Below are 72,089 nucleotides of genomic sequence, written 5' to 3' on the forward strand. Positions count from 1 at the left end.
CTATTCATCGATCTTGAGTCAACCCAGTTTGCAGGGCCCCAGCCGGAGAACCTCAGCGGGTAGAGGAAAAAAGTTAAGTTGTTCCCCCCTTACAACAGCAGCATTAGCCACAACAGCCAAGCATGAAAGCAACACAAATGGGACACCGACAGGATGGATAAACAAAACGTGCCTTGTACACGCAGTGGAATATTATTTGACCTTAAAAAAGGGCAGTCTGACACAGGCTACAGCGTGGATGAACCTTAGAGATACTGTGCCAAGTGAAAGAAGCCAGTCACAAAAAGACAAATACCGTATGATTGCACAGACCTGAGTTATCTAGAGGAGTCACAATCAGAGACAGAAAGTACAACGGTGGTTGCCAGGGGCTGGGGGTGGGGGCGAGGAAGGGAAGTTGTTTAGCGGGTAGTTTCAGTTTTGCAAGATGAAAAAGCTCTGGAGGTGGGTTGCACAACAATGTGAATATACTTAACATTACTGAACTGCACACTTAACAATGGTTAAGATGGTCAGTTTCATGGTATATGTATATTACCACAACTTTTAAAAAAAAGCAGGACTTTTGGGGCGCCTGGCTGGCTCAGTCAGTAGAGCATGTGACTCTTGATCTCCAGGTTGTGAGTTTGAGCCCCAGGTTGAGTATACAGATTACTTAAAAATAAAAAAGAAAGCAACGCTTTCACCTATCACAAGGTAAAGGGGTTTAGAAACCACTAACTTAAAAATTATTTACTTGCAATGGAAGTGGGTAGTAAAAAATTCCAAAGACACAAAAGGGTATAAATTGTAAAAAGTAAGCAGCACTCTCAACTTGGGTCTCCTCCCCAGAGGCAATCACTGTTTCTAATTTCTTGTGTATTCTTCTATGAATATTCTAAGTGTAAACATATCCCTGTTATTTATACTAATCATAGCAGACCCATTGCTTTTTATTTTCATCTCTTAAATTCTGGGGATGGTTCCTTATCGATACATGCTCACCTGCTCCTTTTTAAATGCCACTATATCAAACCATTGCACAAACGTACCATATTTATTTATTTGGCCAATATTCTCTTGCACATGTGAGTTATTTCCAAATGTTTCCTACTGCAAAAAGGGTGGAAATAAATATTCTTGTACATGCTTCTATGGGCACATGTACTATCTGTAGGATAAATTCCTAGTAATAGAGGAGTCAAAGGCTATCTGATTTTCAATTTCAGTCAATATTGCCAAATTGCCTTCTGATGAGGCTATGCCAAATTTATTTATTTATTTAATTTTATTTTTTTAGATTTTATTTATTTATTTGACAGACAGAGCCAGAGAGCACAAGTCGGGGGGGGGGGGTTGGCAGAGGGAAAAGGAGAAGCAGGCTCCCCACTAAGCATGGAGCCCAATGTGGGGCTCGATCCCAGAACTCTGGGATCATGACCTGAGACGAAGGCAGACGCTTAACCAACTGAGCCACCCAGGCGCCAGAAGCTATACATATTTATATTTACACCTAAAATGTAATACGTGCCCCACTGCCCACCCCTCCACATTTGTTCATAAAAAGCCCAAATCAGCACAAACATTTCTTCGGCCGACCTTATCCGGTCTACCGTCCCTCTTCCCTGCACGCCAACTGTAGGTGGCTCTTGAACCCTCTTAGTCCAGGCCTGATGGATTTACTTTCCTTGTTTTGTATCCAGAACACAACTTCTGATTTTTATCCTTGAATCTCAAGACTTGTGAGAAGCATTCCATCCTAGAAGGCTAGTAAAGAACCCTCAATACCCACCCCTCTCCACCCCCTGTGGGGGGCAGTGGTCTGAAGATGGAGGATTCTCCATGAAGACTCTCCCTTCACAACAGATCGTTCTACATGAACTGGATTATGCTTGCCATCTTACATTACTCATTGTGCAGTTCAAACGAACACATCACAGCCCTCATGGCACTTAGTCACTTGAGAGCCTTGCTACAAACTCTGCAGATCCTTTCAACTGGGAATAAATACGGCTCCCTGATGTTAGGTGATAAAGAAGTATTCTAACTTCTATTTCAACCTAATGATTTGACGGGCAATGCCTCAAAGTGTCCTTCCAATCTGTTGGCCCTTCATGATCCTAAAAGCTGTAAGTAGGAATTTATCAGTAGTCTGAGCTGATTTCTAGGTCTTGCCATATTTGCTGCCCTGGGAGACATCGTGATCTTAGGTTTTTTTTGTTTTGTTTTTTAAAGATTTTATTTTTAAGTAATCTCTACACCAAACATTGGGATCGAACTCACAACCCCAAGACCAAGAGTCTCGTGCTCTACCAACTGAGCCAGCTAGGCACCCATTTGTTTTTAAAGTAAGCTGTGCACCCAACATGGGGCTTGAACTCAGGCCCCTGGATCAAGAGTCACATGCTCCACGGACTGAGCCAACCAGGCACCCAGTGATCTTGGTTTTGACTCTTCTTTTGGAAGTGTCTTTCCTTCTCATTTCCGTATTTCCGGTCTTTACCCATCTTATAAGATGGACTTCAAATGCCACCTCCTCCACAAAGCCTCCCATGATTCCCTAACTAGGAGCAAACTTCAACCTCCTCAAAACTCCCCCAGCATTTAGGACATTTAATGTTTTGCTTACAGTGTATCTTGGCTTCCCCATAGGACTGGGAGACAATTGAAGATGGGTTACCATTTTATTCATCTTCGTACTCTGCACCACCACACGTGGGTTACTTAAGTCACAGGCTCCTGCATAACCCAGCATAAGTTACTAGGCACGTCCTATTTCATGCTGACCCCATAGAAAACTACCTGCACCCGGCGTCACAATGCCCTCGTCAAGCTGTGGATTCTGCTGGTCAAACTGAAACCTCTGAACAGAATCCTGGCACTTCCTGTACTGCCCGCCTCTGGGTGTGAGTCTCTGTAGCCTTCCTGGGCCTCGCTCTTCTCAGCCTTGATCTCCTGACCCATCTCACCCTTCCCTACACACCAGCACAGTCACCGTACTAGAAATCACACGTAAACTCTCAAGTGCTGTACGAATCCCAGTCTAGGCAGAGTGTGTTCTTTCATCTTAAGTTATTTCATTTCCACAGCTGTCTCAGAAGGCATGTATTACTGTCCTCACTCTGAGTAAGGAAAGTACAGGCAGGGCCAGTTATATAATTTTCAAAGTCTAGGATAAACTGAAAATGTTGGGCTCCTCGCTTCAAAAGCAGGTGAAAAGCGTCATTATAGGTAATACAAACAAACCACTTTCCTTTCTTCTGCGGTCTCTCTCTCAACTTGTCATGGTGCCTTTCATTTGCTATTTAATGCTGTGGTCCCGTGGGCATGGGTGGTCCCTGCAGGGCCTCACCCTACAACGGGACACATGCACAACCCACTGGCTGCCAGGTAGTGTTACAGACACTAAAATTTGAATTGCATGTAATTTTCATGTGTCAAGAATTATTATCGCTCTATTGATTTTCTTTCCTAACCATTAAAAAATATAAAAACCATCCTTAGCTTGTGAGCCATACAAAAACCGCAGTCAGCTATGTCCCATAGCTTAGAGTTTACCAACCTCCGAACTAGATGATTGTTTTAGTAACTGAACATTTAAAACTTGCATACGCTGACAGAAAAACTTTTGTGCAAAATAAAGGGAAAATGTTGTCATGGCCGCCTATAGAAATGAAAAGTTCGTGACAGTTCAAAGAGAAAAATGGTGGGAGACGTGAATCATCACATGATTTTCAGTAGATTACGTTAAACTCAAAGCAGTATCGTATTCATCTTGTAAGCAGCAAATTAATTACAGAAAAAGATAATTCATCACAGCAAATTAAAGATGCTAATTTCAGTTTTACTGACTGTAGTTCTGAATTATTTTTAGTACTTACTTCTGCCTGTACAGATCTTATCCATTGAAAGCCTAGGTCTAACCTTCTTTCTCTGACAATACTCTAGACCTGTGGCTCCAAATAGAAGTCCAAGGGTTGATGCCCTGTGGCTGTTAGCACACGTAGGAGGTGAATTGAGAAAAATTAGGGCAAAATAGAGCTCTTTTTAAAGGTTAATTAGCAAAACAAAGCCTTGGTAACATTATGTCAGATCCCAGAATCTTTTGGAAATTGTACTGATCCATGATACCGAAAGTTCGGGAAACATGGCTGTAGATTCTTCTTTACGTAGCACTCCAGCACATAGCCTTAACCGTCAGACTCGTTTGGCATACAAAGATGAACTTGTATCGCCATTATTTTGCTTTGTCATCTCCTCTTCGAGACAGGAATAAGCACATAAAAGACAGGAATTCTGCTTTTGGGTTTAACCAATCCCTAGCTTCGTGTTTGTAGGAACTTTCCTCCATCCTGTAGTTATTTCCCATCCAGGCTGTCTTACCAATCATTATCATTCAGTAATTATTTAATCGTATTTAATCTTCATATTTCATCTGCTAACAGCTCCTAAACAGAGGTTGAGCCCTTGCCTCTTCCTGAACCACAGGAAGTCCAATTTGCCCTGGCACAGGGGTTCAGCAAAAAAGGCTTAAGCACGTTAGCTAAATACCTATGGTCGTAAGTGATGCTCTCCTGGTTTTAGTGTATTTGCACACAATTTAAAATACTAATATATACTTTTATTTTTTAAAAAGAAATTTTAAGTCTTTTTTCTTTTTTTTTTAAAGTAGGCTCTATGCCCAACCTGGGGCTTGAACTCATGCCCCAATACTTATTTTTAAAAAGAACTTGAGTTTGAGCCCAAACACTGCCACTGAGTAACAAGCTATCTTGAGCAAATCTCTCAGCTTCTTGGGGTGCCTGGCTGGCTCAGTTGGTAGAGCATGCGACTCTTGATCTCGGGGTCACGAGTTCTGGCCCCACATTAGGCATAGAGCTTACTTAAAAAAAAAAATCGTATCAAAAAAATAAATTGGGCACCTGAGTGGCTCAGTCGGTTCAGCATCTGCATTTGGCTCAGGTCATGATCTCAGGGTCCTGGGATCGAGCCCCTTGTTGGGCTCAGCATCTGCATTTGGCTCAGGTCATGATCTCAGGGTCCTGGGATCGAGCCCCTTGTTGGGCTCCCTGCTCAGCAGGGAGTCTGCTTCTTCCTCTCGCTCATGCTCGTTCTCTCTCTCAAATAAATAAATAAAATCTTTTAAAAAAATAAATAGTTTAAAAAAAATTAAGAAAAAATCAGCTTCTCTATCTATAGGTGAGGGGTGAACTCTTTTTTTTTTTAAGAGAGAGAGTGTGGGTGCGAGTGGGAGTTGGGGGAGTAGAGGCAGAGGGAAAGAGAGAATCTTAAGTAGGCTCCACACCCAGGGAAAGCCAGACACAGAGCTCAATTTCACAACCCTGAGATCATGACCTGAGCCGAAATCGAGTCAGATGCTTAACTGACTGAGCCAGCCAGGCGCCTCAGGGATGAACTCTTAATAGCTAAGGCACTTCCGGCATCATATACAATTAGTGCTACACAAACATTTTCAGCCTCTCTATAATGCGATAGACTGCCTTTTTAGTTACACAATCTCGTATTAAAATATCTCTCTGATCAAGGTGAGACAAAGCACTGATGGTTTAAAAAGTTCCCTGTGTCCTTCTCTGTTACACTATAAAGGAAATCACCAGTGTGTAAACTTTACTTGTCCTGATTCAAGTAACTTGTAAAATAAATGAATAAAATATTCAGAGATGAAATTATCTGATGTCTGGGATAGTATAAAAAGTGGAAGTAAGAGGAAGTACAGATAAAACAGGATTGGGAAAGTACGGATAATGGTTGAAGCTGGGGGATACATACATGGGATTCATTATACTCTTCTATTTTTTATGTTTGAAATTCCCCATAATGCAAAGAAATGGAAAAAAAAAAAAAAAGAGAACATATAAAGCTTAAAATACATAACCAGTTAGAGTCTTTCTGAGCCTAAAGGTTTTGTTGACTTTTGCTGTTGCCATATTTGCACGCACCTTTCCTGGGACTGATTACTTATTTCTATTATACTATTTGTCGTATATTTCTTTGTGAAGCAATATACAAATAAACGAAAAGCTTTATAGCAAAGGTTATAGAGCCTTAAGTGTCCTGACTTTCCTAAGGGAATCATGCACCAATCGAACTGCTAAAAATGGCATAAATTTCATTTTGTAGTTTATGCTATTGCATATTACATGCTATGGCCCACCCTAGTAATGAAACAGGGATGGTAAATATGGTCTGGGCAAATCCAAGAGCCTTCCCTTCCAGTATGTACTTTAAGTGCTCCAAGTTCACTTTAAAGTAAAATAAAACAGGGGCGGTGCCTGGGTGGCTCAGTCGGTTAAGCGTCTGCCTTTGGCTCAGGTCATGATCCCAGGGTCCTGGGACAGAGACCCAGGATCCTGGCATCAGGACCCTGCTCAGCGGGAAGCCTTTTTCTCCTCTCCCTCTGCTGCTCCCCCTGCTTGTGCTCTCTCACTCTCGCTCTCAAATAAGTAAATAAAATCTTAAAAAAAAAAAATAGAACATCTATACACTAACTATACCTTACATGACAAACAACTTAAAATAATGACATTTAACCATACAATATCCAAATAAACCAGAAGAAATAGATGTGAACCCTGCGGTCTGAACATACTGTAACAATGCCTAACAAATTTGGCACTGACAACCAAAGCATACAAATTCATCCAGAAATCAAAAGTGGCCAAGGATAATTAGGTTCACATGAAATTTTTATCTATCTCTGTTTTTTTATTTTTTTTAAAGATTTTATTTATCCATTTGTCAGGGAGAGAGAGGGAGAGGGAGAGAACACAAGCAGGGGGAGCGGCAGACAGAGGGAGAAGCAGGCTCCCTGACGAGCAAGGAGCCCGACTTGGGATTTGATCCCGGGACCCCAGGATCATGACCTGAGCCAAAGGCAATATATATGGTTTTGGTTTTTTTTAAGATTTATCTTAGAGCGAGCGGCAGAGCGCAAGCGGGAGGGGTGGAGGGAGAGGGAGAATCTCAAGCAGAATCTATCAGATAATCTTTTGAGGATTATATAGATGGCAACCATTTATTGTCACAAGGTGTCCCTATAAACTACATCCCAAGAAGGACTACAGTCAAGTAGGCCTTACACAAAATTTTTCCTACACAAAATTATACAGTAATTTGGGGTTATATTACTAAGATTAAACACCAAATTACAGTATCCTAAGTCTGAGAATGAGCATAAAATAGTGGAGCAACTGGGATCTGAATTGTATTAGAAATATCTAGTACACAAAAACCACAACTCTATCTGGGGTGCCTGAGTGGCTCAGTCAGTTAAGTGTCTGACCCCCGATTTCTTTTTTTTTAAAGATTTTATTTATTTGACAGAGACACAGTGAAAGAGGGAACACAAGTAGGGGGAGTGGGAGAGGGAGAAGCAGGCTTCCCACCAAACAGGGAGCCCAATGCGGGGCTTGATCCCAGGAGCCTGGGATCATGACCTGAGCCGAAGGCAGATGCTCAATGACTGAGCCACCCAGGCGCCCCGTGACCCTTGATTTCAACTCAGGTCATCATCTCAGGGTCATGAGATTGAGCCCTACATCAGGCTTCACGCTCAGCATGGAGTCTGCTTGGGATTCTCTCCTTTTCCCTCCACCCCTCCGCCTAGTCGTGCTCTCTAAAATAATAAATAAATTAATTAATTAATAAAGTCTTAAAAAAAAAACACTCATAACTCTAATTATTGGCTGTGTTAATCTAGGTAATAGTACTTGACCTAAAAGCAATAGGGTAACCTTATCAGACATTTATTTAAAACCATTTTAGGTGCACCTAGATGGCTCAGTCAATAGAGCATGCAACTCTTCATCTCAGGGTTGTTGAGTTCAAGCCCCATGTTGTGTGTGGAGCCTACTTAAATAAAACCACTTTAATAATAGTACACTGCTTTCTTAAGTGATTAAAAAGGTTCTGGGAGGAGGTAATTTAAAATGACGACTCTTTGAAAAAGTTGTCCAGAATTTTTAATATCTTTTTACTTAAGATATTTGTCTGTAGCAAACAGAAGAATTCCAAATATTCTGCTAATTTGTGTATGCTTCTAAATGTCCCAAAATTATAATGATGATGATTTATAGAAATGGAATGGTATAATCTAAAGTCACGCTTTAGGCTGCTAAGTACAAAGCTGTGGGAACTGCACGAGACACTTAACATTTAGGAATAAATTATCGGTAAGCCTTTTCAGGTCTATAGTTTTCTGAGTCTGAAATTTTTAAGAATTGAAACATATTAACTATGTAAAAATATATTTTTATGAAAATATTAAATGAAAAAAATAGACCACACAGTGTATGCTCAATGTGATAACTATCTAAATCTGTGAAACAACTCCATCCATTTATCTGGCCATCCATATATAGATGAAAGCAGACAGCAGAGATGAGAATGGTCGCTATATAGCACAGTGTTCAGTTTCCAATCACAACCACCACCGTAAAAGCTGATTCAGGCAAAAATTACCAATAGATCTAAAACCACTGTTAGGGAAGAATATTCCAGAATAAGATATTCACACAGTCTCAAAGATATACACAGGATACTTACGGGGTTACAAAGGGAAAAGGTAGAGGCAATCTGGTAAGCTCACCTTAAGTTAGCCAATTTAACATCACCAATGATGGGACAAGTCACATCAGTGCCTTGTGATGCTGTGTCTTCTCTGTGGCATTCCCTGTCAAAAACATTTAATCTGAACCTAATCATGTGAAAATAAGACCAGTCCAAATTGAGGGACATTGAGCAAAATAATTGGCCTAGATTGCTCAAGAATGCTGTATCTAGGGAGGTTAAGGAAACATGAAAACTAAATACAACACAAGATCCTTGAAAGGATTTTAGGAGGAAAAAGTCCAGCTCTGGGAGACATTACTGAGGCAACTGTGGAAATCCGAAGGACTGTAATCATTCCAAATAGTACTGTATTAATATTAATTACCTAAATTTGATAATTACATTGTGGTCATGTAAAATAACGCTCTTGTTTTAGAGGATTAAACTGATGTATTTATGGGATTAAACTGAATTATGGGATTAATCTGGATGTTTGCAACTAACTCTCCAATGATTCATTAAAGAAAGAAAAAATATATGGAGAGTGGTGAAAGGAACATGGTAGAATGTTACCAATAGGTAAATTTAGGTCAAGAATAAATAAGTGTTCATTGTTTTTTCTTAAAACTATTTTGGGAGTAAAAATTTTTAAAAGAGCTGGGGCAAAAAGTCCACCTTTGTTTTAAAGTTCTATACATAAAAAAAAAAAATAAAGTTCTATACATGATCCAGGGGCACCTGGCTGGCTCAGTCAGAAGAGCATGTAACTCTTTTTTCTTTTTAAGATTTTACTTATTTGTCAGAGAGAAAGGGGGAGCGAGCACAAGCAGGGGGAGCGGCAGGCAGAGGGAGAAGCAGGGTCCCCGCTGAGCAAGGAGTCCAATGAGGGACTCAATCCCAGGACCCCAGGACCATGACCTGAGCCAAAGGCAGATGCTCAACCGACTGAGCCACCCAGGCATCCCGAGCATGTAACGCTTGATCTTGGGGTCGTAAGTTCGAGCCCCATTTTGGGTGTAGAGATTCCATAAATAAACAAACAAACATAAAAAAAAAGTTCTATACATGATCCAGAATGGAATCCACTATAGTTACAATCGCCAAATATTTACAAAGGAACCAAAAGAAGCAAAAGGCAAATAAATGTCTAATTTCAAGTATTAATAACTCCTTAGTCCACATTTCCCTCAAAATACATTTTTTTTTCTAAGATTCCATTTATTTATTCAGAGAGAGAGAGAAAGCACAAGCAGAGGGAGGGGCAAAGGGAGAGGGAGAACTTCAAATCAGACTCCACTCTGAGCAGGGAGCCCAACGTGGAACTCAATCCATGACCCCAAGACCATGACCTGAGCAGAAATCAAGCATCGGATGCTCAACCAACTGAGCCACCCAGGTACCCCTCCCTCAAAATACATTAAGTTCACAGCAGGAAATCATCTCCTAGATGGAGAATTTAAGTTTAAAAAAATTTTTAAGATTTTTTACTTATTTATTTTTTTATTAGAGAGAGAGACAGAGAGCATGAGAGGGGGGTAGGTCAGAGGGAGAAGCAGACTCCCCGCCGAGCAGGGAGCCCGATGTGGGACTCGATCCTGGGACTCCAGGATCATGACCTGAGCCAAAGGCAGTCGCTTAACCAACTGAGCCACCCAGGTGCCCCTAAAAAAAGTTTTAATAGATGTAGTATGTAATCAGAAACAAATGTGAGATATAATTTGGTGTTATAAAAAAGAAGTATAGGGGCTCCTGGGTGGCAGAGTTGGTTAAGCGTCTGCCTTCGGCTCAGGTCATGATCCTGGGGTCCTGGGATGGAGCCCCGCATCGGGCTCCCTGCTCAGAAAGGAGTCTGCTTCTCCCTCTGCCCCTTCCCCTCATGCTCACTCTCTCTCAAATAAATAAAATCTTAAAAAAAAAAAAAAAAAGTAGAGAGGAAAAAGGTACACAGTCTATATGTAGTGAACACAGATGGATTTACTTTCCAGAAAGATTACTGCAAACCCTCAGAATTATTACTCTACAGCTGGATAGATAAGATCCATTATTCAGTAACTTGATTCAATAACCATTTACTGAACACAAATTATGTGCCAGCGGTCCTATGTTTAGTGTGCAGAAAGGGTAAGACACAAGCCTTGGCTTGAAGGACTCAGCCTGTAAGAGTCTACTGTCAATTGTACCTCAATTAAAAACGTTTTCTATATGCCCTTATAAAATCCTCATTTCTAAATTTAGTGACTCAGACTGTAGGCAACCTAATTTTGTACTTATATTGGGCATCAGCAATGTTTCCATGATATTTACAACCAAATTATTAAACTTCATAATAAAAACTGTGAAAGAACCAGTATTATTTATTTATAAGGACATATATAGAAACTCTACTATGAAAACCTGCATTTTTTATTTCTGCTGAGAAGTATGCATCACTTTAAATTGAGCAAGAAGTCCTATTATATAAAGTGAGCATGACACTTAATATATGGGGTTACCCTTGTGATTCTTTTCTCTCAGGATTAAAGAGAGATTAAGCAGACCGAGGAAAAGAAGCTGTCTGTTAATTGCCATAGTTGTAACTAAAGTTTACAGAGAGTGCCTGAGCTAAAATGAAGCCTTTCTCTAATGCAAATTACGTTAAGCAATTGGGATTCTATAACTCTGGGCTCTACAATCACATTTGAACTTATATTTCTGCACTAGAATTTACAGGAATTTTTGTCTTTAACATATTTTAACGCTTCAAGTTAAAACAGGTTTTCAAAATTATTTACTCAACAGAGACTTGCACAGCTCAGAAGTGTTTCAGTTATTTATAGGGATCTTAATTCATCACCTGAAAGAATGATTTCATTTTTAACAAAGATGTATTTGAGTTTATTTTCAAGAAACAAAACACCCATTTCATCTACATAAAATCCCTCATTTGTCCTAAATCCAAAGAGTTAAAATGGGAAATTCTATGGTCAATCAACCTATAAAACTATTTTCAGAAGAGACTTTTTTACTATTTAGTAATACAAAAACCTAAGTTACCAACTAATCATGAAGATAGTCTCAGAGATACTAAATAGAAAGAAGTATTGTTCGACTCCTGAGCATGTGAAGAAGGTACGTGGAAGTAGGTAAAGGACAGAAGAAGGTGGCAGAAGAGAAGCAATATGCCTGCACAGAGACCGTCCCCCACCCTGCTTACAGAAGTCACCTCCTTTGTCACTCGGGAGCACAGACATGCTCAGACAGCTTCTGACTCTGATAAAACTACATTCTTCTTAGAATCACTGTTTCAATGGTGATTTTTTTTTTTTAACTAAATGAAGAACTAATCAAAACACACAGTAAGAAATTAGATTTTTATCAATACACAAATATGTTTACTTAAAATCAGCTCAGTTACATATTTAAAAAAAGTTTCAGAACCTCTCCCCACCACTGTCCATAAACTAAAATAGGTTCACGTGAAACCTACAGTCCAACTTCGGCGCATCAGTAAGTGATGGTCCAGGTACTAGCTGACACATTTCTCTTGTCACTGAGAGACAGTCACAAACAAAACACATCTCTTGCCTGGATGAGTAGAAGAATTCACATAAAAGAGCTTCATAAAATGTCTATGAAGGAGAACTGGTAATTATCAGAAGAGTTCCAGCACTTCAATTGAATATAATTCTCTATTGTTCTTTTCTTGACTTAGTTTCTGCAGCTCACGAAAACTTACTTCAATCTTGTTGAGCTCGGAACAAATGCATATCTAAAGAAAAAAGTTTCAGAATAACTTTTACCATAACTTCTACAAGAACAAATCCTCCATGACTACCTATAACTATTCCAAGATAAAAATTTAAGAATAAATCATAATTTAAGTGATACCTGGGTACCAACGAAACTCAGTATATATCAAATAATCACAAACCTGGGATTTCACAAACTTGTAAAGACTCAACAGTAGCCTTTTTGCTTCTGGTATCATTACCACAACAGTAAAGTTCGCATCCAGAAGTAGACATATCCAATCCATAATCTGAAGACAAACAGGAAAAAGAAAGTTAAGATTTTATTTATTTTTTAAAGATTTTATTTATTTATTTGACAGAGAGAGACACAGCGAGAGAGGGAACACAAGCAGGGGGAGGGGGAGAGGGAGAAGCAGGCTTCCCGCTGAGTAGGGAGCCCGATGCGGGGCTCGATCCCAGGACCCTGGGATCACGACCTGAGCCGAAGGCAGACGCATAATGACTGAGCCACCCAGGCGCCCAAGTTAAGATTTTAAATTTAATTTTAGGTTAATTCATTTTACAAAGTCCAGAATTACATCCATTATAAAAATTAGTCTTGTTTAGGGGCGCCTGGGTGGCTCAGTTGGTTGAGCGACTGCCTTCGGCTCAGGTCATGGTCCTGGAGTCCTGGGATCAAGTCCCACATTGGGCTCCCTACTCAGCAGGGAGTCTGCTTCTCCCTCTGACCCTCCCTCCTCTCTCTCATGCTCTCTGTCTCTCATTCTCTCTCTCTCAAATAAATAAAATCTTAAAAAAAAAAAAAAATTAGTCTTGTTTACAAAAATCTAAACATTTTAAGTTTAGAAATGGAGTAATTTCTAACCAATATAAAAAACTTTTTTGATTTACACTTGCTATTTTACAAGCATAACTGAATCTTTTTCATAGCATTAATCAGTAAAAAGAAAGCCAGAGTGATATTTAATCCAAGAAAGAATGAGTACTTTTTATTAAAATTTTTTTTAAAAATTGGGGCTCTTGGCTGACTCAGTTGGTGGAGCATGAGAATCTTGATCTCAGGGTTGTGGGTTCAAGCCCCATATTGGGGGTAGAGATTACTTAAAAATAAATAAATAAATAAATAAAAAATTGGCAGTTAACAAAAAAAACAACCCACTCATCTCCTATTCTGAAATATACACAATGCCCCCAAAATAGGGTGTTGTGTATTAAAAATGAACTACCATGAACTAAAATACATTACTATACATTTATTAAAGTATTCTACACAGTTCTACATCTTCAGATGGTGTAGTTAACATGCAAATTATCACTTCTCATGAAAAAGCATTAAGGAAACTGATTTATCCATCTGGGTGGAGAGGGGAAGCCTGATCCCTATGAAACTCCTTACACCAAAATATAGTTTATATGTATCAAGGAATTAAACACAGAAAAGGACACCATGAATGTACCAGGGAAAGAAAGGGTAGTTATTTTTATTTTTATATTCTCAGAGTAGGAACAGCCTTAAGCATGACATAACCATAATGAAGCCAAAAAGGAAAAGCTTAATAATTTAAAGAATTAAAATTTAAAGGGGCGCCTGGGTGGCTCAGTCAGTTAAGCGTCTGTCTTCAGTTCAGGTCACAATCTCAGAGTCTTCGGATTGAGGCCCATGTCGGGCTCCCTGCTCAGCAGGGAGTCTGTTTCTCCCTGTCCCTCTGTCCTCCCCCACCCCCCATGCTCTCTCTCTAAATAAAAAGATCTTTTAAGGGCACCTGGGTGGCTCAGACGGTTAAGCGTCTGCCTTCAGCTCAGGTCATGATCCCAGGGTCCTGGGATGGAGTCCCGCATCGGGCTCTCTGCTTGGCGGAGTCCCTCTGCCTCTCTCTCTCTCTGTCTCTTATGAATAAATAAATAAAATCTTTAAAAAAAAATTTAAAAAAATATATCTTTTAAAAAAGTAATTAAGGGGCACCTGGGTGGCTCAGTCGTTAAGCGTCTGCCTTTGGCTCAGGTCGTGATCCCAGGGTCCTGGGACTGAACCCCACATCGGGCTCCCTGCTTGGCAGGAAGCCTGCTTCTCCCTCTCCCACTCCCTCTGCTTGTGTTCCTGCTCTCGCTCTCTCTGTCAAATAAATAAATAAAATCTTACAAAAAAAAAAGAATTAAAATTTAAAAATGAAATTAAAAATTAAAAACTTACCTTTGGCAAAAATTACACTGAAAAAAGTAAAAAGTGATAGGAAAAAAGTACTTATAGTACACTCCACAAAAAAGGCTAACTTCTTTGGGGCGCCTGGGTGGCTCAGTCGTTAAGTGTCTGCCTTCGGCTCAGGTCATGATCCCAGGGTCCTGGGATCGAGCCCCGCATCAGCTCCCTGCTCCGCGGGAGGCCTGCTTCTCCCTCTCCCACTCCCCCTGCTTGTGTTCCCTCTTGCACTGTGTCTCTGTCAAATAAATAAAATCTTAAAAAAAAAAAAAAAGGCTAACTTCCTAATACAAAGAGAATTCTTTATTAGCCAAAATTAAAAAGACAGAAAATGCTATTGAAAAATGGACAAAGAACCTAACATGGCAATTCAAGAACGGGGCTATAAATAGGCTAGAAAAGATGGTCACAACCCTTCAGAAAGGTACTGGCATTTTCCAAACTAAAAATGTGGGACACTGGCTGGCTCAGTCAGAAGAGCAGACTCTTGATCTCCGGGTTGTGTGTTCAAAAGCCCCATGTTAGGTGTAGAGATTACTTAGTAAGAAGAAAAAAAAGGGGGGGGGGGAGGTTGATCATTAAAAAAAAAATTTTTTTTTAACTAAAAATGTATGTATTCTTTATCCAGTAATGTCACTTGTGGGAATTTACTCCACAGGTGTTTTCTCATAATTACACAAGAATATCTGTATAAAGATGCTCACTGAAGGTTTGTTTAAAATAGTAAAAAAACTGTAAAAAACTTAAATGCCAATCAACAGGGGACTGATAATTTAAAAACTATCCACAAAATGAAACAGTATGCATGGTTAAAAAGAATAAGGCAGGGGGTGCCTGGCTGCCTCAGCTGGAAGAGTGTGCAAGTCTTGATCTCAGTCATGAGTTCAAGCCCCACACTGGGTGTAAAGATTACTTAAAAAAAGAAAAAAAAAAAAAGAATAATGCAGATGTATGTTAACTGCTCTAGAAAATGTCCAAAACACAGTACAGAATGAAAAAAGTGAGGTTCAAATAGCATGCATACTATGATCTAATTTGTGTTAGAAAGACAACAGGAAGATAAATTAGGGTATAGAAAGAAAATTTCCACAGAGGGGAGGGCGATGGAGGGATGAGGTAACTGGGTGTGTGTTGGGGAGGGTATGTGTTGCAATGAGCACTGGGTATTATATAAGACTGATGAATCACAGACCTGTATCCCTGAAACAAGTAATACATTATATATTAATTGAATTTAAATAAAAAACTAAATTTAATTAAAAAAAAGAAAATATCCAGACAAAAACAAACTTTTTCTTTTTTTTTTTTTTAAGATTTTATTTATGTATTTGACAGAGAAAGACACAGTGAGAGAGGGAACACAGCAGGGGAAGTGGGAGAGGGAGAAGGAGGCCTCCTGCCGAGCAGGGTGCCCGATGCAGGGCTCGATCTCAGGACCCTGGGATCATGACCTGAGCCGAAGGCAGATGCTTAATGACTGAGCCACCGAGGCGCCCCAAGAAACTTTTTCTTTTAAAGGTTTTATTTATAAACAAATAAATAAATAAATAAAGGTTTTATTTTTTTTTTTTAAGATTTTATTTATTTATTCAACAGAGAGAAAGAGACAGCAAGAGAGGGAACACAAGCAGGGGGAGTGGGAGAGGGAGAAGAAGGCTTCCCGCGGAGCAGGGAGCCCGACGCGGGGCTCGATCCCAGGACCCTGGGATCATGACCTGAGCCGAAGGCAGACGTTTAACGACTGAGCCACCCAGGTGCCCCAAGGTTTTATTTTTAAGTAATCCCTGTACCCAACATGGGGCTCGAACTCACAACCCCAAGATTGGACAGTAGTATGTTCCACAGAATAAGCCACCCAGGCGCCCCAAAAGAAACTTTTTTTTTTAAAGATTTTATTTATCTGACGGAAAGAACGAGCTAGAGAGAGATAAAGCGCATGAGTGGGGGGGAAGGCGAGAGGGAGAGGGAGAAGCAGACTCCCCACTGAGCAGGGATCCTGCCATTGGTCTCGATCCCAGGACCCTGTGTTTATGACCTGAGCCAAAGGCAGACACTTATCCAACTAAGCCACTCACGCCCCCTAAAAGAAACTCTAACGTTAGTTATCCCTAAGAGGCACTATAGGAGTGGAGATGCAACCTTTGGTATTGTTGGAATTTTTGACTACGAAAGTTAACTACTTAACAAAATTTTAAGTAGTTAAATTAAGGGTTTCAAACACTTAATTAGGGTAACATATTCTTAGACCACAATAAACTTTTTAAAAAAAATTTTTAAGTAATCTCTACACCCAACGTGGGGCTTGAACTGACAACCCCAAGATCAAAAATCACATGCTCTCCTGACTGAGCCAGCCAGCCAGCCAGGTCCTCCTAACCACAATAAACTTTTTAATGTTTTAAACTGCTTAAATAAACACTGTATTTAAAGAGTACCAAGAGATTCTTTGAAAACATTTTTATTAATCTTTATTCTCTTATTCTTAAGAGATTAGGACACTTATTATCACCCTCTCCCAAAGAAGCTAAGAAAATTCTTGAAAAGGGTCACAATAAAGAAACAAGAATTTTTTTTTAAAGATTTATTTAGAGAGAGAACGTGTGAGACACGCATGCATGAGTTGGGGGAGGAGGCGAGGAAGAGAAAGAGAATCTCAAGCAGACTCTGCGCTGAGTGCAGAGCCTGATGGGGGGGCTTGATCTCACAACCCTGAGATCATGACCTGAGCTGAAATGCTTAACCAACTGAGCCACCCAGGTGCCCCAAAGAATCAGGAATTTAAGATGTATTTAAGTTCTATAGTATAGAATTATGGCTCTAAAAATCTATCTACCAAATTGAGAGATGCTCCCCACCTCTCACTCCAATGGTTTGTATATATGGTGAGGGAGAAGGTTCATATGAACCAGAAGACAAAGGGAAATCAGTAACTGAATTCCAAGTTCTGACATTATATATAACATTTTTTTTTTTTTACAGTTTTCCCAGTACCAGGTCAAATTAAAAAGATTATCTCACACCTATGTTTATTGCAGCATTATTTACAATAGTCAAATTATAAAAGCACCCCAAGTGTCCATCGACAGATAAATGGATAAAGAAGAGGTGGTACATATATACAGAATTACTCAGTCATTAAAAAGAATGAAATCTTACCATTTGCAATAACATGGATGGATCTAGAGGGTATAATGCTAAGCGAAATAAGTCAGAGAAAGACAAATACCGTATGATTGCACTCATATATGGAATTTACAAAACAAATGAACAAAGAAAAAAGAGACAAACCAAAAAAACAGACTCTTAAAGAGAACAAACCATTGATTACCAGAGGACAGGTATGTGGGGGGATGGGGTAAATAGGTGAAGGGGAGTAAGAGTTCACTAATCATGATGAGCACTGGGTGTTGTATGGAAGTGTTGAATCACTATATTGTATACTTGAAACTAATATAATACTGTGTATGTTATCTATACTTGAATTAAAATAAAAAGTAAAAAAATAAGTTAAAAAATTATTACCTTACCTGGTTCAGGGTTGGAGGGTGTAGCCCAGGAAGAGTCATAGTAGCATTTTCACTACACTTCAGATAAAGGAAATACAAATACTGGAGAAATAGCTGGGTAGGAAGAAAAAGGACAATTTATCACCTTGATAGAAAAATGTTCTCTCTATATAAAGCTAACAAAGAGACTGAAGAATTTTAAGAAGCTATTGAATTTAATTATACATCAAACAAATATGCTAGACATCTGGGGACACAAAAATGAATAAAATGCAGGCTTTGCCATCAATGAGGAGTTCATCTGGTTTGGGAGCGGTGGCCGGGGAGCTTATTCTGTTTGTAAATAATAAGTAGAAGAGAAAAAATCCGTCTCTCAGCAATTTTGTTCCTACTTAAAAACAAAAAACACCCAAAACATGTATCTATACATGTATGTATGAATGTATTTTAAAAGTAATCTCTACACCCAACATGGGGATCGAACTCACAACCACGAGATCAAGCATCACATGCTCTACCAACTGAGCCAGCTGGGCACTTGTTTTTAGCTTAGATGGATTACCTGGCCTTTAGCTTAGATGGATTACCTGGCCTTCAGGCTTGGCACTAGGAACATGCTAAGATCTGCCAACCAAAAGTCACTCGTCTCCTAGGCACAATTTTTCAGCGTGGGGGCTGGGAAAACTCTTATTCACATGAAAGAACCTGAGAACCTTTCAAATGCCCTAAAGCTGGTTAGAGTTAAGCAGTAAAATTTAAACCAGAAATAAGGGGCACCTGGGTGGCTCAGTCAGTTAAGTGTCTGCCTTCGGCTCAGGTCATGATCCTGGTGTCAGAGGATCGAGCCCCGCATCAAGCTCCCCGCACAACAGAGAGTCTGCTTCTCCCTTTGATCCTCCCCCATCTGGTGCTCTCTCTCTCAAATAAATAAATAAAATCTTAAAAAAAAAAAAAAAAGAAATAAAATTCTATAGATGTCTAAGAACACTTACAGTGACATGTTGTGCCGGGATGTCTTTCAAGTGAGGCAGAAGAAACATTTCGCTATAAGCTGAATGAAGAATTGCATTTCTACTTAGGACTAAAGGAAAACCTTGTTTCAATAAATAAAGGCTTTTCTACTGAAATTATGAGTAACTCCCTTCCCCAATGATATCTCTTCTAAATTTATAGGAAGTTTTACTTTTCTCAAAGAGCTCTATCACTGACCTTTCTCATAAATACTAGAGGTCACTTGGAATATTTCACCCCTATAACTGGTATTTATCCAGAATACTAATTTTTAGAATCGATAAAGTTTCTGCCTTCACAAAGCTTCTTAAATCAGGCTTAAGTAAGTTGTTTGCATATACTCCATTTTCCAGCAGAAACTGAAAAAGATGGAAAAACAGAAAAGCAAGCATCTGAAATGATCTATTTACTCCCTAGGTACTGCGTGGCACTTGACTGTAGGTAAAGAGACAAGGCCAGGGAAACTATTTCAAAGGATACAGCAGAGCTGCTCTCTTTGGTATCACAGGGCACGAAGTGGTCTCCTCTGCTGCGTCCCGAGGCTTTTCATTTAGCTCCCGGTCACAGTTATCACAGTTTTCCTCTTCAGGATTGAAGCCATTGTGAAGAATTTCCGTTTGCTCTTCCATTTTCTCCTCTTGCACAGAATCACTATAGTCAGAAACTGAATCCATGTTGATTTCTGCTTCTTGAAGACTGTCGTCACTAATGCTACCGTGTTAATTGAAAGTGAGAAATAATCCTTATCACTGCATGATCTCACTGGAAAAATGTTCATTTTGTAAGCAAAGTTTCAGAAATCAAGTAATGTAAAAGATTAAAAATGCAGTCACGAAAAAGGACCATCAACTTCTAACTCACCTCAAGAAGATTTTTAAGCACGCGCAGGTGACCGACTCAGGAACGTCCGGGAACTGCCGCAGACAGAGCTGTAACATCTGCACGTCTGCCTTCTCGAGGGCAGCCTCCAGCAAGCCAGGGCACAAGCTGAGACAAAACACCGGGACTCAGGTTTGTATCTTAAGAAAAATCTCAATCGCAAATAATGTATAAGCTTTTTCAGAGTATGAAAATCAGTAAAAAAAACAAGGTCAAAGAAGTTATGCATATCAAGTTTGGTATACAGAAAACACTTACCTGTAAGAAAGCACATGTGTTTGGATAAGTTGCATCAAAGAGTTCCGGGGATAAAATGATGGTTCTGCTTTATGTCTTCCCAGAAGTTCTAATACTATGTCCCCAATAACAGTATGAAAGTCAGGTGTCTGCTTAATAGCCAAAAATTTACATAGTTCTACTTCAATGTGTTTTTCTGAATCTTTCTGAAAGGGCAGAAGTAACAGAGTTCAGTCTGGTACATTAATGTCACTCTGAACTTAAAAGTTCCTAGCTCAACGTTTTCTTAAATCATTAACAGTATTCATGCACTGCCATGAAATTGGAGTTGATGCTACAATTCACTACACAAAGACAAACTACAAAACACAACACAAAACAAAACACAATGCCAGGGTTTAGAAATCAAATTCTCTAAGAGGCTAAGTTACAAATATATTCATTGCAAAGGGGAAAGAGAGAGTGATGAGGCCACCACCATTACAGTGACCTCACAAAATACTTAGTAAGAGCCAAATAAGCCAAAGTACTGGAGAGCTCTGACAACCTTAATACACTATACAATTGTTAGCTACAGATATAAAAAATAATCATAAAAATTAGAATGAAAAGTAGATGGGATTTCTTTTAACCACCTGAGTTGATTTTTCATATTTCTAATATTGTACTTACCTTTATAGTTGACAAAAGTTGTTTGGATGCTGGAGGCTGTACACTCACTTCAATTTTTCTTCTCCTTAACTGGAATTAAGTAAATTGGTTAGGATCTCAAAGTGTCCTAAAGAACCTTATACTCTAGGGGCGCCTGGGTGGCTCAGTCGTTAAGCGTCTGCCTTCGGCTCAGGTCATGATCCCAGGGTCCTGGGATCGAGCCCCACATCGGGCTCTCTGCTCAGCGGGGAGCCTGCTTCTCCCTCTCCCACTCCCCTTGCTTGTGTTCCCTCTCTTGCTGTGTTTCTCTCTGTCAAATAAATAAATAAAATCTTTAAAAAAAAAAAAAATAAAAAATAAAAAAATAAAGAACCTTATACTCTAATCAAAAACTTCTGAAAATACTTTAATTTTGTTATAGTGAAAAGTGGGTTTATCTCAACTAACTTAAATACCTTTAAGACTTCTAACGTTTTTGTTTCTTAAGCAGAAAATTTCTATACTCAGGAAGGCATCATTACTAATTGCAAACTGTGCATTTTCACGCCTATGTCTTACACAAACACATGCCCATAAAAATTAACTACTAGACAACACATGTCATTTCTGGATAAAAGATGTCAGGTTACTGGGTTCAAGATTCAAATTGCTGTCACTAAGATCAAAACTATAGGGGCGCCTGGGTGGCTCAGTCCGTGGAGCGTCTGCCTTCAGCTCAGGTCATGATCTCAGGGTCCTGGGATTGAGTCCTGCATCAGGCTCCCTGCTCAGCGGGGAGTCTGCTTCTCCCTCTCCCACTACCCCTCCCCCCAGTCGCGTGCATACGTGTGCTCTCTCTCTCTCAAATAAATCTTCTTTTTAAAAAAAAAATCAAAGCTATAAGCGTTGTAGAGATGCAAATCATTAAGATAATTCCACCTTTTTCTTTTCTTTTTTTTTTTTTTTTCATATTTGCATTAACATTTCAATTTCAACTACCAAACTTACAATTCTCTTCGACTGCTCTGAGTTCTGGGATCCAAGTCCATATCCCTGAGATGTTTCCCAGTTTACAAAATGAGGCACAGTCTGAAGGCCTAAGAAAACACAAAGTATACAATTTCTGAAATTTTTTGACCTACTAGATTTAGCCAACCAAAGAACAACAAAAAACAACCACTTGTGCACAATTTAAGAGAGGCTTTAACGATCACTGAATTCCCCTGAGAACCCCAGATCAGTACGTCACAATACAGTCTAAGGCTATGCGCCCAGCAACACTAAGCCAACAGATGAGACCACTGGTAAACCCAGGAGGGTAAAAGTATTCATGATTTTGTCTGGGGGACTCTCCCATTGCCCCTGAAGTCAGAACACTGGTGTTCCAAACAGTGTAGCTCTTCAGCCTGCAGCAATACCTGCAATGGAGACTGTTCCCAGGCTAGATACCTGGGTCAAGGAAACTTCAAAGAACACTGTCAAATTTCAACATCAAAAATGGGCTCTGTAAACTGATGGTTTTAGAAATCTACATCAAACTGAAAGTTAATAAAATGGTTTATATTAATAAAAAACAGAAGGTCCTGGGGCGCTGGCTGGCTCAGTCAGTACAGCACGCAGCTCTTGATCTCAGGGGCATGAATTCAAGCCCCACAATGGGTATAGAGGTTACTTAAAAAACAAACAAACAAAAAATAAGAACTACAAACAGAAGTTCCTACCTGGATCTTGACTATGCTTGAGTTTTCCAAGAGCACCTGCTAATGAAGATACTTCACACTTATATGGAACCACAGTAAGAAATTTTCCATGTAGCATAAATAAATTTTCCCCATAATACCAGAGCTACAAAAAAATGTTATAAAAAATGTAAGCAATTTTTTTTTTTGCTTCTAAGATCTGAGCTGCATTTATAACAATAACTTACGGTATGAGCAATCTTAATATAACAAAAATGACAAAACAAAGTTAAGCAACTTTCCAGAATAATCTCACATGTACAACTTATTACCTGGGTAGGTTTACACAGCTCTTATTTTTGCCCACATCTGAATAAAGCATAATTTAAAGGACACTCTTTACTCATAAAAATCTGATCAATATATGCATTTAAAATAATTAACTAATTAATTTATTTTTAATTTTTTTTAAAAAGATTTTATTGGGGCGCCTGGGTGGCTCAGTCGTTAAGCGTCTGCCTTCGGCTCAGGTAGTGGTCCCAGGGTCCTGCTTCCTGCTCGGCGGGAGGCCTGCTTAGGCCTGCTTCTCCCTCTCCCACTCCCCCTGCTTGTGTTCCTTCACTCATTGTGTTTCTGTCAAATAAATAAAATCTTTTATTTATTTAGTTATTTTACAGATTTTATTTATTTACTTGACAGAGGGAGACACAGCGAGCGAGGGAACACAAGCAGGGGGAGTGGGAGAAGGAGAAATAGACTCCGGGCTGAGCAGGGAACCCGATGCAGGGCTCGATCCCAGGGCCCTGGGATCACGACCCGAGCCGAAGGCAGACGCTTAACGACTGAGCCACCCAGGCGCCCCTAATTAAATTATTTAAAAGTAACATTGCCACTGTTATACATCTATTAATGTAATAATTACTAAGGGGACCGTAACAGGGCACTCTGTTAATGACGTACTAGATGAAAAAAGCAGAATTTAACGTTGTTTCTATCTTATCATTCCAATTTTTAAAATAGTAAAATATAAGACAGATATATGAACAAAAAGCTTAAAGGAACATGGAAATCAAACAAGTTTGTTAGAGTGGTAGAACTGTGAATGGTTAATTTTGTTATTATTTGTTTAAATATAAATTAAAATTATATTGTATGCTATGAAATCCAGTCTCCTTATGCTCTAATCACAATTATTTGTAACATCATATTATCTTGATTACATTTTATTTATATATGAATATGCATTCACTAAACAATCAATCCTTTCTGAGCACCTCTGACAGACACTGAAGATAAAATGGGTAACAAAATACACAAGGACCCCTGCATCAGAAAGTTTGGTCTGGTTCACTAAAATTTTAACTCTTCGATAATTCTTACGTAAGGGGCGCCTGAGTGGCTCAGTTAAGCGACCAGCTCTTGATTTCGGCTCAGGTCATGATCTCAGGGTCTTGGGATGGAGCCCCGTGGTGGGCTCTGCGCTCCTCAGGGAGCCTACTTGAGATTCTCTCGCTCCTCTCCCTCTGCCCCTCCCCCTGCTTGTGCCTGCTCTCCCCCTCTGTCTTTCTCAAATAAATAAATCTTTAAAAAATTGTAATTCTTACGTAACTCCACGATAATGTTTACCATATAACCTAAAAGACTAATTTATTAGGAAAAGTAACAGCCCTAGTGTATGGTTCAAAATACAGAAGTAGGGGCTCCTGCCTGGCTTAGTCAGTAGAGCAAGTGACTCTTGATCTCGAGGTTGTGAGTTCAAGCCCCACACTGGATGTAGAGAATACTTAAAAAATAAAAAATAAAAATATTTATAAACAAATACAAAAGTAAAAACATCAGACCAAAGAACAGCTATGTTTTATTTACTCATTGTTCTCCCTTGATCTAAAATTGCCTATAACTGAAAATTGACAAACTTAACAGAAATTGAAACAATAACCTTGCAGGTAAAAAATAATTCTCAATTTATTTTAATCAAAAACTGCCAAATTATTTAAATCTGAAGTCTCTTCCTTTATACTACATTTATCACGCACAAAAGTAACTAAATTTGAAAATCCCCCGAAACAAAAACTTACTTGACCGCTGGTCCCCTGTGGTAGCTCTTTGGAAGTCTGTAGTGTTTGAAATTTTGTGTTCCATATGGAGAGGCATTCTATAAAATAAGACATACAAATTCAGATGTCGTGCCACATATAAATATGTGACGCTGAGGGTGGTGGGGAAGGAAGTGGGGAGACTAGGGAGAGTCATAGTTAAACACATAAGTCTTGCTTTATGAGGTATAAAATGAGTAATAACGACAGTGATTGCCACAGAAACTCAAGGAAATGAGATCTTACGACAAGAAGTGGACATGTGTGGGGGAAGAGGGCATATGGCATATCTATGTACCTTCCCCTCAATTTTGCTGTGAACCTTAAACTGCCCAAAAACATAAAGTGTTAATAATAACAATCATAATAAATTAGTAATAAATGTTGATATGGAAAGGGCTCTAGGACCTCTCAGGTAAGTGAATAAATAAGGTGCACAAGTGTTAATGGTATGCTACCATTCATGTAAAAAGAAGAGGAAAGAAAAATTAGTATTTGCTTGTACACATGTGAAAACACTCTAGAAAGAGACATAGGAAGCTCTAACAGTAGTTACCAGGCTTTGAGGGTTAGAGCAGGAACCAGAAAGAGGGATGATGGTGGGAGGGAGAGAAGCACAGCATGGTAAAGTGACGAAGCACCAGGACTGAAGATCAGTAAGGTCTATGGCCTAAGTAAAGAGTCCTTCTACTTAGTTATCCAATACCTGTCTGCTAATTTGTAAAACAGGAGTGTTATTAGTAACCACTTTCTCTCCTAGTATTGTTGGAAGATTAAATGATACAAACAACAAGGTAATATACATAAAAGGCTTGGCACAGTACAGCTATGCTGTAACTAGTAGCTCCTATCTTAATAGTAAGAGGGAGAAACATAAGAACAAAGTACACAGATGAGGACAGGCAGATTAAGTGTACAGCAGGGAGCCTGGGCTGAATAAATCAAAGGATTCTTGCTCCGAAATTGAGAAAAGAGACTGGAAAAAGTGGATGGGGGTCTAGACTGGGGAGAGCCTGAATACTAGACAAAAGATTCTGAATTTCATAGCATTGCCTGAAAGACCCCACTCTCGCGCTGGCCCGAACAAATGTGTTCTTTGTGACAGACAACGTGTGTGTGTGTGCGTGCGCGCGCATGTGTGCACGCGCGGAGGGGTATTTGGGGGGCAAGGTGAAGTGAAAATGAGAACAATGCTCTGAAGTCAGAGATGAAAAAGCATACTAGCAGTCCCTGAATTTCAAGTTGTCCAAGTCCAGTGGATTTCCTTTCTGCTGAAATGTCACCAGACTATGAATTTGAATCCCTACAAGGCTTACCAATGATCAAATGCCTATGGGCTGGCACAGACACTGGCAGTTTTTATTCCTTTAAGACATTAGTCATGAGCAACATAGTGATACAAGGAAATGTGTTCAAAAGATGGGACACCTGGCTGGCTCAGTCAGTAGAGCATGTGACTCCTGATCTCAGGGTTGTGAGTTTGAGTGCTGGGTGTAGAGATAAGTAAAAATAAATAAATAAATAAAATAGAATAAAATAAATTTAAAAAATATTAACGAATGTAAGATGAAATCACAGACCTATTCAAGGAGAGTTAGGAAGCTACAAAAATAATTTGAGTATGACACTAGAGAAAATGAATAAGTGATAATAAATAAAAAAGAAAAAGAAGACTAAAGGGTACACTTTGAAGGAAAAATCCAAAGGACTTCTTAATTGATCAGATTTCAGTCACCCTTGGAAGCTGGTAGCGGTGGTCCTAGGACCGCTAGGTGATCTTGATCCAGGACGGTGAGTGCAACACCATTTCGAGCATTACCAGACACCACAGTCTTGAGCAACAGTGACCTAACCACCCTCTGATTTTTTTCTGGGTCACTTGGATGTATTGGTATCAAGGTTTCATATATACATCCATCAGAGCCTGTTGGAAACAAGTATTTGTTATTCATTATCAGTTGAAGGACAGTTCTCTATCTGTTACAGTTAAAGGTACTAGGTTGTTTATAAGTTGTACCAATTTGATTCAGGATACACCCAGAAAAATAAACAAATTTAACAATCACATCGCTCTACGCTTTCCCTTAAATTGTACTACAAACCTCAAGTTGAGGGAGGAATATTATTAATAAAACTCTCAGTAAGAAATGTCACAACAGCTAAATACTTATAATAAAATATGAGAGGGACCTGCAGGAAGACAATCTAGTCACTAAAAGGATATACCTCACATTCAAAATTAATTAGCCTTCTGGTCTATACATGACATTTCTCGTTAATGTATCACCCTGAAAACCGTATGAAATTACTGTTTTTTGGCATGTCAATTGAATTTTGGCATGTTATTGTGGTTCTAGCTATGTTACAGGAAGATTTTATGACCCTTTGGTTCAGACTCCCTTATTTCAGTGTTCATTCAGTAAGCTAAAAACTTAACTTGTAAGCTTTCATTTAACAGTAAGTATATCTGGGGCACCTGGCTGGCTCAGTCGGTAGAGTATGCAACTCTTAATCTCAGGGTTGTGAGCTCAAGCCCCATGCTGGGCATGAAGCCTACTTAAAAAACCAAACTAAACCAAATCAAGCCAAACCACTAAGTATATTGTACAGATTAAACTATAAGAAAACCAGTCCCTTGGGGCGCCTGGGTGACTCAGTTGGTTAAGCGGCTTCCTTCGGCTCAGGTTGTGATCCCAGGGTCCTGGAATCGAGCCCCTCATCGGGCTCCCTGCTCGGCGGAGAGCCTGCTTCTCCCTCTACCTCTGTCTGCCGCTCTGCCTACTTGTGCTCTCTCTCTCTCTCTCTGTTAAATAAATAAATAAATCTTAAAAAAAAAAAGAAAAGAAAAGAAAACCAGTCCCTCTTAAGCAAAGGCATTAAGTGGATTCCAAAGACCTTCTAGATAAGATAAATGATGGGAACTTTTTCTTAATAGCCATTGCAAACATTTGCACATTAAAAAACTTCACAGATTTTTTAACTGGGGTGGGAGGAAAGGATAACTGGGTGATGGGCATTAAGGAGGGCACCTGATGTAATGAGCACTGGGTGTTATATGCAACTGATGAATCACTAAATTCTACCTCTGAAACTAATTAAAAAAAAGACAATAAAAAGATTTTCAAATTGTGATAATATGGGAATAATGTCCTTGTTTTTTCCTCCCTTAATTCTCTCAAGACAACTCCAAGAGGAGCCATAAAGGGCAGGATGAAGAGGACACCACAAGGCATTTTTCTTTTTCCTAGTCACCTAAGATCAGGGTTATACTTTAGACCATTAGATAGAGATAATCTACAAGGCATCAACAAATCTATAAAATGCTGGCTGGCATAGGCCATTAATGCTTTGTTAGATTCCTTTAACTCACCTGCCTCCACCACTGTTCAAAGAAGGGTACCCTAAATGTTAAGGCTAGAAAAGAATTAGAGGAGTCACTCAATACCAACCTTAGTTTTATTATTATTTATTTATTTTTAAAGATTTTATTTGAGAGAGAGCACGCGTGTGCGAGCACAACTAGGCAGAGTGGCAGGCAGAGGGAGAGGGAGAAACAGGTTCCCCACTGAGCAGAGAGCCCAACGCGGGGTTCGATTCCAGGACCCCAGGATCATGACCTGAGCCGAAGGCAGATGCTTAACGGAGTGAGCCACCCAGGGGCCCCTTATTTTATGCTTCACTAATTACAGTATCAAAGAACCTGGCCTTATGATGATAAAGATAAAAGATTATTTTTCCCTTTTTTATTGGTATTATGTTATTATTTATTGCTTATGATACATCTTTTTTTTTTTTAACAGATTTTATTTATTTGAGAGAGAGAGAGAGCAAGCACAAGCGGGGGGAGAGGCAGAAGGAGAGAGAAAGGGAGAAGCAGACTCTCCGCTGAGCAGGGAGCCTGATGTGGGGCTCAATCCAGGACCCCAGGATCATGACCTGAGCTGAAGGCAGATGCTTAACAGACTGAGCCACCCAGGCACCCCTTATTTCTGGTTTAAATTTTACTGCTTAACTCTAACCAGATAAATCTTAAGACATAAAAGTTACCTACAGAGAACCACTGACTTAATCATGACCCGATATGGCAAAGTGCAAAAAATGAAGGCACAAATGCTTGTAAGAAAGCATGTGAAGGAAAGTGCTACAATAGAAAACTGCAAAAAACCTAAGACTCTAACTCAGAAAACCCACCATCCTTTATTTACAATCGCTGAAAGTTTAAAGAAAAATACTTACTTAATGACATCAAAGAGATGAATTTCCGATCCACAGATGCACTGAAACTCTGTATAACAGATTTTTCTTCTTGTCCAAGTAAGAGCGTGTATTTGCTTAAGGTACGTGAGTTAAACATTTGTATGTAAGCAAAGTAATTTCCGTGCTGCACATAAAAAGGTTATTTTATTTAAAAATATTCCCATTTCAACCAACTATATTTAAACGTTAAAGCCACTTGTCACTCTCTTCTAATTACTTTAATGAGTGCTTAAAAACCTCTTGTCCAATTAAAGTAAAAATGTTATAAAAAAAATTATTTCTTCATAACTAGCAGATTTTTTAGTATTTAAAAAAGATACACAATAAAAAAAAATCTTCCAAGAGAAATACTAAAGCCCAATTTTAGTTTAAAAATAATATATGTGAATTTGAAATGTCACAAAATAGGCCAGGAATGAAAGCTATCACTTACTTTTTCAGTAATAAAGATTAAAACAGGATGCCTAAATACCATGAAAATCTTTGTCCACCTAAAAAAATAGGAAGAAAAATTATAAAATGCCAAATCACCAGCTGAGAGAAACCTATCAATCTAAATTTCAGAGAATATTTTCTATTAAATATTTTTTAGAGTGAAAGAGATGTCATGGAACTTAATTCAGGGCTTCAAAATACACATCACACAGAATTAGTAGGCATTTCTCTGTCAAATGAATTTGTGGACTAAATGCAAGTTGCTGAACTTCCCAGAGCTTTGAAGACCACGTGAATTGTAATCCAAAGGGGTGGGTGGTGTGACAGTATGCAGTGTTATTCAACTTATTTGATCCCTCCCCTCCCCTTTTTCAGTCACTTTTGGGAAAACATTAGGATCTCACCCGCCTTCTTTAAGTGACAGAGGGATATGAGGTACAGGGAGGGTAAAGGGCTTGTAACCAAGGCTACATAGCCAGATTCTGGCAAAGTGGCCATCAGAACTCAGGTCATCTACCTGTATCCCTTTTTCCTAAAGATTTCCTCCAAACACAGTTGCTCACACATTAGAGGCATTCAACAGGGCAGTCCAAGATACACCTGGTCGTTGTCCACATTATTCACTAAGTACAAGCCTTCCCTCTGACTTTTAGAAATTGAGCTTGCATCAAGTGGGCCAGGACAGGCAGCAAGTTAACTAAACAGGAAACATGATAAAATAATGGGGATTGGAGAAATGTGAAATCATGAAAATTTGAGTCATTTTCCCAGTTTTATTCCAGAATCTGGGAAAAGCAGGGTGCTCAAAACACTAGCATGATGTCACTAACAACAAACTGTACTTGTCCTCAGGGGTAAGGGTTCTGACCTTGGCAGTCAGGGCAATATAACAGAAACAGAGGTTTTGGTCTCATGGCATTACCCACTTCATCTTCAAATAACTTACTATCCAGTCTTCTGTCATCGAAACAGGACTCATATGACCCTACAGTTTCCCCAATCACCTATTATTCTAGAGGTTTTTGGAGGATGCTAATTTGGTCAATGGCATATAAATGGTTTTTAATTAAGCTTTTATTAGGTTTATAACCAGAATACTTTTGAACAAGGGAAAGAATGTTATAAAAAACACGCACAGTACATTTTTATTACGGAAAAAATTCACTTACAAGTATTGGAACTTACTTAATCACTTCTTCATCAGAGATAACAGTTTCAATTTTCTGCTGGGGCTCCGCAAGCAAGGCCTCTAAACCACGAACAGCACCTTCCTTGAAGAGTACTAAGGGTTCTGTCCCTTGTATTGAATGTATCCTATATATCTCAGCTGGCAACTAGAAGAACATAAGAATACAATGTTTTTAAAACATTCTAAAACAGCTGCTACCTAAGAGAATAAGGACATTTATAGAAAGCTTATTTTTTAAGAACTGATTTGTTTTCATTTTGATTCAGCTTTATATGGTTCCAAAGTCAAATGTACAACATAAAATATACACAGAAGCCTTTTCCTCCTATTCTGCCTACCCTATCCCCTGCTCTCCCCTTAAGTCATCACTTTTTAAAGATTTCATTTATTTATTTTTAGAAGATTGTATTTATTTATTTAGAGAGAGCATGGGTGAGCAGGGGGAGGGGCAGAGGGAGAGAGAATCTCAAGCAGGCTCCGTACTGAGTGCAGAGCCCAATGTGGGGCTTGTTCCCATGACCCTGAGATCATGACATGAGCCTAAATCAAGAGTCAGACACTTAACTGACTGAGCCACCCTTAAAGTCATCATTTTTATGCATTTTTGGTTCATCCTTCCATTGGGAGTGCTGGAAGTTAGGTACAAGCTGGATCTCCAAACCCTGAAGGTGGGGAGCAGTAGAGACGAAGGCAGTACTGCAGTTTCAAGCAGTCCCGGTCCTGGATGAGGACTGGTGCCGGAATTAAACTACAGCCTGTAAGCCCAAGAAAAGAAGTTAACCCCACTGTAAAATTAAGGATCGTGTCACTGCAAGGTAAACAAAAAGACGAGGGCCAGCAGACAGCACAGTTAGCTAGACAGAAGTTTTAAGGGTCCAAGGGATAACTGCCATTATATCTCAATCAGTTCTATTATGCGCCACTTCTAAAATTTGCCAATTATATTTAGTTAGACATTCAGAACTGGAAGGGACTTTCAAGGTTACCCTAGTTTGAGACCCTCATTTTATAAGTAAGAAAAGTTAATTAACACACTTTAGGTTAGGGGTGCCTGGGTGGCTCAGTCTGTTAAGCTTATGACTCTTGATTTTGGCTAGGGTCATGATCTCAGGGTTATGAGATCGAGTCCCTCGCCTGGCTCTGTGCTCTGAGGGGAGTCTGCTTGAGATTCTCTCTCTCCCTCTCCCGTGCACCCCCCACCCACCACTTGTGCGTGCTCTCGCTCTCAAATAAATAAATCGTTAAAAACACACACACACTTTAGGTCATCAGTAGAAAAGGCACAGTTACTCAAGGTTCTTACTGCATTCTGTGCACTCTAAAAATATATAATGTATAAAATTGGCAGGGTCTGTTCTACCTATTTTAAGAAAGGGCACAGTGAAGTTCTCACATGGGACACACCATAAACATCTAAACTCATGGAAAAAACTGCAAACATATCATTCAGGAATTATTTAAATCCTTAATCTCATGTAATAATAAAGTTTCTATTTTCTAATATATTAACTCATGAACTAAGATGTGTTCCAAGATATGAATGAAAAGCTGATATAACTTTTATGGTCACTTTCACAGATGTATTTAAGATAAGCAAAATACTACATTACAAATTATTCCATCTCACCAATAAGCTAACAGACACATTAGAAAATCCAAAGACTAATGTGTGAGCCTCGGTGGCTCAGTCGGTTAAGCGTCTGCCTTCGGCTCAGGTCATGATCCTGGGGTCCTCGGACTGAGCCCCGCATCAGACTCCCTGCTCAGCCGGGAGCCTGCTTCTCCCTCTCCGCGCTTGTTCTCTCTCTCCCAAATAAATAAAAATCTTTAAAAAAAAGAGAAAAAAATCCAAAGACTTACTGTAGCTTTAAATACTTTATCCAGGTTTACATCTTCATTACTCCATATTCTCAAAACCTTAAATCAACACACACAAGTTAAAAAAGCATGCCAATTTCTACTTATATCTAACACAAATAGTTAATAAATCAACATTTGATTTCTGTTATATGTTATTATATAAAAAGTTTTAAAACTCACCTTATTATCATGTACAACAATATACTCTCCAGTTTGAAAGTTGCACACAGCTGGACATGTTATAATTTGACCTTGTTTCACTGACCAGCTTCCCAAGGGTTTCTGATCAGAAACCTAGTAAAATCAAGATAACATAAAATATTCAAAAAGTCAATTTCAGACATTACAAGCAATTAAATTTACAATCAAGACAAAGAAAGAATTAAAATAATAACATTTAGGGGCGGCTGGGTGGCTCAGTCGTTAGGTATCTGCCTTCTGCTCAGGTCATGATCCGGGGTTCTGGGATCGAGCCCCGAATTGGGCTCCCTGCTTGGCGGGAGCCTGCTTCTCCCTCTCCCTCTGCCCCTGCTTGTGTTCCCTCTCTCGCTCTCTCTCTTTCTCTCTCTGTCAAATAAATTAAATCTTTAAAAAAAAATAACATTTAATAAATTTCCTAAATTAAAAAAGTAAGTAGTCACAAAAAGACAAACACTATACGATTCCACTTAAGACAGAAAGTAGAATGGTGGTTGTCAGGGGCTGGGGAAATGGGCAGTTATTGCTTAATGGTACAGGGTTTCAGTTTTGCAAGATGAAAAGAGTTTGGGAGATGGATGGTGGTGATGGCTGCACAACGTAAACATACTTAATACCCTGTACGGTACACTTAAAAAACAGTTAACATAGGGGCGCCTGGGTGGCTCAGTCGTTAAGCGTCTGCCTTCGGCTCAGGTCATGATCCCAGGGTCCTGGGATCGAGCCCCGCATCAGGCTCCCTGCTCTACGGGAAGCCTGCTTCTCCCTCTCCCACTCCCCCTGCTTGTGTTCCCTCTCTCGCTGTGTCTCTCCCTGTCAAATAAATAAATAAAATCTTTAAAAAAAAAAAAAAAAACAGTTAACATAGTAAACTGTATGTTGTATGTATTTTACTACAATTAGAAATATAAAAAACTTGGGGTGCCTGGGTGGCTCAACTGATTAAGTGTCTGCCTTTGGCTGGGGTCATGATCTGGGGGTCCTGGGATGAGCCCCCCATCGGGCTCCCTGCTCAGCAGGAGTCTGCTTCTCCCTCTCTCTCTCTCAAATAAATAAATCTTTAAAAAATATGTAAAAAACTTTTAAAAATTAATTAAAATGAAAATATAACTGGACGCCTGGGTGGCTCAGTTGGTTAAGTGACTGCCTTCAGCTCAAGTCATGGTCCTGGGGTCCTGGGATGGAGTCCCACAACAGGCTCCCCCTGCTCTGCCGGGAGCCTGCTTCTCCCTGTCCCTCTGCCTGCCACTCCCCCTGCCGGTGCTCTCTCTGTCAAATAAATAAAATCTAAAAAAAGAAAAAAGAAAATATAACTAAGTTACTAAAAAAAAAGTAAATTAGCAACACTTTTCAGTAAATAGTACACTTAAAAGAATGGGATTCCACTGTGCCTTGGAACGGGGGCATGGGAAATTGAGTAGGTATAGCTGGGATCATGCCAATTCCAGTCACTGTATTTTTATGCAGGAATTGCAAAACTTTTAAGTCCACTTAACAGTGGAGGTAAAAGCCAACAGTGTCATCAGAAAGACTCAAGACCAGCAAACACTACAGGGAATGTTGGCAACCTGTTCCAAAACTTCAAAGTAGATAGCTAGCTTCTTAAAGACACGGGAAACTATGTTCAGCAGTCCAGATAAAAATAATTACTTTCTATGAGACCACTAAAAGCAAAACCGTTTAGGAGTGGTGAGTCAACAGTTTGGATAAAAAGGGGGCGGGACCTATAGAGCCTGCCCAAGACTCAACTCCAGGATTTACAGCGTGGATAGTTCGTTGGCAATAGACACTCGGAATCAAGATTCCCATCAAGCTACTAAGAAATCAAATAAACAAAACAATCTGCAAACCTTTTTTCCCCAAAGAGGGGGGAAAAAGTGCATGGGCACAAAGTTAAACCACTGTTCCCACGCTGCCGGTCATTCTCTCCCGCCCAATCTCTGTTCAACCCTCCTGCGGACAGCTGGGGTAACAGAAACCCCGGGAGGGGATCTTAAGGCCATCTCCGGGAGATGCGAAGCGAAAGCACAGGTTTTCCTTTCCTTTCTGAGTCTAGCCCACGTGCACTCAGACGCTCTGCCGCCGGCAAGTCGGAAATATGCCTCTCTCTCCAGAAAAACCACCGACTCCTATTCTAGACCTCATTCAGCGTCCGGGAGAGGCCAATAAGCCGCTCGACGATCTTTCTGAAGCTGTGAGAAACCTGCAGCTCTGGCTCCGTGCTCAGAAAGGGGCGAGACCTCAGCGGGGGGCTCTCCGATCATATCACCCTCACCTTATAGAGGATGACGGTCCTGCCGCCATCCGTCACTAGAAACTGGTCTGTTTTGTCGCTCTGCTCCACGCCTAGGAGTCCGTTAGGCCCGGCACCCAGTGGTACCGCAGACAACGTGAATCCCTCTTCCAAGGCTGCCATTTTGGGCAAACCCAGGGACTGCAGCGCATCCCTCCCGGCAGGCTTTGCGCTTTCTCTCGCGAGAGCTAGAAACCCAACTGGACAGACACTCGTCAAATAAGAAACCTGTTTGCCGAGCCGGCGACCTCTGGCGGGCGCGGCTGGCGTGCCTGGCTGTGGGCGCCGCCGGGTGGGCGGAGCCGGGACGTTGCTTGTAGACTCCGCCTCCCAGCCACGCCCCTCAGAGTCCCGGATGTACTTCTCCGGAGAAGGGGTGGCGGGCTGGGCATCTCTTACCTGTTGTGTACGGCCGCTGCAGCTGCGGCGCACTTTTCAGCTAAGGATTTGAGAGGCTGAAGGGTGGGCGTGGCAACTAGGCAAACAAAAGTAAGCTCCTTTTTCTTTTGTTTTTTTGTTTTGTTTTGTTACTTTAAGTGAACTCTTTGGAAATTCTTACCACGGCCTCAAGAAAACAGTGTGCTAAAGAAAATAAATGTACCTCCTTAGATAAACTCTTGATAAAGTGCTGTACCCAAGTGAAATGCCTAATCCCCCTGCTTCTCGGAAGCTTCCCTAGGCGTCTAGGATCCGTGGCCTTTCGGACCTCCCATCTGTCTCAGTCTCCTTTTGTTCTCTGAGCCTAAGGACAAAGCGATCTCCAGCTAATGAGAACCTGCCAGGTGGAAGGTGAAGTCGAAGGGTCGGTCCCCTCAGGCAGTTTTTAGCAAGACATCATTTCTGGGAGAGAGTTCTAATGTAAACGTGATTGATTTAACTAATAATGTAAAAAATCAAAAAGATAAGTAGTTCATGTTCTTAGGGAGAAACCATCTAAATAAGCGATTACTAAACAAACCTGTACTGTACTGTGTGTTGACGTCACATGGCAAAATTTAAAGTAAGCATCCACACAGATCGGATCCCCTTGTGTGCGGCAGTTCTTCATGGCTACAACACTACGATACTGGAAAAAAGAGAATATTTAGCTATTGAAAAGAAATCAAATACCATAAATTCTTTCTTTTTTTTTTTTTTTTAAGTAGGCTCCACACCCAGCGTGAAGGCCAACCCTGGGGTTGCACTCACAACCCTGAGATCAAGACCTGGGCTGAAGAGTCAGACACTTAACTGACTGAGTCACCCAGGGGTCCCAAATACTATACATTCTTCATCGGGCTAACAGACCTTTTATTTTTCAAAGTTGCCAAAGAATTTGACTATGAATTTATGGCCCCTTTGTTGGTTAGAAAAGAAAACTGTAAGATTCAGTCCATCTTGGCCTTTGTGAGACCTTCCTTGTCCTCCCAGGACAATTAATCAGCCTCTCTACTGAAAATTGTTTGGTACATACTGCCCGAGGTTTGATCCCAGGCTAGACATTTCCTCCTCCTCCAGGAAGTCTTCCCCAACTCTCTGGGACTGGATTAAATGATTCAGTGCACCAATGTTATTGTAACATGTGTTATCCAGTACTGGGATGGCCTAGTTACTCATATATCTGTCCCATTGTGTTTTATTTCTTTGAAGGAACTCTGGATTTATCACTAGTATCTGGCATAATGCCTGTCCCATAAATATTTGTGGGACCAACGGATAAACAGTGAAAGCTTATTCATAATTTTGAATTTGTGCTTTCCCTTTCCTTCAGCTTAAAGACTTTATTTATTCTTATTTTTTAATGATTTTTTTTTTTTATTTGAGAGAGAGCACAAGTGGGGGAAAGGGGTAGAGGGAGAGGGAGAAGCAGACCCCTCACTGAGCAGGGAGCCCCACGTGAGGCTCGATCCTAGGACCCCGAGATCATGACCTGAACCAAAAGGCAGATGCTCAACCAGCTGAGCCACCCAGGCACCCCTAATTTTTTTTTTAATTTTTATTTATTTATTTATTTTAGAGAGAGATCGAGAGCACAAGCAGGGGGAGTGACAGTGGGAGAGGCATACTCCTCACTGAGCAGGGAATCTGCTTAAGATTCTCTCTCTTCCTCTTCCTCTACCCAGCCCCCCTAAAATAAATAAATAAACCTTGAAAGAAAGAAAGGAAGGAAGGAAGGAAGAAAGAGAGAGAGAGAGAGAGAGAGAAAGAAAGAAAGAAAAGAAAGAAAAAGAAAGAAAGAAAGAAAAGAAAGAAAGGAAAAGGAAGGAAGGAAGAAAGAAAGAAAGAAATAGAAAGAAAGAAAGAGGGGCGCCTGTGTGGCTCAGTTGGTTAAGCGTCTGCCTTCGGCTCAGGTCATGATCCCAGGGTCCTGGGATCGAGTCCCGTGTTGGGCTCCCTGCTCGGCAGGGAGCCTGCTTCTCCCTCTGCCTGCCGCTCCCTCTGCTTGTGCTCTTTCTCTCTCTCTCTCTGACAAATAAATAAATAAAATCTTAAAAAAAGAAAGAAAGAAAGAAAGAAAAATAAGTGGATTCTCACATCTGCTCTGCATTGGATCCATTGTGGTATCCCATGTCCTGCAGTGCCTGTACAGTTCCAGAGTGCACCAAAAAGGGAAAACAACATCTAATCTATTTGTCTTCCTGGAATCTCTAAAAGGGTCTCAAGACTCCCAGAGTTTGAGAGCTACTATCCTATAGAAAACAAGGTTACCTGTCTAAGGTCAAAACTCCATGGCTCAGGGCGCCTGGGTGGCTCAGTTGGTTAAGCGACTGCCTTCGGCTCAGGTCATGATCCTGGAGTCCCTGGATCGAGTCCCGCATCAGTGCCCTGCTCGGCAGGGAGCCTGCTTCTCCCTCTGACCCTCCCCCCTCTCACGTGCTCTCTCTCTCTCATTCTCTCTGTCTCAAATAAATAAATAAAATCTTTAAAACAAAACAAAACAAAACAAAACAAAACAAACAAAAAAAAAACTCCATGGCTCAGAAAAGAGGATGGAGCAACTTTTCCCTAGTTCTAGAATCTGGATTAAGTGTAAAGCCCTTGAGAGAGTCAAAGTAGGAAGAAAAAGTAGGAGGGCTTCCACCTCAGAAGTGAAGTCTGAGCCCCCAACCCTCCTTATGCCCAGGAGACCTTAGGACCAGGAAAAGAATAGCTGCACTAAGAATGTAACTGAAATTCTTATAGATAATAAGAAGTGGAATGTCTTCTGTTATTTTTAGTCCTAGAAAAGATTATGGGACTAGAGATAGATTTGATTTTATTTTATGTTTTTAAAAGATTTTATTTATTTATTTATTTGACAGAGAAAGAGAGAGAGAGCACAAGTAGGCAGAGAGGCAGGCAGAGGGAGAGGGAGAAGCAGGCTTCTGAGCAAGGAGCCTGAGGCAGGACTCAATCCCAGGACCCTGGGATCGTGACCGGAGCTGAAGGCAGATGCATAACCAACTGAGCCACCCAGGTGCCCCTAGAGATAGATTTTAAATTTTCTTTCTGTTCTTTCCTTTGATAGGTGTTATGGGCTGAACCGTCCCCCAGCCCCAACCAAATTAGTATGTTGAAGACCTAGTCTCCAGTTCCTTAGAATGTGACTGTATTTGGAGAGAGGTCATTAAGGTAAAATTAGGTCATTAGGGTGGGCCCTGATCCAATATGACTGGTTTTATTATAAGAAGAGGAGATTTAAAAGAAGGAGGAGGGGTAGGGGGAGGTGGAGGAGGAGAAGAAGAAGAGATTAGGACACAGACCCACAAAGAATAGATCATGTGAAGAAATGGGAAGAAGATGGTCATCTAGGGCGCTGGGTGGCTCAGTTGGTTAAGTGACTGCCTTTGGTTCAGGTCATGATCCCAGGGTCCTGGGATCGAGTCCCACATCAGGCTCCCCTTGCTCTGAGGGGAGCCTGCTTCTCCCTCTGCCTCTGCCTGCCACTCCCCCTGCTTGTGCTCTCTCTCTCTGTCAAATAAATAAATAAAATCTTAAAAACAAAACAAAACAAAAGATTGTCATCTATAAGCCAAGGAGAGAGGCCAGAAGAAACCAACCCTGATGACACCTTGATCTCAGATTTCTAGGCTCCTTTGTGAGAAGATAAATTTCTGTTGTTTAAATCACCCACTTTGTAGTACTTTGTTATGGCAGCCCTGGTAAATGAATACAAGGTTACACGTTCACAGAATTAAAGGGTATACAGTGTAAAAACTCTCCCATCCCTATCTCCAGCTACCTTGTTCTCCTTCCGAGAGATGATCAATGTTAACAACTCTTATGTGCCATTTCAGATAGATTTTCTACATATACAAGTCATATATGTGCACGTTTTCTCCTCCCACTTTTACACAAATGATGGCATAGTGTTTCCAGTGTTCTGCCCTTTGCTTTTTTCACCTAAGTAATATGTCTTGTAGCTCACTCCCTATCAGTACACAAAGAACTTTCTCATTCTTTTTTACTCTTCCATAACTGGTAATAGACTTTTTATACAGTTTTGGGATTTCATGAAATATGCAGCCATCTATAAAATAGATATTGATAACATTCTATTTCTTAGGTTGGGTGGTAGGCTCAGGAATATGTGTTTTATTAAACACGTGTTATGCTTCATAACAAATTATTATAAGTGGCAAGGAGGAAAAAAAAGCTCAGAAGAGGGAAATGAAAAGGGAGGGAGGAAACAGATGATATGTATGTGTATGTGAAATTTTAGTAAGGATGGGACCATAGAAAGCCTTCCTGAGAGGATGTCTTATAAGTAAATGACGTGAAGGAGGAGAGGGAGCTAATTATGGAGTTAGCTGAGACAAGAGTATTTTCAGTAGCAAGTGCAAATGTCCTGTGGCACAAGCAGGGAGTTTCATTAGAAAGCTATTGTAGTTACTGTTGTTATCCAGGTGACTAATGATGAGGATACCATCATTAGAGAGGCCTTCCTGTCTACCTTGTCCAAAACAAGTTTTGTCCATTATTCTCTTAACAACTTGTTTCCTTTTTACCATGGTTTATACATTTTTAAAAATTTGATTGCTCAGTCAACTAGGCTCACCAACTACATCATAAACTTCTTGAGGGTAGGGGGTTCCTGTCTGTCATATTCACCTATGCATCCCCATTTCCTAGCACTTAGTAGGCACTCAGTAAAAATGTGCCATTTGAGTGAATGAATCAATCATTTTATATCTTTGTATTCCTAGCAGCAGCAATTGTGTTTGATCCATATAAAGAGTTCCATACAGGGATGCCTGACTGGCTCAGTCAGTAGAGCATGCGACTTTTGTCTCAGGGGTCATGAGTTCGAGCCCCACGTTGGGCGTAGAGTTTACTTTAAAGGGGCGCCTGGGTGGCTCAGTCAGCTAAGCACCCAACTCTTGACTTTGGCTCAGGTCATGATCTCAGGGTCCTGAGATCAAGCCCTGTGTCAGGCTCCCTGCTCAGCAGGGAGTCTGCTTCTCTCCCTCTCCCTCTGCCTCTTCTCTGGTTCTCTCTCTCTCTCTCTCTCTAAAATAAGTAAGTAGACCTTTGGAAAAAATTTTTAAATAAAAAATTTTAAAAAAGAGTTTGGGGTGCCTGGGTGGCTCTGTTGGTTAAGTGTCTGACTCTTGATTTTGGCTCAGGTCGTGATCTCAGGGTCGTGAGGTTGAGCCCCATGTCTGGCTCCGTGCTGAGCATGAAGCCTGCTTAAGGTTCTCTCTCTCCCTCTGTTCCTCCCCTGGCTCTCTAAAAAATAAATAAATAAATAAATAAAAATTTTAAAATGTAAAAAGTTGTTTAGGGGCTCCTGGGTGGCTCAGTCAGTTAAGTGTCTGACTCTTGATCTCAGCTCAGGTATTGATCTCAGCGTTGTGAGTTTAAGCCCCATGTTGAGCTCCATGCTGGGCATGGAGCCTACTTAAAAAAAAAAAAAAAAGTTTAATATATGTTTGTCGAATAGATAACACTTACATGCCAAGCCATTGTAATAAATGGGATGTGGGCCTGATCCATTAGGATAAAGAAAATAAGACTTACTGGTTGAGAACGCTGAAACTATACTTGCATGTTCGTCTGTGAATTTGAGTCTAAGTTTGGTAAACTATTAAAGGAAGATTGCAGTCCTTTCTGGAAGGACACCAGCTGTAACAGGGGAACTAGGAGTCTTCAGCAACCTGGCTTAAGATAAGAGCGGGTCAAAGTGTTCCACTTCCAAGATGCATCAATCAAGGTCAATGAGCAAGAACAGAGCCTGGATATCCAACAGTTAGAGACACGTGAGGGCCAGTCTTCAAAGGCAGCTGTGACCCTGTACATTTTACTGTGAGCTGGGGATGTTCCATCTGAATTGTTTGTCATGTTTATGCTGCTTGGCTGCCTAGCTGTGAAGACTGGGAAGATATCGCCTCTCACATTCAATTCCTAGAATAGAATTAGGTGATAAATATACAATGAACAAGTCTAATTATATATCGGGTAGGAAGGAATGCTTGCCCATATTCAAAAAGGAGAATGTTACCCATTATGGATTTTTCATGGAAGGTTGACAGTTGGTGGTATGCACATTGCTTGAGTGGGATATAGTAAGAGCTTTGCCAAAGGAACTTTTCTAGAAGAACCATTCTGAAAAGAGGAGAGATGGTAGATATATATATTCCACCAAATCTCCATATTCTATGGAAGTTGTGGTCATTCTTAAATATGGTCTAAGATGCTCTGAGATATGTTTTCTGGTGTTAGAATCTCAAGCACCTTTGAGGCAAATATTGAGAACACCACAAGGAATTGAAAAATATTATTGAAACTCAGGTAGACACCTCTGAAGGTGTTTCCCACAGTAAATATCAGAGATAAAGGTAGGATCTAAGCTCTTTTGTTATAATTTAGGGCATACATTTGAATCTAACACTAGTGCCCTCCCAATGAGTGCCTAAACTCAATAGGTGTATTTGGAATTTGAGGTCAAGCAAACACTTGTGACTTAATTTAACAGGATGTAGAAGGGGGAGAAAAGTCTTGGACTGAGGAGGTTTTCTTAAATTTTTATTTTATTTTTTAAATTTTATTTTTAGGTAATCTCTACACCCAACGTGGGGCTCGAACTCACAACCCTGAGATCAAGAGTTGCATACTCCATGGACTCAGCAAGCCAGGCACCCCTTGAGCCGAGGAGTTTTAGACGGGTGGGCAGAGTACAGTGCCCACAGAACCCAACAAACTTCAGGAAGAGTTTGGGCAACTTGTTGTGACTAAGGGTCCAAGTTGAAGTCAGAGCAGTGACCAGAGCTCTGGAAAAGTAAGTTCTGGCAGGTGAAAAAATAAACAACCTGGGAGGGGTCAGGCACCGGAAGTGGTTTTCAGTTGTTGGGCCAGGGATCAGATGTGGCCAGAAATCACTGACACTTCCTCTCCCTTGTCTCCCTGTGTCAGACTGCAATTATACATTTATTTGTATGCCTATGTAAGTATAATACATCCTTTCCAATAAACTATAAGGTGAGAGGCCAGATTTATTTTTGCTCACTCTTGTGTCCTCTGTGCCTCTTTTAGCGTCTGGTGCATGATGAAAGCACTGTGAAGGGAGAAAAGAAAGGAGGTAAAGGAAGAAGGAGAAAGGAAGAGAGGGAGGGAGGGAGGAAGGAAGGAAAAAAGATGAAAGCTAGTACTAGATTATAGAATAAGTTATATCAGGACCAGAGTGAGGAATGAAGACTCAAGCGGAGATTGGTCCTATGAACTAGTTCACGGGGAGGGCAGGAAGGTGACGCAGGGTAATGATAAAATACCCACATCAGCCTGGGAAGAAGGTGACAGTATTTTGTCCCAATATGTTGGGGCTGATGAGGTTTGAGGCTGTTTAAACAAATTCTGTCGCTGAGGTGGCTCAGTTGGTGAAGGGTTGGACTCTTGATTTCAGCTTAAGTCATGATCTCAGGGTCGCTGGATTGAGCCCCACATCAGGCTCCTCGATGAGTGTGGAACCTGCTTGGGATTCTCTCTCTCTCCCTCTCCCTCTGCCCCTCCCCACTCGTGTGTTCTCTCTCTCTCTCAAAATAAAATAAAATCTTAAAAAAAAAAAAACAAAACCCAACAACCCAAAACATATTCTACCCCTAAACTCTATTAGGTCTGGCAAATGGGGCAGCATGGCGGTGGGTACAGGTGAGCTTCTTTGTATAATTGCTGCCTCAGGGAAATGTCAAGTGGGTCTGGGCTAAGACCCTGTTCAACTTGTGGGGATTGTTCCCCTCCACCCTGAAGTCCCCAACTTCTTTGTAAGCTTAGCATGAGTAAGTATAAGGGTGTGTGTAGCCTAAAGACAACCAGTGCAACTAAGCCCCTCCTTCCCAATCAGCTCTCCAAATAAATTGGTTCTATTCTTTTTTTAGAAAATATTTTATTTATTTATTTGTCAGAGAGAGAGAGAGCACAAGCAGGGGGAGCGGCAGGCAGAGGGAGAAGCAGGCTCCTCGCTGAGCAAGGAGCCCAATGCGGGACTCGATCCCAGGACTCTGGGATCATGACCTGAGCCAAAGGCAGACACTTAACCAACTGAGCCACCCAGGCATTCCAATTGGTTCTATTCTTAACTTAAACGTCTAGTTAGACTACATTTTTGGGTATAAATATAGATCTATAAATTGCTCAAATTTTGTCTTAGTTATAGAATAGGAAAGAAACAAGACAGTTGGTGCCATTGATACGAACATCTCCATTTCTTTGCTAAACTTTTTACTTATTTATTTATTTATTTATTTATTTATTTATTGGTTGTCTTCATGGCAAATGTTAGCTATACCTAGTTTTTTAAATCTAAATTTTAGTTTGGAATTTTATTTGAAAATAAGGAGAATGACAACTTATATTTAGAACTTTGTACTTTAATGCAGTGTTTTCATATCAAGAAATTATTTTTTATGGAACTAAACTGGATTTAATTCCAATAGAATTAAATTCATTATCTCAAAAAAAGTGACTTCTTCCCTGAAGTACATCTAATTCATATCTATAAATGTTATTAAAAATATACACAAACAGGGGTGCCTGCGTGGCTCAGTCGTTAAGCATCTGCCTTCGGCTCAGGTCGTGATCCCGGGGTCCTGAGATCGAGCCCCTGAGACAGGCTCTCTGCTCAGCAGGGAGCTTGCTTCTCCCTCTCCCCTCCCCAGCTTGTGTTCCTTCTCTTGCTGTCTCTCTCTCTCTCTGTGTCAAATAAATAAATAAATAACATCTTTAAAAAATATATATACACACACAGAAGGAATCCCCCAAATCTGGAAGAGGCTAATTTGAGAGTTGATTGTTTTGAACTCAGACCATATTTCCTCATGCTGTGTAGGATAACCAGGTTCTCCCTTGGTCCAGGAGACCTACTCAGTGCAGCCAAAGGACCATCAATATCTCTTTATCCATGTTAGCACTGGAAATGCCGGTGGTCATGGTTCAAAAGGAAACATTTTAGAGTTCCAGCATGGGATGTCAGGAAGACATCGTTATCTGCTGGAATCTAGATAAGGGGAGGTGGCATGCACCATCTTCATGGGGGCTGGTAAGGGAAATGAACTTCAGGCGAGGTGTTGGGGACCCAGTGGCAGGCATTATGGTGGCTGGGTCCGGGGTTGCGGAGCCATTTTGTGCACAGGTCATTAATAACTCAGATGTTTGAGCTGCCACCACCTTTTAGAAGCAAGTAAAATAACAAATGCTTCAGAATGGAAGAGAAGAGAATACCATGTGAAATCTTGGCTTCTAGTGCTCCCTTTGGAAAGAAAGACTCTCAGATTGTCTCCTCCAGAGACTTTGAGATAGTCTTTTTTTTTTTTAAGATTTTATTTATTTATTTGAGAGAGAGACAGGGATAGCAGGAGCCGGGAGGAGAGGGAGAAGCAGGCTCCCTGATGAGCAGGGAGCCCAGTGCAGGGCTCGATCCCAGCACTCTGGGATCATGACCTGAACTGAACGCAGACGCTCAACCAACTGAGCCACCCAGGCGCCCCCAGAGATAGTCTACTTTTTAATCCACCGTTGTTTGGTTTTCATTTGAAGAATCAAGAAAGGTTCAGTGGGGAGAGGAAAAGAGGAACTCACCAAAAACACTTAAAATAATTGATTCATATTTGGATCCAGATCTGAAGAGGCTCATGCGTAAGGTATGTACGCTTCTTTGAGTACACTTGTTTTAATTTTACTTAAAAGGAATCACTGAAGAGTTTCAGCTGAGGCGGTGACATGGCTTTTGGCAAATCCAATTAACAAAACGTTGATTTTTCTAGTCAGACTTCTGTGTATTAATCAGATCTGTCTCAAAAGCCATTCATCAGGTTGGGGAGGGTGTCTTATTATGCGAAAAAGCTTTCTCATTTAAATGTAAATTAGACCTAGCATATCAGGAAAAAAGAAAGTTTCTGACATTTTTATATTCTGACAATACAAGGTCATGTTGCTCAAAAGAATCTGGATATACATACTACTGACCCCTGGATAATATGAATTAGCCAGTGTTTTTTTTTTTTAATGACCCAAGCACCCTCATTTAATTATCTTTATAGGAGTAAAACATCATTATTTTACAACCTGCATGCATAAAAATAGAGTAGGTTTTGCAGGTCTGACCTCATCTCCGCAGTTCTTTTCCAGCAGAAACATATTTCACGTTATTCTTGAAATATCATTATTTCTACCTGGGGTATTATTAATATTTGTTGGAATCCTAGCAAGGGATCGAAAAGGTGCATTTCTTATATTTGTTTCCTCTGGCAAACTTGTTTCTAGAATGGACATTTTAATGTACTTTTTAACTGCTTTTAGTTACCTACTGTGTCTGAAAGGAAAAGACTCACTCAAAATAAACTCAAAATAAAAGCTTTATGGTAATCATGGAGTTCAAGGGACTGGCAATGCTCTCAGTTTTTCTCATGAGCTCCCTGCTGTTTCTCACAGAGATTCTGTTTCAACTTGCCTGTACCCTCTTTTTGTTTTTCTAATGATTCTTCAGCAGCAACTTCCACCACCAACTGCCAGTCTTATTTTTTCATACTTGCCATTGAGATAGAATATATGCCACCTGTTATTACTGCTGTCCTTAAACTTGAAGGAATGAAGGCTCGGAAAGATTTAGTTGCCCAACATCACACAGCATTAGAAAACATTTGTTTCTATGGTTATCAGCTTATCAGATTTTTCTACCATAATATACACCTTTAAAAATGTCTGATACAGGGCGCCTAGGTGGCTCAGTCGTTAAGCGTCTGCCTTTGGCTCAGGTCATGATCCTGGGGTCCTGGGATCAAGCCCCGCATCGGGCTCCCTGCTCCGCGGGAAGCCTGCTTCTCCCTCTCCCTCTCCCCCTGCTTGTGTTCCCTCTCTCGCTGTGTCTCTCTCTGTCAAATAAACAAATAAAATCTTTAAAAAAAAAAAAGTCTGATACATGCAATTAACATAAATGGACCTTGAAAACATTACGCTAAGTGATATAAGCCAGACACAAAAGAGACAAATATTGTATGATTCCATTTATATGAAGTGACCAGAATAGGCAAATTCATAGAGGCTGGAAAGGAGACTAGAGGCTACCAGAGGCTGGAGGGAGCAAAGGACAGAGATTACTGCTTGATGGGTAGAGTTTCTGTTTGGGATGATGAACCATTTCTGGAAATGGACAGTGGTGATAGTTGCACTCACAAGTATATTGTGAATATACTTAACACCACTGAAGTGTATACTTAAAAATGGTTAAAATGGTGAATTTTATGTTATGTGTATTTTGCCGCAATTTAAAAATAGCCAAAAAATGTTTGAGAGCAGTGAGGAGTATGTTACAGTGAAAAAAACATGAGATGGCTCTTTGCCTTAGTGAAATACTTTCTTTGTTTTTAAAAGTAAAGTGTTTTTGGGAGGCAGAGCCAGGGGCTGTGTCTATGAAGGGGCAGTTACGAGAGGATCCTCTAGTGATGGAGCAGTTCTGTAGCTTGTATATGGTGGTGATTGAATGAAGCTGCACAGCTGATAACATTGCATAGAACCACACACACACACAGGAGCGCCTGGGTGGCTCAGTCGGTTAAGCATCTGCCTTCGGCTCAGGTCATGATCTCAGGGTCCTGGGATTGAGCCCTCTTGGTCGTAGGGCTCCCTGCTCAGCAGAGAGTCTGCTTCTCCCTCTGCCCCTCCCCCCAGCTCGTGCTCTCTCAATCTCAAATAAAATAAAAATTTTAAAAATCTTTAAAAACAAACTGCACACATGCACACACACACACACACACACACACACTAGTGCATGCAGAATTGGTGAAATCTGAATCAGTTTTATGGATTGTATCATTTCTTGGTTGTCATATTGAAGGATATTATACAAACTGTTATCATTGGGGGAGGCCAGGTTAAGGGTATACCAGGACATCCATATACATTTTTTTTTTAAAGATTTTATTTATTTATTTGACAGAGAGAGACACAACGAGAGAGAGAACACAAGCAGGGGGAGCAGGAGAGGGAGAAGCAGGTTTCCCGCCGGGCAGGGAGCCCAATGTGGGGCTCGATCCCAGGACCCTGGGACTATGACCTGAGCCGAAGGCAGATGCTTAACGACTGAGCCACCCAGGTGCCCCTCCATATACATTTCTTTGTAACTTCCTGTGCATCCACAATTATTTCAAAATAAAAAGTTAACACAAACACACAACACCGACAACCAAAAAGTAAAGACTGCAGTCAGATTGGAAACTAACTTGAGGGTAGATTTTATACCATGTCCTTGTTATGCGTGAGGAATGACCATTCTTCTTGAGAATTCTCTATTCTCCAGGAAGGCTCTCACGTGGCTTCAGTAACAGAGGATGACGCACAGTTACTGTCCTTTTTTGGAGCACGTATGCAATTTGTCATCACATTCTTTCCAAGAAGTTACATGAAAGACTTAAAAAAGATTCTGCTTTGTCCTTACCAAGGTTCTGTTAGAATCAGGAAATCATTGATTTGAAAATAACAGCGAGCTTGAGTTTTTACTTTCATTCTGTCTTGGTTAAAAACAAAACAAAACAAAACAAAAAACACGAAAAATCTTGGTGGCATGTACATGGTGGTTTTCAGGAAATCCTCAAGTAAAGATGCATTCAATGTTTGTTATCACTGAAAGCGTGAAAACAAAATGACAGGGAATTGATGTTTGTTTATTTGATTAAATGCAGTTCCTTATGTGTTTGTTTCTGTGGGAGCCAGTCAACGTCTCTGCAGCAGTAGGCCGGCAAAGGTACTGAATTGAACATCTCAATAAATCAGAGAACTTCGTTGTCTTCAGTTTGCCCTTCATCACATGAACACCCAAAAAGAGAGTATTAATACATTAAACCAGCAAAGGATTTATATGGGAACTGGATGCTAGCAATTGTTTAACAAGTTGAGAATAATAAACTTTTAAAACTGTAAATACTTGTTTAAAGAGACAAATGTTCTCACTCATATGTTGTCAGTGGAATTGTAAATTGGTACATTTTTCTTTGGAGGAGATGTTGGCAGTAAATACTCCAAGTCATAAAACTATTCATATCCTTTGACCCAGTAATTCAATTTCTGGGAATTTACCCAAAACAAATAATTAAAAAGAAGACAAACTATGTTATAAAGATGTTCCTAACAACACTCTATATAATAACAAAATCCAGAAAATAACCTCAATGCCAAATAATAAAGGAATGTTTAAGTAAATTATGGATTTCCAACCTAGGGGAATATTATATAGCTACGAAAACTGATAAACAAGCTATGTACCAAATGTAAAGGTGCTTATAGAACAATTCAAAATCCTCACAGCATTTTGAAGAAAGGTATGCATTTATGAATTATCTTCCACAGAAGAAAGCAAATTCTAAAGCACTTAATGAAGGTGGAAAGAAAACTCATGTCCTTGGGTCTATAGTATAGATTTTAACAAAATGCAAGTAAGTAGAATAAGTCCAAGATGTGTGGGAAAATTCAAACTTGGAGAAGTACTTCTCGATTTTTAATTATGTCCTGAGAAGAGGCACAACACACATTAGGACTGATGACTGGATTTTAATGATTGTGCATAGAGGGCAGCAAGCTATCTTTGGAATGCTCTGGATGTAATCACTAGTGTGCTTAAGATCACAAAATGATTCTCAAGGGTTGCTAACGAGCAGCAAACTGCCAGCATCTTGCATGTAGAGTCCCTTAGGAGCAGGAAAGTTATTTTGGAAGATTAAAATTTTTAAAAAATCACAAAGGTCCAGATTTGGCTGCCCTCAAATACCCTCCAGTGACAGAGTGGCCAAATCTCCCTTCGGTAAGCTGAAGGGGGGGAAATGATGATCTCCAGTCTTTTGTGTCTGCCTTCAGGGCAGAGAGTTGGTAGTTCTAGTTAAGCATAATCATTCCCTAAATTCCAGGTGTTTAATTCAGCTCAGTAATGTTGCTGTACTGAATGGCCACATTCGGTAGGATTTGAAGCCGTGTCCACTTTCTTTGGCTACATCTTACCTTGAGTCCTCCCTGCTGGGCAGAGCAAGAGCATTAAGGCAAAGTACCAGACTGTTTCCAATTTTCCCAGGAGCAGAAGCAGTTAAATGTTTGGACTTGAATGGGATCTCCTACTAGGTTGCATGTTACAGAAAGGAGGAACTTAGGAGAGCGTGGAATCTTAGAGGGCTAAAAATTAAGCGGAGAAAGTCAGTATAACAAACTTGAAACCAAGGCTTGCTTGGGTGAACCACATGGAGTTAAACACACACACACACACACACACACACACACACACACACGTACATCTGCACACAGGTTGATTGTTGTTCCAAAGCCATCAAAGCTTCAGGTTCAAGAGGAACATTTTCATAGAGGGATATGTCAGAAGAGGGCTTGGAGGAAGGATACGTGATTTATCCCGAACTTGAGAGGCTAAGGTACAGTTGGAGGTTGGAGGCAAAAAACCCTAAGTGGAATATACTGAAGACAACAGGGAATTTTAGAAAAGAATGTGGGCGTTTGGAAGTCTAAGAGTGATACTCAAACAAGAAACACTATGATTAAAAGAAGTACTAGTACACTGGTAAACTACAAACATCTATATACTTACCATTAAGCATCCAAATGTTGCATGTTTTAGTTCATTGGCTCAGTTACACGATTTCGGGCAAGTTTTCAGTGTAGAAAGCCTCGTTATGGTGCACTGTTACATGAATCAGAGGTGAATGCACGGGATATGGATGTTGACATTAGCTTCAGGTTTGAAGAGGAGAACATAGAGTGGAGGCGTGTAGCAGAAGACTACGGGACAAGGGGCAGTAAAGCATTGCTGTCCTCACACTCCCCATCCCCAGAGGACCCTTCTATGAACAACAGGAGCTTCTTGAGATGGAGAAACTACATTGGAATGATTGCAGCTCACCTTAGACTGGTCCCCCCTACAATGGAGACAATCTAGTGTCCTGTTGGGGTGGTGTTCCTATGGTTTCCCTTGGGGAGATTTTTCTTGGTTGTCATTCAGACTATAGCCTTACATTTGACAAGGGGCCAGCCTTTTTTGCGTATGAGACCCCTAGACCTGGGTCTAAGTACCAGCTGTTAGCTTCTTCCTTGACACCTTCTTTCCCATCAATCCACAAGTTCACAATTGCCAACTTTCCCTTGAGAATGGCTGAGAAAGAGAGAGAAGGAAGCTACGCTTGGAAAGAAGATTGCTTTGTAGTTTATTTACACCAGAATGTAAGAAAAAGTAAGCTATTAACAATAATAAATAACTGGGGGAAAAAAACACAGAACAGCCATAAAATGACACAGAAGGATGGCACGTGTGAGGATCAACTCGTTTGCTTTGCTTGTAGTCTATAACACCGTGCATTCCAAAACTTGGTCCTTCCGCAGTGGCAGTGGTATTTTGACTCAATATATGTAACTAATCAAGATCCCAGCTTGAAATGTAAACCCTAAAAGTGACACTTTGAAGCTACATTTAAGCAGCACAAGCATTAACAACAACTCAAAGAATCTCTTCTTGGTGATACATAGAAACTGAAGGGAGACTTGCAATTCAACAGACATGCTTTCAATTTTAAGCAAAAACATTGAGAGGTTTATCCTAAAGCACTTGTTAACAACAAAAGTATAATTAATAACGGCATCTGAAAAGTTCTTAGCATATTCACATTCCCTTATTGCACTAACTCCTACAAAGCTTAAACACTTCTATTTCAAATGCAGATTGTTTTGAAGGTAGAACCTGGAAGAACCCGGTACGTGTTGCCTCCGCATGTCAACCCTGTGCTCTTGAGTTACACTTCAGTTTCAGCAAGGATGAATAGTTTTAAATGATCTATTTATTGATCAACTGCAGTCACTAAACAGACCTTTTTTTTTTTTTTTTTAATTTCAAGCATTATGGCTCCGATGGCAGGTTGTCTGTCACCTAGCCTACTGAGTCAGATGATCAGAAAGAGACTAAAACTATTTATTTATTTATTTATTTATTTATTTTTTAAAAGATTTTATTTATTTATTTGAGAGAGAGAATGAGATAGAGAGAGCATGAGACGGGGGAGGGTCAGAGGGAGAAGCAGACTCCCCGCTGAGCAGGGAGCCCGATGTGGGACTCGATCCTTGGACTCCAGCATCATGACCTGAGCCGAAGGCAGTCGCTTAACCAACTGAGCCACCCAGGCGCCCGAGACTAAAACTATTTAGACAATTGTTCTCTATTGGATTATCTGAGCACACACTGTATGTGACTACATTATACTCTGGCCCTTGTGAAAAGTAAAATTCCTATTGACCGAAGCCAGCCCAGTGACCTTGTTGTTTCTGAGCCACGACGAGATGCGAAATTAAGCAAAATTGAAAAATCCACATACATACATTAGCCTTGAAATTTTCACAGAAAAATGACTTCCTGAGAAGTGTCAGAATCTTTTCTCTTAGGCCACTGTTTATTACAGTATCTTGAAAGAAAACCACATATTTCTTTTGGAGGTCTCGTGTTTTTTACGTGTCTGTGTTCATTATACACCTACAACTGCGCTCCTTAGAGATTTATTTTCACAATCCAAAACACGCCTAATAAATACTCCCAAATTAAAACCATTTCCCTCCCACATACAGATGCAAACCCAAAGCAGAAGGTTTATAAATGAGTTCACCAATGAACTCCTATTGTTTTGGTTATCATGGTGGTAACTGAAAAAAATGTCACAGACTTCTTTGTTATGCTTTTCCTTTGCTTTGTTTTATTTCAGCCCAATAGTAGGAAAATGAAATGGTCTCCAGAGCTCACCTCAGATAAAGTTTATGCAGTAAAATCACTGAGACCTTCTTATCCTGGCAAAGCACAGCCAAGCAACGATGCTGTATTACAGTCAACGAAAAACATGGGGGCATTTCGGAATTTGAAATCCATCCAAAGTAATGACATTTATGGTCACTTTGATGGTCTCCACTAACACCAGAGATGAAGATGGGGTGAACATTATGTGTTAGTCTATGGATTATTTATTTTAATTTGGCTACCAGAGACTTAAAACTGGTGGTGTCTGATTCACTATGCCATACATATATATATACACACACACACGCACGCACACACGCACACACACACACACACATATATATACACACAGGTATAATACAATTTTGGTGAACAAAGTTGGAGATTTCCACATTGCAGACAGAGGCACTGAGTTAAAGATTCTATTTTTCCCCAAACATGCTTAATGAATTCAAGTCTCTGTTTTTCTTCTTCTAAGTTTCCATCATGCAACCATTTAATTTCCATCCTTATAGGAATTATTAATGTTCTATATACACATTCATCACAGGCTTGTATCCCACAATAAACAAACTCATGTATGGAGAATATGAAATGACACTTGAAAATCAAGAGAGATAAAATATTGAAGTCATTTATGCCGTGTGATGACTGGATTAAATATTCAAAGCAGCTAAGAGAGTATCTGCACCCCCCACCCCATTTAAATGCACACAACCACATGTGGACAGGAAAAACTGAACATACTTTAAGAGCACACGCATATGTTGGCTAAGAATCACGCTATCATCTGCAGCTTTGAAATTGATGTCTGTGGTACTGAACTGGCTACAAGAGAAAGAAAACTCACAGAAGGAAATCAGAAATTAGCTTTCTAAAGCATACAGCATCGTTGACCTCAATAGCAGAAGCTACTTTACAAAAAGAAAAACGGCAATGGTGTTAATGGGAAAACTAGGTGCCAGATGTGCTTACGACCTGCACAAAATAAATCTGTTCTATGCAAAAATAATGATCCCACCCCATCCTGATTTCAACTGGCAAACGGTAAGCAAATACGCATACTACGTCAGTGTCTCCTGAAAGTAGAATTTTGTGTTCTAAGGCCAACATTCTCTTTAAGTACTACTGTGTGGGGAGGGGACCACTGAGAAGTCCAAGGGGTCTGAGAAGATGAAGATTTCCCACAAGCAGAAATCATGCTACGATTACCATGCAAGGATCTCTTACTACAATGCTGTCGTTCTTAGGGAAGAGATGCACTGTCCACCTAAACTACTTGCAACTGGTTTCCTTTGAGTTCTGGGTTTATTTATTAAGCGAAATGTCAACCTGTAGATAAAGAAATGATCTTGACAGTCTGACGTATGACTGAGAATACTCGGTGCTGGGTTCGTGGGACCAGCGCCTGCACCACGGGAGAGTTTATCAATTTGAAAGACGCTACGTAGCATGTGCTGAGCACTGAGAGAGAGAAGCAGGCAGGGTCCACTGGCTGAGAGGCTGTGTGGGAAGGAGGACATACTCCTTGGTTTATGTTGTTTCCTTTGGAATCTGTGTTTTGGGAAGGTCCCTTTCCTGAGGTTGGAGGTTACGGTCAGGAAGGCTAGCTGGGGCCTCGGAGTTGCCCAACTACCTTGTTGTCTTCCTCTCTTGGAGGACAAAAAGTAAATGCTAGATTCTGCTTGCCCTTCCTTCTGCGTTCCAAGGCAGTGAGGCGCGATGGTGGCAGTTTTCTCTTTAGATCAAAGGAGAGTTCGTTTTCTGCCACTTGGGTTGAATGATCTTGCTTCCCGTCAACCTGGATTCTAATCTTGCATTACCACCGCTTGCAGGAAAGAAAGCTAGACAGAGGGGCATCTTTTCCTGCTCTTCCTTCTTACTCTACCAATAGGAGTCAGCAATTTTGCTCATTCTCTCTTCCCACTCGACAGTCTTTACTCCACTTCTGCGACATTCCCAATATTTGGGTTTCAAGTAAGGGCAAGAGAATGACAGTCTTTTTTAAGGTCCGGTGATGGGCAATCTGTTCCAGGGAAATCTGGATGTTATTACAAGTAAAAGCAGGAGGGGGATGGGAGACAGTTCTCTTTTTCAGGGTGCCCGAACCAGACATTCTGACAGTGTTAAAAGTCCTATGAGCTTAGTCTACCCTTGAACTTCTTTGAATGGGCAAATAGTCAACGAATTCTACTCGATTAATTGCAAATACTGAGACTCTTAATGGATGATGGAAGTTAACAATTCAAGGTTTGTTGGTACCTGTAGAGAAAAATGATGTTTGCCTCACCTGGGCCTCTTGGTTTCTAAACCAAACCATCCCCAAATCAGTCAGTCATGGTCACATTCATCCGTGCAATTCTGAAAGATTTCTGAGGCCACAAGGGCACAAAGGGGAAAGTTATTAAAAGACAGAAACAAGTGGAGTCTTTATTAAATTCTGTGAAAGGTATAAATAGGTTATTGTTAATTGCACTTGGAGCCACCATAGGTTGATAATTAAAATTTTCAAAAAATTTAAAGAGTTAATTAGGCCCCAAATCCTGAGTCAGACTAACCAAAATAGGAATCTCAGTTAACTACTAGTATTCAAGTATCGGTGATGAACAGTTTGAAATTTAACAATTACGTATGTTACGCCTGAGAGTATTTTTGAGAATTTCAGGTTTGATGAGAGGAGATTGACTTCGCTATTTTACCACACCTTCTAATGCAGGGGCACAATGTTTTCATTTATTTACTCTTGAAGTCCACACCGACCTCATCAAACGCTCAACAACAAGGCTTCCTCCCTGGCTTCCAGCTGTGGCTACCGAGGATTCCTTTGTCCTTTGCAAGTCTTACAATTTACATCTAGCAGGATGCTGTGTGGCATACTTAGGGAATCCTATTATATGGGAAGGTACTTAACCACATGCACACTCAGAGATCGAAGGAACATGTTTGAGGGACAAAGCAGTCTTTTTCTATATTAGAAGATTCTTTAAAAAAAAAAAAAACCCAAATGAAAATATAAAACCCCATGAAATATTCATAGGAAGTTACTCTAATTTGGGCCGACATGGCTTATCTGAAGAGTGTATGCCAGGTAAATTCAGGGTGGCTCTTTTCTCAGGGTCTGGAAGCGTGAGAGTTTCTGGGGCTGACTTCTTCCGGGGTCGATCTTTGGGCACAGACAGAAATTCTGGGGCGTCGGTGGAGAGAGGTGTGGATGGAGCACTAGAAGGGGCGCTGCGGACTGAGGAAGGCAGCAGGGGAATACTCGAGATAGAAATTGCAGGTGGGAAAACGCCAATTTTCCTGTTGGTGGCTTCCTGAGTGGCTCGTTCAAATTCTCGGACTTCATCCATTGTCATGTCTTCAAAGAAAAAAAAAAATAGAAAGAAAAATGACCAGTTATTTAGGAGAGATGCAAATGGATTTACCTCCATGCCTGATTATAAGGGAACTACAGGAATCCTAGCATAAAGAGGCCTGTCCAGACTATAAACCCAAATTATCACTGAAATGCTAAACCCTGAATTTTTTTTTTTTTACTAAGGCGTAAACCTCTGAAAAAAAATATTCCTTTATGAATATCCATCCAAGATTTTCCAAAGCACTCTTCAGGGAGTAGTGTAAGTATTCCGAATAAGGACGGGTCAGGAGAGTACAGAACCAGACCAGGGAAGTATCTGGGTGTATGTGTGTATGCGTGTGTGTGTGTGTGTGTGTGTGTGTGTGTATGTGTGTGAGCTGTTGGCATGGTGTGATATATGGAGCTATTACTAGACCTAGTCATCTTTTCTATAAAGGAAGTCTAGTTCAAGCAATCGATGGCCCAGAAATGATACATACTATTACCTATTTTAGGGCATGCAATTACAAGTACACCTTTATAGGAGAAATAGGCAAATCATCAGAATTTCTTCTTATTCAATAAATATACTTTTTGCATTCTGGGGGTTACTGGTTTCCTGACTGTGTACCCATCCTGAGATTGTTTAAATACTGTTTTAATTAATTCAGCTTAAAAAACAAAGAAGATAATGACAACAACCACAAACCCTGCTAATTATCCCAAAGCCAAGAAAAATAAAACCATTTTTTCAAGGAAACATAAAAAAAAAAAAGCATTATTTGGCATTCAGGAAACAAATTCAGTGATGCCTCATTAAGAGGAATTGTCAGGTGATGTAGATTTTCTAAATACCTAAAATGTTTTTATTAAGTGAGAAAGTAAAAAAAAAATATATATATATATATTTTAAATGTAAATCTCTCCCTAACTTCTTAATTTATTTTTAAAAAAGATTTTATTTTTAAGTAATGTCTACACCCAATGTGGGGCTTGAATTCATGACCCCGAGATCAAGAGTCTCACACTCTTTCGACTGAACCAGCGAGGCCCCCACCAATATATTGAACGTATTATATACACTGGCTACCATTTAGACATAATATATTGAAAATATATTAACACTGTAATGACTTCTCTATCAGGGCTTATTTGTTTTTTTGTAGTTTGAGATCTCTTCTCTCTTTCTCAGAAACTCTATTACTATACTGTCATTACTATTGTTATGGTTCTTATTAATTACTCTCTGGCTAGCCCTGGTATCCTTTGTCTTTTTTATTTACTGGTAACAGAGAAAACAGGTAACTGGGCTTATTGGAAAAAGCACTGAGTGAAAGCCTAAGGGCTTGTCCTTGAGTAAAAGGGGAAATCTGCTGCCCATGGATTTTCTACATGAATTTTAGCTTCCCACAGACCCATTTTTCATTCTTGTCCTCTCCCATGAACCTAGTGGTGGAAGCTTCATTAGATGATATTGCATAAGCTAACATGAAACAATATATCCACTTTGGAAATATTAACTATGGAATGAATATTCATAACATGGTATTAATCATTAAGATATATATTATATGTATATGTAGTATATATAAGGTCATATAACATGAGCAAGCCAGAAATATTTTTCTTTTTTTTTAAATTTTTTATTTAAATTCAATTTAGTTAACATATAATGTGTTATTAGTTTCAGGGGTAGAATTTAGTGATTCATCAGTTGCATATAACACCCAGTGTTCATTACATCAAGTGCCCTCCTTAATGCCCATCACCCAATGACTCCATCTCCCCCAGCCCTCCACCCCCATCTTCCCTCCAGCGACCCTTGGTTTGTTCCCTATAGTTAAGAGTCTCTTATGGTTTGCCTCCTTCTCTGTTTTTATCTTATTTTATTTTTCCTTCCCTTCCCCTATGTTCATCTGTCAGAAATATTTTTCAAAAAACCAAAATCCTTAAGAGGATTTCCTGGAGCAATTGTTAAAATATTATGAAAGGAAAATTTTTTCTTACAAAGGAAATAAAATATGATTGTTTTGATATCATATACAACTTAGAATATAACAAGAAAAATTGTACCTATAAATTTGCCACTTTAAAAAATACTAAGACTATTAAACAAGCTAAGAAATGAGATTAAGTTTTTAAAAAAGAAATATGCACTTCAAAGTAAAATTGAGACTCTCAGAAAAATTTCAGTGAATGGGGTATGTTTCTGCTATAATAAACAAACATCTTTGAAAAATTAGACTTTCTACACAAGTGGTAGAGTATAATGCTCTACTCCACATATCCAGCAGGGGGCAGAAACCATCCAAAATACAGAATTTCGATTTTACATTCCCCGAGTCTCTTAGAAGTTCCCTTCCTTGAAGGAATGGAAACTGCTCAATGGGAAAGGAGACTTAACTTTCTCATTGCCATGTTCATGGATGTTAATTTTGCATCATTTCAACCCAATGTGTCCCTACTCAGGCTGAGGATTTAAATTTTACTGAGCACCCATGCAGTTTGTTATTTGTGATGGACAGCAACCTCTTGATTTCAACTGTTTTTCATGACGATAGCGAAGAAAGACAATGGAAAAATAAATGATCTCCAATTTGATGGAATTCCAAAGAATAAGGGAAATGTCGTAAGCACTCAAAATAACCACTCTGTGTAACTTCTGAGGAGATAGGCATCTCTTACACTGAAGTCCTGGGAACGACAGTGAATTGCAGCCAGAGAATGCATGGGGCTTTCCCATGGGAGAACCATTCTAGGTACCACTTTCTCCATAGTAAACTGACTTTCTAATGGTAATAAAGGCAGTACGACAGAAAGACCAAACAAAGAGCCTGAAGCTAAAAACCATAAGAGCTTAGAATGAGAAAAGCCAGGCACTTAGAATCCTTTGGAATGCGGCATCTCCCCCTTTCCTCTGGCTTCCTTTGTCTGATCACACTTCTAAGCAAGCAGCTTTCAGAGGGCGGCTGACGGAGAACTAGAGTCATTCCAAAAAGAAAAGGGAATTTAAAATGATGGACTTCCAAGGACAGTTTCCTTAACGAGTATTTCTAACGTTAGAACAGGGACAGAGGGAGAAGGGAAGTCCTATTGGCAAGGGCCTGTGCACAGAGAGGAACATCCCAGGTAAGCTGACCCCAGAGCCTTCCGCAAATCCAATCACTGCATGCAACATGGGGAGGAAACGTCAGGGCCACCTGAGCCTCAAGGGTAAGCCACATGCACTTGAGCCTTGCAGGGCACCCTCCAAATACGTGCTCTAAAAACTGAACCCAAAACTTCCAAAGTGCAACCAAAAAGATCGTCACAATTCTAAAGCACCCATTTACAACCATAGCCGTTGCTCAATTGTCTTTACCTACATTATCAACTCCCTAAAAATCTAATAGGTACTGTTCTGGGGTGTGGGCTAGCAGACACGCGGGCTCAAGCTGATACCCAAAGAGATCACAGTGCTGGCCAAAGATACATACAAATGACTTGATGACATTTTCTCTGTTATCTTAGCTCCTCTTCATTAGCATGAATGATTGATATTTAAAATATTTAAAATGCTGGCATGTACCATACAGTCAGCTCTCAATTTCCAGTGTGCCATTAAATAATCCGTGGCTCTCTGAGTCTCATCTTGAGTCCCAGGCTGGATGGGCTACGTGGCCCCACACATGCCCAGCTCACCGCACCTTCACTTCTCAGCCAGTGTGTGCAGACTGCAGCCCCATCTTGAGATTAACCGAAGCAAAAAGGAAAGGATTGGCTAGAACAGCTATAAGGAGCCACAGAAAGCATTTCAAAGCAAATGTAAAGAAATCTAAAACACCAGATGAGCCACAAGCTGTCCCTTGAATGAATAACTTGAGCATTAACTATATTTTTAAAAGTTACCGTCACGATATTCTAGTTTTCAGATGACACCTGCTTTGTCTCCTCTCTTTCACGGTGCAGGCCATTCACCAGCCACAAATGTTTCCACTCTCCACGTTCTTGGGTTTTATGAGCGGAAAAATAACCCCCAAATCAAGCGGATTTTTTAAGAATCGAAAAATCTAGAAGCAAGAGGTGACACTGTCCAGTTTAGACCCAGCTCAGGTTCTTCACCAATAGCCTCTGGGTGACGACATGTTTTTGTGTGGAATGTTGAGAACTGAACCTCTGCAGTATTTTCAAAGATCAGTTTAAGTGTACGTTTGGTAAAGGGTGGGCAACATGTTTTAAAAATTCTACATACACTTGTTTGGGCATGGCTCTCTATGTCATCCACAGTGGAGGAATGCTGATTGCAAACTTTTATGTTGGTTTGTTCATGCATGTTTTTCTCGTATTCCCGAACATCATCCATTGTCATATCTGCAAAAAGGTCAAGACGTTGGCAACTACTGTTATTAAATGCAAACTTTCAACGGGGAGACTTTAGGGAAAGACGGTAGCAGAAGCCAAAGAGAGGTTTAAAAAAGCAGGGAATTCACTAACTTTATGAAGAGTACGTCATAAAGTTAGCTAAACCAGCCAAAGGGGGAGTGAGTGCAAGGAAGTTAAGTCGAAACAGTCTTAGAACAGAGAAGAGTGGAAATTATTTAGGGGTGAATCTTGTAAAGTGAGCTAGATGGGTGGAGAGTATTAGCACGTGGGCAGTGCCATAGCGTGAGATCTCCTAAAGCATTCTTAGAAGATCCCGATGGGGACAGGGTCAGGTTTGTTTGCTTTAATACTTACCTGGCAGATACCTTTCAAAATAGATTTGGAGATTTCCTTAAACCAATGCATTCGACAAGAGAAAGGGCACTTTCATTGCTAGTACAAGGAGACATGACCGAAGGCAGACACATGATGTTTACCGGGACCAGGGGCATTTGGTTGCAATGCTCACACGGAGCTGTATTTCTGCACAGGATTCATAGTGTCAGAGAGTGCGGGTCTGTATCGAACTTCAAGTCTAGTCTAACAGCTTGGAGATGGCTGGCGCTACTTTCACCCACACTGATCTATAAATAAAATGGCACATGACATTATGATTTTGGGCCTGAGTCTGTAGTTTTTCAGCATTTCAGGATAACGATCTCTTCATCCAGTGGTTCCCAACGGGGGACAATTTTGTGACAGTAGGGGCCTGTGAGGCCTTGGAATAACCTACCACTGCCCATTCTTAACAGGGAAGTATCGGGTCCAAAATGTCAATGGTGCCAAGGTTGAGAAACCCTGTCTAAATCCAACTGATGAAAAACTGCGTTAAGCAAAGAACCCATCCGTCTTCAGTATATGAAATGCACACAAATAACAATTACACTCACTTGAACTGCATCTGCTGTTTTATCCTCCATTCCCTACCCGCTCTTTGGTTACTTGACAACATTCTATCAGCAATTTTCCCAGACTGGCATCCCTCTGGTGCGGTCATGGCGGAATTGAACTTCATGCCTCTCTACAAGGAACGTATGCTTGAATAATTGGTTATTCGACCACCCTGATCGCGAATTAGCTTGGTGGGGATTCAGAGCGGGTATTCACGCTGGAAATTTTTCCTTAAGTACTTCCTGCATCATGTGGTTTGGTGGTCTTTTTATATCAATCCATGTATGTCATGTGAGATTCTCTTCATTTCCACAGGGCACACGTGCCAGAACTTTATGATTCAGTTCAGTGCGGTCTGGGGCCAAGAGGGAGGGCGGCTCTAAATCCAGACCTGGGCTATTTTATTTAGCTGATGATCGCCCCGCCCCCACACCCCAAAACCTTAGATCACAAATGTTGTCCATAAGCAATGTAAGTATAAAGGATGCTAAGCAGCAGTCTAGCCAAGCAAAGAGCATGCTTTTCATCGAGGGAATTGGAAAGCAACAAACACATGCTGCTTTGTAATGAGAACAAATGTATCTTAGTTAACAATAAGAGCATATTCATTCAGTGCAATCACTTTAATTCCAAAGGCTGGTTATCAAAATTTCCTAAACACAAATACACCTGGAATGAATACTGAGGTCATTTTTAAGCCAGAAGTTTAAGATTTAGAGAAATTTCTCTATACATATGTTCATTAGACACTTTCTCCCCCTCCATTACCCCCCACCCCCCACAAGACAGTAATTTGGAAAACGAAAACAAAGGCATTTTAGTTTCTTTGTTCTAGTGAATCCCGACAGAAATTGTTCTTTATCTTTAATTAGCTCAGTGTTAAGAGAGGGGCTTAAACGGTGTGACTGTGTGCTTTCAAAGATGTCTCAATTTTGTAGTTGTGAAGAAGGGTTTAACAACAAAGATAGTCATTACTGCCTTGTTCATAATAGTGAAAAATGGGAAAGAACCCAGGGGACAGACCATACTACGAAACCATTAAAAAATGATGTAGAAGAGTATTTAACACTATAGAGAAATGTCCTTTGCATATTGTTAAAAATAGGAGGTAAAACAACTGTACACATTCTATGAAATCATCTCTGTTGGAAAAGCATTATATACATTTTAAAAAGACTAAAAGGATACATTTTAAAATGTTAACAGTGACTGTTTCCAGGAGATGGAATTATAGATAATTTTCATTTTCTTCCTTTTGTTTGTATTTTCTACATCAAATATGCTGTACTTGTGTAAGAATGAAAAAAAGAACCTTATTTAAAATTGATTACTTGGGGTCAAATACCATCAGTTTGGAATTGGTAAGGAGAAAATATAGTTTTCTAGAATTTCGGCTCATTCCACATACATGATCCTTTTTGTTGTTGTTGTTGTTAAAATGGAAGAGTTATGAAACAAAGTTTCAGGAAATTGCATCTAAAAGAAAAAAATCTCCCAATTAGACTACAGAAGAATGAACGTTTCTAGTAAGGTGGTTCTCTAAAAGATGGTGATAATTGGGTCCCTACTGAGGAAGGAAATTACGTTGTTCTGAATCCTGAGTTCTCCCCACGTATCATGCATACTTATGGAAATGATGTAAATATTTCCAATATTCCTTAGTAATTCATGGAAAGCCTAATCAAGTGAATATATTCCTGTTTAGGTTTTCAGGTAAAATGCATTATGTCTTGCTTCTGCAAAGTATATTACCCCAAAACTATATAGGAATCAATTTTTTAGTAAATTCAATTGCATTGCCCAATGACAGATTATACTTTCAGAGATGGTTCATCTTCATTATGGATTGATTTTCAATGACCAGAGAGTGACTTCTAACAGTTTAGGTTCAGACCTCTCGGTTTCCAGCAAACAACTACATATGTGTATCAACGAAACTCTTCAAGGAAACTTACATCCATTATTTTGCAAAGAAACTAATAAATAATCACCCCTTAGTATATAGATTTGAAAGGTCATAATTTACTTTTCGGAAAGAAGGTTTCTCAGATAAAAACTTCTAAGCAAGCAACACAGGGCTAATTCCCTGATTTAAGAGAACACTGTAACTAGTACGATATTTCTGCTCTTAAGAAACATACATCATAGTATCTTTGACACCAGGCTGTTGGAGGCTCTCTCTCTCTCTGTTTATATCTATAAGTGACACGATGAGCACTGGGAAGTATGCTGGGGGCATGAATCCCCTCCTCATTACCCTTCAGTGGCACAAGATTTCGCTTCTTTGCCCTCTTGTGAGCCCATTTCTTTCCTTCTCTTTCCTACCTTCCTTCAGATGAGGGGAGAGCTGATCTGCTCCAGCCAAGTGGAGGTCACATGGCCTGAGTAGAGCCTCCTCTGCCGGGTGACTGGGCTGAGACGGGCACCACCACCTCTACTTCCAGTCCAGCCTTGTCCAAGAAGCCCTGGGGGATTTGTTGAGGAATCTGCTTTGATATCCTCAACTGTGAACTAAAAGCTTTCTATCTATCTATCTATCTGTCTATCTATCTATCTATCTAGATATCTATCTATCATCTATCTAGATATCTAGATATCTATCTATTTGACAGAGAGAACACAAGCAGGGGAAGGAGCTGAGGGAGAGGGAGAAGCAGGCTTCCCTCTGAGCAAGGAGCTCGATGCGGAACTCGATCCAGGACCCTGGGATCATGACCTAAAGCCAAAGGCAGATGCTTAACCGACTGAGCCACCCCAGGCGTCCCTAAAAGCTTTCATTTAAGAACAAAATATACCTCCGCTCTATGAGGCTTGGTCAGCTTCAACCATTTTCTGCCTTTTTTTTTTTTTTTAAATAAAATAAGGGTTTCAGTGCTTATTTATTGAATCACTCAATTAATGCATGAATTATGTTCCAGAGAAATAATTCAAATAGTACTGATTTTTATTGAGAAAAGAGTTTAATTCCTTTTAACCTCTCCCACTAATCCTATTCTTTCTGGATGTAACCACTGTTAAGAGTTTGAGGTACAGGTTGCCAGATGTTTTTCCTATGAATTTACATGTATATTACTGCACACACATATAGTCTCATTTATTTTTAAATTTATGGAATCGTACTACGGTATACTATCCCATTTTTACTATACATATTGTCTTTTTTATTTTTTAAATATATTTTTAATATAGTTTTTAAATATATTTTTAAGTAATCTCTACACCCAATGTGGGGTTCAAACTCATGACCCTTAGATCAGGAGCTGCATGCTCTTCTGACTGAGCCAGCTGGGTGCCCCTAGAACTACCTTATTCTTTTTTTTTTTTTTTTTTTTTTTTTTTAAAGATTTTTATTTATTTATTTGAAGAGACAGACACAGCGAGAGAGGGAACACAAGCAGGGGGAGCGGCAGAGGGAGAAGCAGGCTTCCCGCCGAGCAGGGAGCCCGATGCGGGGCTCGATCCCAGGACCCTGGGATCACGACCTGAGCCGAAGGCAGACGCTTAACGACTGTGCCACCCAGGCGCCCCTACCTTATTCTTTTTAACTGTTGCAAACAATATTCACAGTCTGGGTGTATCATAATTTATTTGATCATATTCCTGTTAATAAACATTTATACTGAGACTAATTTCCAGCTTTTATAAGTAATACTGCCCTGAATAGCTTTGTACCGACATTCATGAGCACATGTACATTTCTTAAGATTAAATTTCTGTAAGTGGAATTGCTGGATCATAGGCTATTTGTATTTATCCTTTTTATAGAGACTGTTTATTTGTTCTCCTACCTTATCCAAAACTGGATGTTATCACTATCTTAAATTTTTTGTTATCAGATGAACAAATGTCATATCATTTTCATTTTCATTATATTTCTTGTGATTAGGACCAAGGTTACTGGCCATTTGTGGTTTTTCGATGGTTTACCTACTCATGTTCTTTACCTTTTTTTCTACTGAGTTGCTGAATTTTTTATTTATAGGACCTAATTATACATTATACATATTCATTCTCTGTTAGCTACTTAAGTTACAAAGATGTTGTCCTAGTCTTTCAACTTTGTCTCTGGTGGCAATTTTCTTTCAATCACTTCATTTTTTAAAGAAGGCAGGTTGATCTCACAGTTTGTGGAGGCAAGATCATACATTTCAAAGGATAGAAGTCAGTAGGACTTACAGAGAAACTACAGATGGCATGGAACACAATGTCTGCAAGCATTTTCCTTCACTGTATTACATAGCTGCAGCAGCTAAAATTTTATTTTATTTATTTATTTTTAAATATTTTTTAAAAGATTTTATTTATTTGACAGAGACAGACACAGCGAGAGAGGGAACACAAGCAGGGGGAGTGGGAGAGGGAGAAGCAGGCTTCCCCGCGGAGCAGGGAGCCCGATGCGGGGCTCGATCCCAGGACCCCTGGGATCATGACCCGAGCCGAAGGCAGACGCTTAACGACTGAGCCACCCAGGCGCCCCAGCAGCTAAAATTTCAATAAAAGAGTTATATACTTTCACTCAGTGACCTGCCCAATGCCACATGTTTATTTCCTTCTACAAACATTTTCTCTCCTCTTCTAGGATCCTCACCCTAAACAGAAGTAATTTTTCCTTATACTAAGTCAAAATGGAAGTCTTGAACAAGCAGTTGGGTTAGGGGTAGGGGGGAAGGCTCCGGCGACCGTGAATGAGATCTGATACTCCTGTGGCTCTGACAAAATGCAAGTCATCCTTTGGGAAGTGTCTTTTTTTTTTTTTCTTTTAACTCTTTACAATGATTATAAATTCAATACATGATTGTTAGAAATAGCTTAGGGGTTGCTCCACGTTTTTGTAGTGGAAGTAGCCAATCCTCAAGTCTTGGTGAATACCTTTTCTATGTAATTCAGACCAGTAGGATCTAGAATTGCAATGTACAGTAATGATTTTTTTCATAGATCTTAATTTGGGGAGGTAGAGAGAGTAACAGATCCCTTTGAAAATCTGATGAGAAGCTACGAGTTCTCTCCCCAGAAAAATGAACATTAAGCACACACACACAAGATGTTGCCTTAAGAGCCGTGGCACTGAAATTCATATTTCAGGAACCCGAAAGCCACTGGACAATGCTGGCTTGGTGAACTCAACCAGCTAATGCTAGTCCTTAAGTAGGCTTCTTTCTCCACTTTGAGCTTGCTTCTTTCATTATTAGGCCTGCTCTAGGGACTCGAGAATAATTTCTAAGCCACTTTCACGAGGGACTTTCATCTATACTCACCAGAACTACCCCCTATACTTTTTTGGAAGGGTCTGGATTTCAAAGATGTTCATGAGGTTCCACTCAATCACAGCCTCTCTCCGGCAAGCCTTTGTTCCTCTCTCAAAATACTGTCAGATTTGTGAAGCAAAACTATGCTTTTGTGAAACTGCGCTGCCTATTTTTATCTGCCCCCCTATCACCCCATCTTCTGACATGTGTTGTTTCTTCTCTGATTAGTGTTCCAGTCATGCAGGAGAGACCCAAGGCTCATGGATAAAGACCAATCAAGGCTTTGGGGAAAAACAAAACAAAACAAAAAAACCTCAACTCCTCCAACAATGGACATGGTTATACTTTACAAGGAACATGAGCAGAATAAAATTTGTTTAGGGAATTAGTTATGTGACAGCCATATGCTCAGACTCAGAAATGATACAAATTAATTCTTGGGTAAGAAAAGATCAACCACCATCTACAATGTCCTTTTTTTTTTTTCCTTCTTCTTAATTAAGCACTGGAGGTGGTTAGCTTAATTAGGGAGAAAGACACCCAGGGGTGCCAACGCCTACGGTGTATGTAGGTTGTATACCGTACAAACACACGGCCCGGAGGTCAATGCGACTAAAATTCAGCCCTAAGCCAAGAGCACCTCCTGAATCTGCCCAGAGGGATGTCTTTCTAATTCTCACAAGGCACCAGAGCTTACCAGTTGGCCCAGAAGACATCTACCATTCTCTAATCTGTTTGGACTGAATTAATTAAACTGCCCGTTACAATCTAATCTGATTTAAAGTTGTTCTTAAACTTTAGCCAGAATCATCTGGAGGGCTTGTTAAAACACAGATTGCTGGGCTAGACCCCCAGAGTACCTGATTCAGTAGGTTTGAAGCGGAGCCTGAGAATTTGAATTTCTAACAAGTACCCAAGTGGGAACTGATGTTCCTGGCTGGGGGACCTCACTTTGCACCAGTGCTAAAAGCTACAGGCAAAGGGTTTTTGTTTGTTTGCTTGTTTTTTTAACTTTGGACCTTTTCCACGTTTACTAATGCGAGCCTCACTAAGCCCATAGAGACCAAAGAAAAATAAGCAACTTCAGGTAGCCAAAACTGAAGGCGGTCAGTGACACACCCATTTCCCTGAAAGGCCCACAGTCCCTTGCATTACCTCCAATAGGGGGCTGAGAGGCAGTCTGTGGGCAGGGCTATTTCCATTCATTTGATTGAGTGTCTGCATCTAAGGAAGGAGCCACTGTTTTCCTGGCAAGCAGCTCAGCTGGGGGCAAGGGTGCCAGTGATTTACATGAAATTGATGGCATGGTTCTTAGACCCTCTGGCTGAGTGAAAAGGCTGCTTGTTTTGGTTGGAGCTAAGATTGTGTATATAGGGGGTGGAGACCTTCTCTGGGGAGCACACACTCCCCCATGATCTAGATCCACTAAACCACACACTATTTTTCTGCACTCAGATACAGAAAGGCTTTTTGTCAATAGCCTCCTTGAGTTGTTAATGTGTCCACCTAAGCCATCCTGAGTAAATAGGTAGTTCTCCTCTGAGAGCTCTCCAGGACTGGAGGCCTCTATTTTCCTCTGATGCATTAGTCTAGTTTTGGGCTCCTGTAATAGTCTGAGGATTTTTTTTTTTTTTTTGGACTAAAAGTCTTTAAGTCTCTTCCTCGCCCCTGGTGTGAAAGAAAAGAGTCGGCTTCCATTTTTTGTACCCGAGCTATTCACTTACTGGATGCCCATCCACGTTTTTTTTTCTTTTTTTCTATATCTTGCCTCTGCTCAAACCCTCTTTTCTGATCAACAGGCTTGCAGTGTTTTGTCCTCTTAATCAGGAACCAGCTACCCTTTCTGATGCTGCCTTTTCTGGAAAGTCCTCTATGGCATTCTGGCTCTAGAGAGAAATCTATTAAAGTGCCCTGTCTCTTGGTCTTCAAAGTGGCAGATTCTTGGCCCTTGAGGTCCCCATTCACTTGCCAATTTAATTTTTGAATATCCTTTTGATATTCCCTTAGTGTTGGTGGTAAGGACACCATGAGCTTAGAGGAGCCCAAGTTGGGAGAGACCAGTAGTTCTTAAGGTCTCTGCTCCCTTTCTAAGAATCTGAGAAAAGCTCCCCTGGGGAAAAACAAACAAACAAAAACCAACCAGAAAGATTTGTTTCATCATCAGGGGAAGTCATCACAGCAGACTCTCCCCTACCTGCCTCACAAAGACAACTATGGGAGACGTCATGAAAATGTGGCAAGCCAGGGTACCTGCTGCCTGCGAGCAGCGTCTTGGGGGGCTGTGGGGGGCTGGCGGTATAAGAAAGAAATGACGATCTTTCAAAAGAAATCTCTTCCAGAGGTCTGCCTTTGGACAAACCCAAGGAGATGCATGTGCTCTTTGAAGATGCGGATCTGGGAAAAATGCAACAAAACAAAACAAAAACCCCAAACAAACAAACAAACAAACAAACAAAACCCTCCAGAACCACGTCTTTTAGGTGTGGCCCAGAAATAGCTAACAACATCATTGTCTTTACCCGTTCAGTCCAATGTAGCTTTTCACTTTAAATGTGATACCTGCTGCTAAGAGGGAAGGAGGGATTGCTGGAACAATGACAGAAAAGCACCAAAATGCAATCTAGGTTACACTCGGAACAAATTCAATGTGACTTAGGGAGAGGCCAAGGAGGAGGGCATTTCATTAGACGATCAGATCCAACCCAAGTCACCAACTGGATGTGTGTGTTTCTATTTATAGTCAAGGACACTAGCCTCTGACAACTGATTCTGGAATGTAAGAGATTTGTGTGGACCAAGCAACAGTGCCTGAGGATCTGGAAAGGGTGGTCCATCCATCATGGGATGAAGCAAACCTGATCTTCATTTATTGGAAATGTGCAGAACTTGTTTTATTCCTCCCAAATCGTGAAAAAAAAAAAAAAGAAAGAAAGAAAGAGGGAAGGAAGGAAGGAAGGAAGGAAGGAAGGAAGGAAGGAAGGAAGGAAGGAGGGAGGGAGGGAGGGAGGGTGGGAAGGAAGGAAGGAAGGAAGGAAGGAAGGGAGGGAGGGAGGGAGGGAGGAAGGAAGGAGCCACAACAGTCTCGGTTAGGATGAAGGGGCACCTATATGCCTCTGCCTTTGAATTCTTGCAGAATCCTCATGTTTTTGGTGAGGGGGTGTTTCAAGTGTTCTCTGAATCAAAGGACTGCTTTGACTTGATATGATGCTTCAGACAGTTTTGATCTTGAATCAAAGTTTGGGATAAATTAGGATGGGCTTGAAACCCATCCAAGAGAGAATTCTGGAGCCCTGTGTTATCAGGTATGCCAGGATCAAACATACTGAGGTCCAACTTATTAGTGAAGAACAAAGTACGGCTGACCCTTCAACAATGAGAGCGTTAGGGACGCCAACACACACCCTCTCCCCCACCGAACTGAAAATCCATGTATCACTTCTGACTCCCCCAAAACTTAACTATTTTATAGCCCACTGTTGACCGGAAGCCTCACTGATAACATAAGCAATGGATTAACACATATTTTGTACACTCTATGTAATCAATTCTACATTCTTACAATGAAGTAAGCTAGAGAAAAGAAAATATTATTAAGAAAATCACAAGGAAGAGGAAAAAAAGAAAATCATAAGGAAAACACATTTATAGTACTATACTTACTGAAAAAAATCTGCATATAAGTGGATTTACACAGTTCAAACCCATGTTGCTCAAGGATCAGCTGTATCATGGTTATTTTAGACAAAGCTTCTATCATTACATTCTCCCCCATCATGTTCCACAGACAGTGCTATTTCTACTTCAGGGGGCAAGAGTCCTGCCTTTGTTGTCTTTTTAGGTAGCATTTGAAGCCAGATGGACTGAAGCCCAAATCAACAGGTTATGAAGTTGTTCTGGAAGTTATTTTGGGGAAGTTGACTTACCATACCACTCATCAACCCATGCAAAAGCCTGTCTATGTCCAATCAGCAGAATATCCCGGACCACCTAGAAAAGTAAAAGAAGGAAGTTGAAATAATACCACGTTTGATGAAAACTACCTGGAAAATAGATTGTTCCCAATCCTAGGAATCCTGGCAATTATAAATTTCTCCATCCCTCTGTCCATGTGATAGCAAATACAGTCTCACATACACAGATCATGGGCTCACTCACCTGCTCAGCCCTTTCATGGCGTGCTACACTTGCTGTAAATTAATCTCTTCATCTTAATTGAAAGTTGGACTGGGAGTGGGTACACACTAAACACAACTGGTTGGCAGGCACACAGCAATGACTGGACTGAATCTCTAGGCTAACCACCTGGAGCTTTTTCTCTTCATTTATCTTTTTTTAAAATTAATTAATTTATTTATTTGAGAGGGAGAGAGCACAAGCATGGGGAAGGGCAGTGGGAGAGGAAGAAGCAGACCCCCCACTGAGCAGGGAGCCTGACACGGGACTCTATCCCAGGACCCTGGGATTATGACCCGAGCCGAAGGCAGATGTTTAAACGACTGAGCCACCCAGGCGTCCCCTCTTCCTTTACCTGAAACAGGTTCAACTTTTCATTTGTGGGAGGGTGTCTCTCACTATTGCTAAGAGGTCATGAATGTTGGAAATCTAGAATGCTTTTCTGGGTAGCAAGTGACTTCTAAGCAAAGAGCACTTAGTCTTCTCTGATGAAATATCCTAAATATTGGTCAAAAATTTTTTTTTAATATTTGAAGGTGTGGGTTACAAGATAAGTAAATATCTTTTTGGGCGTGACTTTCATGTAGTAGACGGGGGAAAAAAGCAGTTTAGTCAACTATTACAGACAGAAATAAAATAGAGACCTCAACTAGCATAGAACATAATGGGAATGCTAAGAGACAAATAGAGACAAAAGGAATGAAATTGTTTCTTATGGTGACACATAATGGCCCTAGGAGACTAAGAAAGATCCATGGTTTGTGTGTGTGTGTAACGCTGTTCATGTGCCTTGATTTTATGGTATTCTTGGTGTCCTCTATAAATATGCCGTGTTACGTTTCTTGGATACTCATGCGCTCCCTTCAACATTCCTTTCTTCCTGCCAAACAAATCTAGCAATTGTCAAAAACCTTTTGTGAAAGGTTCAAGCACGTTTCAGTAAATGAAAGATTTTAATCTGGTGAATTTGCAGAAACAAGGGAAGCATTTATAATGATGTGTTTACTTCTCCACGCCTCTGGATATCTAGTGAAGCTTTTATGATGTGGAAGGAGGAAGTATGTCATGAAAATAAGAAACAACATGAAACCATACCCACTTGAATGCTGACTGTGTTAAATTCATGGAAATGAAAAGAACAGCATCGGGGCATCAGTAAAATATACCCTATTACATTAAGCACAACACAGCTGTCTGCTGGAAACAAGAATTCAATAATGTGCTAATGGTTCGCTTTCGAACATTTTTTTTCCCCCTTAACTGTGAATAGATTCTTAAAAAACAAAGGTGTTCAGATAAAGACGTCCCTGGTACTTTAAAACCATGCAAATACTAGCCTCGTATACTCATTAGCAACTCATGTGCCAGAGCAGGTGTGTTTTGGGGGCGTTGATAACACTTCCTTATATTTGGAAATGGGCAATAGGAAGGCCTTTTCCTAGAGCATAATTCCTACAGGTATTTTAAAGAAACAGAACCTCAAAACTAGCCAAAGTCACCTGCGAGAAAAGAAACACAGTGAGCCCTACAGCAATCTAAATAGGCTTTGTGAAAGGAGGACATGCTAAGTGCACTATATAGTGGCCTAGTAAGAGATCATTTTGGGTTAAAAAATAAGAGGGGGTGGGGTGCCTGAGTGGCTCAGTCAGTTAAGCGTCTGACTTTTGGTTTCGGCTCAGATCTCAGGTTCATGGGCTTAAGCCCTCTGTCAGGCTCTGCGCTCAGTGTGGACTCTGCTTGGGACTCTCTCTCCCTCTGCCCCTCCCCTCCTACTCTCTCTCTCTCTCTCAAAAATAAACAAATTACATCTTAAAAAAAAATACGGTGGATGTTACAGGAAGTCAAGGAAGATACAGCCTAAGCCAAACACAGAGCTGAGGCTGGAAGATCTGGGAGCATCTTTGTGCTTAATAACTTGGGACACAGGGAAACAGGTGGTCCCCCCAAACTTGATTTCCACGTGTTTCACTCGGCTCCTGCTTCTGGGTGGGCAGAATGGGTTCTGGAGTGCAGCAAAGGAGCAGATCGACACACTTCTCTGTTTAAGAAAACACCAAAGCTCTCAAACATGTTCTAGAGTTTGC

The 72,089-nt window shown here is 40.3% G+C and overlaps 2 protein-coding genes across 5 annotated transcripts in view; both read right to left on the reverse strand.

Annotated features, from left to right (window-relative positions):
• Positions 1–10,474: 10,474 nt before the first annotated feature.
• NOL11 (nucleolar protein 11) lies at positions 10,475–34,947 on the reverse strand. 2 transcript variants are annotated; one of them, XM_032429773.1, is made up of 18 exons: positions 34,731–34,947; positions 32,438–32,551; positions 32,258–32,314; positions 30,394–30,542; positions 29,207–29,264; positions 28,753–28,897; positions 26,252–26,440; positions 24,499–24,575; positions 22,463–22,586; positions 21,750–21,838; positions 20,784–20,852; positions 20,133–20,317; positions 19,857–19,982; positions 19,476–19,706; positions 18,977–19,058; positions 18,006–18,098; positions 12,461–12,568; positions 10,475–12,298 (listed from the first exon to the last, which is right to left on the reverse strand). In XM_032429773.1, exons 1-18 carry the CDS (start codon positions 34,869–34,871, stop codon positions 12,182–12,184), a joined length of 2,154 nt encoding a protein of 717 aa, XP_032285664.1. In that variant the 5' UTR covers positions 34,872–34,947; the 3' UTR covers positions 10,475–12,181. The 2 variants fall into 2 exon arrangements, with proteins under 2 accessions (XP_032285664.1, XP_032285665.1); XM_032429774.1 differs by having other exon boundaries at positions 10,476–12,298; positions 18,977–19,055; positions 34,731–34,946.
• Positions 34,948–51,899: 16,952 nt separating this feature from the next.
• Positions 51,900–72,089, reverse strand: part of PITPNC1 (phosphatidylinositol transfer protein cytoplasmic 1) — a 242,912-nt gene continuing 222,722 nt past the window's right edge. The window contains exons 8-10 of one of the 3 annotated variants that reach the window (XM_032429621.1): positions 69,756–69,819; positions 59,526–59,644; positions 55,040–55,315 (exon numbers count right to left, since the gene is read on the reverse strand). In XM_032429621.1, the coding sequence (XP_032285512.1) occupies positions 55,310–55,315; positions 59,526–59,644; positions 69,756–69,819 (189 nt within the window). In that variant the 3' untranslated portion in view covers positions 55,040–55,309. Of the gene's footprint in view, positions 55,316–57,370; positions 59,645–69,755; positions 69,820–72,089 lie in introns of those variants that run through there. The other 2 variants (XM_032429620.1, XM_032429618.1) reach the window with 2 other exon arrangements.

Source organism: Phoca vitulina, unplaced genomic scaffold (assembly GCF_004348235.1).
Source record: "Phoca vitulina isolate PV1807 unplaced genomic scaffold, GSC_HSeal_1.0 scaffold41, whole genome shotgun sequence".
NCBI lineage: Eukaryota > Metazoa > Chordata > Mammalia > Carnivora > Phocidae > Phoca > Phoca vitulina.

Bases quoted from the DNA above. Each gene is read 5' to 3' on its own strand.
- NOL11 (XM_032429773.1), bottom strand. From the start codon at position 34,871: ATGGCAGCCTTGGAAGAGGGATTCACGTTGTCTGCGGTACCACTGGGT. The intron at 32,315-32,437 runs GTGAGTTTTAAA...TGTTGATTTAAG, and splicing joins TTGTTGTACATGATAATAAG to GTTTTGAGAATATGGAGTAA. The intron at 26,441-28,752 runs GTAAGTATTTTT...TGTTTCCAACAG, and splicing joins CATCTCTTTGATGTCATTAA to GCTCTGATGGATGTATATAT.